Source organism: Jatropha curcas, chromosome 7 (assembly GCF_041381405.1).
Source record: "Jatropha curcas cultivar XTBG-Jc1 chromosome 7, XTBG_Jcur_1.0, whole genome shotgun sequence".
NCBI classification, from domain to species: domain Eukaryota; kingdom Viridiplantae; phylum Streptophyta; class Magnoliopsida; order Malpighiales; family Euphorbiaceae; genus Jatropha; species Jatropha curcas.
In genome coordinates this window covers 26,880,491-26,931,139 of record NC_143157.1, presented here as the reverse complement: position 1 = coordinate 26,931,139, position 50,649 = coordinate 26,880,491, and the positions used below count along the sequence as shown (strand labels likewise).

At 34.1% G+C, this 50,649-nt stretch overlaps 7 protein-coding genes, 1 long non-coding RNA gene and 1 other non-coding gene across 11 annotated transcripts; 4 read left to right on the top strand and 5 right to left on the bottom strand.

Annotated features, from left to right (window-relative positions):
- Nucleotides 1–379: 379 nt before the first annotated feature.
- EDA6 (embryo sac development arrest 6) lies at nucleotides 380–1,656 on the bottom strand. The gene has a single exon (XM_089723667.1). The coding sequence runs from the start codon at nucleotides 1,106–1,108 to the stop codon at nucleotides 689–691; it is 420 nt and encodes a 139-aa protein (XP_089579793.1). The 5' UTR covers nucleotides 1,109–1,656; the 3' UTR covers nucleotides 380–688.
- Nucleotides 1,657–8,249: 6,593 nt separating this feature from the next.
- LOC105632169 (uncharacterized) lies at nucleotides 8,250–9,597 on the top strand. Its single transcript, XM_012214489.4, has one exon. It carries the CDS (start codon nucleotides 8,289–8,291, stop codon nucleotides 9,459–9,461), a length of 1,173 nt encoding a protein of 390 aa, XP_012069879.3. The 5' UTR covers nucleotides 8,250–8,288; the 3' UTR covers nucleotides 9,462–9,597.
- Nucleotides 9,598–11,969: 2,372 nt separating this feature from the next.
- LOC105632170 (protein NPGR2) lies at nucleotides 11,970–17,735 on the top strand. 2 transcript variants are annotated; one of them, XM_012214490.4, is made up of 6 exons: nucleotides 11,970–12,277; nucleotides 12,873–13,156; nucleotides 13,549–13,801; nucleotides 15,197–16,413; nucleotides 16,756–16,909; nucleotides 17,117–17,735. In XM_012214490.4, exons 2-6 carry the CDS (start codon nucleotides 12,902–12,904, stop codon nucleotides 17,431–17,433), a joined length of 2,196 nt encoding a protein of 731 aa, XP_012069880.1. In that variant the 5' UTR covers nucleotides 11,970–12,277; nucleotides 12,873–12,901; the 3' UTR covers nucleotides 17,434–17,735. The 2 variants fall into 2 exon arrangements, with proteins under 2 accessions (XP_012069880.1, XP_020534144.1); XM_020678485.3 differs by lacking the exon at nucleotides 11,970–12,277 and adding an exon at nucleotides 12,314–12,679.
- Nucleotides 17,736–18,248: 513 nt separating this feature from the next.
- On the bottom strand, nucleotides 18,249–19,136 carry PRPL28 (Ribosomal L28 family). The gene is made up of 2 exons (XM_012214494.4): nucleotides 18,843–19,136; nucleotides 18,249–18,608 (listed from the first exon to the last, which is right to left on the bottom strand). Exons 1-2 carry the CDS (start codon nucleotides 19,057–19,059, stop codon nucleotides 18,376–18,378), a joined length of 450 nt encoding a protein of 149 aa, XP_012069884.1. The 5' UTR covers nucleotides 19,060–19,136; the 3' UTR covers nucleotides 18,249–18,375.
- Nucleotides 19,137–19,284: 148 nt separating this feature from the next.
- Nucleotides 19,285–19,356, bottom strand: TRNAM-CAU (transfer RNA methionine (anticodon CAU)). The gene has a single exon. It is a non-coding gene; the product is annotated as a tRNA-Met (tRNA).
- Nucleotides 19,357–19,617: 261 nt separating this feature from the next.
- LOC105632172 (RNA-binding (RRM/RBD/RNP motifs) family protein) lies at nucleotides 19,618–28,152 on the bottom strand. Its single transcript, XM_089723960.1, has 10 exons — nucleotides 28,000–28,152; nucleotides 25,964–27,512; nucleotides 25,722–25,859; nucleotides 23,095–23,166; nucleotides 21,814–21,855; nucleotides 21,517–21,606; nucleotides 21,239–21,346; nucleotides 21,049–21,141; nucleotides 20,865–20,944; nucleotides 19,618–20,782 (listed from the first exon to the last, which is right to left on the bottom strand). The coding sequence occupies exons 2-10, from the start codon at nucleotides 27,368–27,370 to the stop codon at nucleotides 20,086–20,088; spliced, it is 2,727 nt and encodes a 908-aa protein (XP_089580086.1). The 5' UTR covers nucleotides 27,371–27,512; nucleotides 28,000–28,152; the 3' UTR covers nucleotides 19,618–20,085.
- An 856-nt stretch (nucleotides 28,153–29,008) lies between these two features.
- LOC149495088 (uncharacterized) lies at nucleotides 29,009–31,328 on the top strand. The gene is made up of 2 exons (XR_016321582.1): nucleotides 29,009–29,437; nucleotides 31,090–31,328. It is a non-coding gene; the product is annotated as an uncharacterized LOC149495088 (long non-coding RNA).
- A 4,675-nt stretch (nucleotides 31,329–36,003) lies between these two features.
- LOC149495087 (protein NRT1/ PTR FAMILY 5.2-like) lies at nucleotides 36,004–40,504 on the top strand. Its single transcript, XM_089724041.1, has 4 exons — nucleotides 36,004–36,287; nucleotides 37,886–38,103; nucleotides 38,744–39,309; nucleotides 39,398–40,504. The coding sequence occupies exons 1-4, from the start codon at nucleotides 36,170–36,172 to the stop codon at nucleotides 40,281–40,283; spliced, it is 1,788 nt and encodes a 595-aa protein (XP_089580167.1). The 5' UTR covers nucleotides 36,004–36,169; the 3' UTR covers nucleotides 40,284–40,504.
- A 56-nt stretch (nucleotides 40,505–40,560) lies between these two features.
- On the bottom strand, nucleotides 40,561–44,901 carry LOC105632175 (protein unc-13 homolog). Of its 2 annotated transcripts, none has more exons than XM_089724039.1 (5): nucleotides 44,096–44,901; nucleotides 42,981–43,859; nucleotides 42,326–42,781; nucleotides 42,029–42,215; nucleotides 40,561–41,938 (listed from the first exon to the last, which is right to left on the bottom strand). In XM_089724039.1, the coding sequence occupies exons 1-5, from the start codon at nucleotides 44,738–44,740 to the stop codon at nucleotides 40,953–40,955; spliced, it is 3,153 nt and encodes a 1,050-aa protein (XP_089580165.1). In that variant the 5' UTR covers nucleotides 44,741–44,901; the 3' UTR covers nucleotides 40,561–40,952. The 2 variants fall into 2 exon arrangements, with proteins under 2 accessions (XP_089580165.1, XP_089580166.1); XM_089724040.1 differs by having other exon boundaries at nucleotides 44,108–44,901.
- Between the last annotated feature and the right edge of the window lie 5,748 nt (nucleotides 44,902–50,649).

Below are 50,649 nucleotides of genomic sequence, written 5' to 3'. Positions count from 1 at the left end.
AATACTTTTACCAAATAGTAGAAATAAATTAGTAAAATGTCAAGAACTAAATAGTTAATTAACCTTGTCTTAGTTAACCATATGCATTCCTTATTCTTAATTAAGGTACTTATTTGCAAAAATCCAGATTAATTATACCTCAGCATATACAAAGAAAAACTCCAGAATACAATACTAGCATGCATGCATGCAATTATCATGATCCTAATGTCACCCAGAATGACCCGTCGACCAACTTCTAGAACTCACTTGATATCACATAATAAGCATTTCAGTTTCTAAAGCAAACTAATTAACAATGTCACCCAAAATATCCCGTCGACCAGATATTAGCTACGCGCAGACAAGTAAACTAATAAGCAAACATATCAAAAACTAATTAACAACATGAACAAACAGTTAACACTGTATTAATCAAGATTCAAGAAGTTGATGAACAACAGTATCAACCAAAGAGGTCAACCCAAGTCAACAATGCTTCCACATGTAAGGTTCTAAAAGAAAGAAAGCAAAGTTAGTTTTTTTCAGAAACAGAGAACAATGGCCTTCATCCTCATTTTTGGTTATGGAAACGGACTCACCACCTCGAATGCCAGGAATAATCATGCACTTGACCACCCACGAATTCCATCCTGGAACCGGAACCCAATTTTCCAATGAGGCACCGCCACGTACACTACAACACCTCTCACATCTGGATCCACTTAGCTAGTTGAGTAGGATTAACTATTCCCGGTATGTGGGCCCCATCCGTCTTCAATATGCTTGCCACCTCAGCGTAACTCTGGTGCTCTTTTCTCCACCCTGGCTGCACTTCCGGCGGCTTCATTCCTCTCTTCTTCCACTCCGCTGAGCCGCCGCCGGCTAAAGGTACAGCCTCGGCTCGAGCGGGGTCGAATTTTTGACCGAATAAGGTGCCTTTTGTCAAATATTCATATGCCATGTATCCGGCGAGCAACCGATTAGAAGAAACGGACTTTTCAGCTTTTAAAGCTGGCTTACCCCCGAGCTGAGCCGAATTGAACGGCTTAAATGGATAAAATGTCTCTCTCTCTTTGCGCTTCCTGGAAGCGCCAGGTGTCAAAATCCTACGAGGGTGATAGCTCATGCTTGCGGTTAAAACATGCCACGTTGAGGGCAAAATGAAAACCCTAAAGAGGTAAAACCGTTAAACCACAGTTACTTGTTGGACAAAAGCGTCAAATGAATAATTTGACTTTGGGCAAAAACGTCAAATCATTTTTCTCGAGAAGTGAGCTAAACGTCTTACAGGGCAAGAGAGAGAAAGAGAGAGAGAGAGAGACGCAGAAAGACAGAATAGCTTGTTATAGTAAATGGTAAAAACCGCCAAGTGAAAGGTTAAAAACGTAAAAGTGCACACAACATCTGCAAATTACAAAATCCAAAATAAAATAAGGAAAACTATAGACAGAAAGGGAAGAAAGGCGCTCCGGCAGAGATTTCAATCGGAAATAATCAGATAGGACTAGACGGTGGCCGGAATACTGTTACTGGCGGATCAATGATACAAACAGAAAATTTTTTAAGCCACCTCACCGACGATACCGGAGTTACAGGGGAAGAGGAAGCAAGAGAAGAATGAAAGAGAGAGGCAAACGATAAAATGGACGAGGAGGGAAGAGAGAAATGAGAAAAGGGGAAGCTATTCGGATTTATATGGTTTGTGATTCTAAAATACCCTTAAAGTTCTAAGAAACTACATAAAATACCTACCTATAATAATTGAATTGGCAAAAATATCCCTCGCAAATTCGCAATTGAGTCGACAATCTAACGTGGTTAGTATAATTTCACCTTGTGGTTGTGAGTTTTCTGAACTTTCACATTGGAATTTCACAGTTACGCTTTTGCCCTTGTACGCTAATCCTAGCTGTTGAATGACTTGGACTATGGAGGGTTTGCCATTTTAATTTGGAGGTCAGATTGCAGTTGCCCATCAAAGAGATTGAATTTATGGGTACATTTGTGATTTGCCTGCGTGTACCTTTTCTTTTTCCCTTTCTATGGATATTTATTAATTATATCTTGTAATATATATATATATATATATATATATATATATATATATATATATATTACAAAATTAGAATAAACATAAACTAAATTTATATAATCTTCCCATTTCACTTTAACAACAATAAAATAGTATTTTATTTTATTCCTTATTTAAGATACCGAGGATATATTAATGACAATTTTATCCAGGTGTAATTTATTTTTATGTTTATATTTTTTATCATTACTTTAATTGTAATTAAATTAAAATTTTAACTACATATATAACCAAATATTTTTCATTGTATAAGAAATGAAAAAATGAAATGAAAGTATTTTTTAATGGTACAGCTTTAATATGAGATAGAATCAGCATTAATTTTATAATAAAATTAAATAGAGTTTTTAATTTTAAGAACTACAATTTAAATATTTTAATATGTATTTTTAGAAAATCTATTTATTTAAAATTTTTTTAATTATCGTGAAAAGATAAAGTGGAACAATAGAATAACAATTAGGACAAGCACAAAGCTTATATTAAAAATTTTCATAATTGAGTGTAGATGAACGACAATCCAGTCCAATGCAGTTTATATGAACCATTAACATGATTTTTTGTGCATAAGATATTAATGAGATATCAAAATAATTACTGTTTTCAATTGTTTAACATTTCAAATTCATATTTTGCCTAGAAATAACACAAGATATATTTGTGTTGTGTGCCAAAAACTTTCATCATCATTGGATCAAGTCATTATCATCATTATTGGAGGAATGCCCCATTAGAAGTTTTATGGTTTTGTCGTGTGTAAAAATGAGGAGTTAACGGTCATTTTAGTCTACGGTAATGGAGATTTGAGAGGAAAGAGGAATCCTGGGATGAGACCGTAACGACATTCAAATGACGAGGCGCGTGTTCTTCCCGTGGTTTGTTTTTACTTAAAAAAAACATGACAGGTGTCAAAATCATGTTCCTCCATCTATTTCCTCTCTAATCTTTTGTCAATTAGTTGCAGTGTAAAGTTTTAATTGACTGCCTCTTTTAGGCATTTCAAATAGACCAGTAACAGAATGCCACGTGCACCAAATGCGATATATTTCAATTAGCTTTTAAAAATAATTTTATTTTGCTAAATAATTAGGATTAGGAAGAGGTGGATAATGTGATATTCTGTATTTTTGTTCCTCATAGTAGTTTTTTTTTAAATAAATTATTCAATCATAAATTTTAATGATTAATATTTTTAGATAAAAAGTTAATTTTGAAAATAGGATAATTTTTGAAATTTTTCTTTATTTGTAAAAAAAAATTCAAGCATTGCATATACGTAGGGCTAACTAATACATTGGAAATATTCGATCTCCCACCATCACTATTATATATTCTGATATGGAAAAATAATATATCAAATTCCAATTTCATTTTGTATTATTGATTTATTTTTATGAGATAATTTTTATTTATTGGTGATATTTAATATGAAAAACTAATTTTAGATTATTGTATGTTAAATGCATAAAGCAGAAATGGTATTGTAGGAAATTTCATTTCTTTCTATTTTGAAAACAAAGGACAATGTGCCACTTATACCAAGTGGGTGAAATACCAATTTACAAGAAAACTCTATTTATAGGAAAATGTCTTATCAAATAAATTAAATTACAATTAATTTTTAATTATCAGTTTCTTAAAAGTACTTTGCTTTGTACCGATATATATTATTTTAATCCTAGTGGTGAAGCAGGCGAAGGCGGAAAGCCACAAACTCGTTGGCCCAACTCTTCAAAAGTTAGGAGTTTTTAGCCCAACTAATGGTCTGATCCAACAGACTCGGACTTATCGAGAGAGGAAAAAAATGTAAATAACGATTTAGTCCATAAGTTTAATCATAATTACTAATTTCATCCCCTTATTTGGTAAATATGAGTTTTAGCCCTGTTAAACAATTTAAACATCTATGAGGAAAGATGAGATGGTTGAGTTAGGAAAGGCTATGTGTGGCGAGGGAAGAAGGAGGTTTGGGTTTCAGACATTTGAGAAGTTTCATTCTAGTCATGTTAGGAAAGCACTGTTGGAGACTTTTACATAATACAATTCTCTCTTTTATAGTTCTTTCAAATCTAAATATTTTCCAAGTGGGAATTTTCTTGGTGCAAGCGTTGGCCGTAATCCAAGTTTTGTATGAAGAGGGATTTGTGCAGCTAAGGATGCTATTTGTTCAGGTTTTCGATGGAGAGTTGGAGATGGCCAGTTAGTAAATGTCTGGACCGAACCGTGGCTATTGAGAGATAACCAGTTTCGAGTTAACTTGCTTATTCTTCCTGGTTTTGAGCACATAAGGGTTTCAGACCTTATTTTGGCACAAGGGGAACGTGCTTGGAATTTGCCTCTGATACATGGTCTTTTCAATCCTTCAATTGCTGAAATTATCACTTCTATTCCTTTAGCCACAAATATTCAGGAAGACACCCTTATATGGCATTGGACAAACTCAGGGATATATTCTGTGAAATCTGGATACAAAATAGTAGCATCAGAATATGTGAATATTGAAGATGATTGGCGGTCAGGTTTCTAGAAAGCTCTTTGGTCTCTGAAAATTCCGCCGAAAGTAAGGCATTTCCTCTAAAGGTGTTGCCGAGACATTCTGCCAGCTAAAACAACTTTGGAAAGAAGGGGAATGGAGCTTGATACTGGATGCGATTACTGTGGTGCTGCTGAAACGTTAGCCCATGCTCTTGTGAGTGTCCAAGAGCAAAATTTTGTTGGCAGTTTTTTGGTGTTCAACTAAATATTGGCAATTTTCCAAATTTCTTACAGATGTTCGAACATTTACACAAGGTGTGGGAGAGCGAATTTTTTGAGAGTTTTATTATGGGACTATGGAGTGTTTGGTTGAGCCGTAATGAACTAATATGGAACCAAGTGGAAGAAGGACCTTATTATGTGGTTACTTGAACTAGAAGCATGCTCGCATCTTGGAAGAAAGCCCAACTGAAGTTGTCAGGTTCAGATACAGGCGTAAGAGTTCCTGCAGGTAGTCAATGGTTTCTGCCACCTACTAGCACTTTTAAAATAAATTTTGATGCAGCTCTTCTCCCCTCTGTCGGCTATGGAACTCTTGGTGCTGTAATCTTAAATTGTCATGGCAGGTTTGTATCAGCAGCAACGTCTTCATTGCAAGGCTGTTCTTCTCCAGCAGTAGCAAAAGCTCAAGCGCTAAGAAAGGTATTATCCTGAGTGCTGTCGAGCCACCCTAATCTGAAGATTCAAGTTGAGACCGATTGCCTGCAAGTTTATCGTGCTATGAGGAGTTCTGTCCACGATTGGTCTGAATTTGGAGTTGTCATCTCTGAATGTAAGCTACTCTTAATCCAATTGTCTAATGTCATATTGGTTTGGATTAGAAGACAAGCAAATGATATAGCTCATCTCTTGGCTAAATCAGTTCCTAGTAGAGCTTGTTTTCAATCTTGGGATAGTGCTCCAGCTTGTATTGTTCGTTTCTTCTCTTAATAATATGAATCATAATTCAAAGTAAAAATATATATATATATATAGCAAGTGTCATTTTTACTATTAAGTGTATGAATAAATAGTAAAACTAAATTAAATGTGAAACAATAAATAAATAGTCAAATAATTACATGTATTTAACTCTTAAAATAACAGTTTTTTTATGGAAAAATTAGATAATTTAAAGGGATTATAACCAATCTATATATTTAGCAAATAAGAGAAAATGAAATTAAAATTATTACAAAATTTAAGGGACTAATTTGTTAATTATATTAAAAAAAATCAAATCCTTGATTTGAAGTTTGATCATATGTTTGGCATTTTCACATTTGTTATAAAAATGTGTGGTGTTAATGGTCCGAAAATAATGCAACCGACCTTATCAGTAATTAATATTTATTATTTCATCCATCCAATTAATTAGACATCACCTACATATATCTAACAAATAAATGGCAATTGTTCAAAAGTTGACTAAAACAGCTCCAACCCTTTCATGGCTCCCAATTCATCTGGCCTACAAATTTTTGGCAATGGAATTTTTTTTCAAATCTTTGATAGTGAAGTTTTTTTATTTTTGATTTTTAATAAAAAATAAGAAATAAATGTGATAAACAGAAAAAATTAAATATTAAATTTAAATATTTAATCCGTTCTCCGCATATGGAAGTTTGATGTGACGAGTGATGAGTGTAAAAGAAGTACGTGAACGTCGGGCAGCCATCCATCTCGCTTCTTGTCAATTTTCATGTTCTACAGTTCTAGTAATTCTAATGGCTTCCCAAATGTATGTATAAGATAATTTGATTATAATTCCATACGATTAATTAATTGTTGATCAAATTTAAAGATAAGTGTTAAAAATGAAATAATCTAAAATTTTAAATTATAAAATTATTTACAAATTAAACAACTTGTTTTATTTTAAATTAAAAGTTCTAATTTATAATTTTATATCATTTTATGTTAATTAAAATTTTCAATTGATATTAAAATAAATATTATGAAATAATTTTAAACTGCAAAAATTAAAAATTTCAAGTTTAAGTCTTTGTCTCATATTATTAAACATCATCTATTATTTCAATAGTTTAAATTAGACTTGTTTAAACCGGATTTATGACTCCATCTATGAACTAAATTCATAAAAATATAAATTTTTTAAAAATTATTCATGTTTTATCTTTTTTTTTTCCATTAATTTGATCCGTAAATCAGCCATAGATCGGATATAGAAAAGTCAATTTCCAATAATTTATCTAAAATAATACTGTAAATCCACGTATTTGAGTTATTGATCAGACATTACACTGTCATTAATTGGGAGGACACGTAATAAGAATTTTAAGTAAGGACTTAGATGTGTACGTGTATCCAAATATTTGAATTTACAAGTATTGAAATGGATGTCACTCAGCCTCTGAAAGTGAGAGAATTTTTGAGATCTAGCAATTAAATATTTCATCTACCGAGCACATGCAATGGGTTGCTTCGTCGACCTGCAAGGCTTCTTTTTCTTTGGCTGGGTCACAGAAATTTGACCCATATATATATATATATATATATATATATATATGTATAAGTAAAAAAGAGAATTGGGATTTTTAGGCCAAGTAAATAAGTTTATCCAAATATTTCTTTTTTTAAAAAAGAAAAATTGTGCGAGACCTTAGATTAGATTTTATGAGAATTTATTATATTTTTAAAATTATGAATTCTGATAATATTATAAGTGCAATAAAACGTAAAATATTCCTCATGCTAGGTAAGGCCTTACGTGTATACCCATATATATATATACACGTAAGGCCATAATTTTTTATGAATGCTGCTTGCTGTCTCTCGTTTGTTTTATAATTTGTTGATGTTATAGTGAGAATGGCAATGGATTGCAAGAAAATTAATTTTTCCACACAGCTTTGATTTGCTGTTGTCACTGATCTTTCGCGAAGTGGGTTATTAGGATTAAAATCTAGATTTTTTGCACGAAAATTTCAATTTTTTATTATTAATATGATTTCTTTAAAAGGAAAATTGAATTGTTGATAGGGAAAATACCTGCAAGAAATTATCTACAAAGTAAATAATTTCAAATCTAAAATCATCACTCACTGTTCCAATTTCAAACGTAAAATTCTCATCATCGAAAAAATTTTATCTAAGTATTTTACCGTTGGAGAAAAATTATCTATCATTAGGCTATGGCTATGGCAATGATTACATAACCATTATACTAACTTACACTGTACCAAAATTAGAAATCATAGAGTTGGAGTGCAAAACCAGTATTAGTTTGAAGATGAAAAATATTTTCTTGATTTCCTAAGCTGAACTATGTGTACTATACAAGTATTTATATCTTCGTAAAATTGTGAAATATTAAAAAAGCCTCCTATGAAACATGAAACAACGTGGTCCATAGACGAAAATGTGGTGAAAATTAAAAGTAAGATAAGAAGCAGACATGCTACTGCTACATGCACATGCAATACACAATTCATCACACATGTGCATTTGCTAAGGTTAGGATATCTGTAATAGCCATTCTTTAGAGTCCCCTTTTCTTGAAAAGAAGCAAGTAGGGATATTACAGCTATACCAAACGCGTGAAAATACAAACAAAGAGTTTTTCTTCCATGTATTAAATGCAGCTAACGGTTAGCAGTTGAGATAATTTAATGCGAGTTCAAAGATGGCTATAAGGACCCTTTTCGTGTTCAAGTTTGTCATCAATAATCTCAGTTCCATGAAAGCACTTAACACAATGGTATCTTGCAAAGAGTTATCTGTTGCTTTATTATCTTTGCTTTGTGTTCATCTTTTTTTAGTCAGTGTGCGTGCTAGAGATGTGGAGACTATAAATAAGGATATTAATGAAGATGAGAAGACCTTCTCAGGCATTGGAAAGGGTGGTGGATTTGGTGGAGGAGGAGGTGGTGGCTTTGGTGGCGGAGCTGGTGGAGGTGGTGGCTTTGGTGGTGGCAGTGGTGGAGGGATAGGAGGAGGTGCTGGTGGTGGAGCAGGAGGAGGCGGAGGAGTTGGTGGTGGGATTGGTAAAGGTGGAGGTATTGGAGGTGGTATAGGCAAGGGTGGTGGCTTAGGTGGTGGAATTGGAAAAGGAGGCGGAATTGGCGGTGGGATAGGCAAGGGTGGGGGAGTTGGTGGTGGCATAGGCAAAGGTGGAGGAATTGGAAAGGGGGGTGGGATTGGCGGTGGAATTGGAAAGGGTGGTGGTATAGGCAAAGGTGGTGGCATTGGTGGTGGAATTGGAAAAGGTGGTGGTGTTGGTGGTGGGATTGGAAAAGGTGGTGGCATTGGTGGTGGGATTGGGAAAGGCGGAGGAGTAGGTGGTGGAATTGGTAAGGGTGGTGGTGTTGGTGGAGGTATTGGAAAAGGTGGTGGATTAGGAGGTGGTAGTGGAGGAGGAGTTGGTGGCGGTGGTGGAGCTGGTGGAGGCATTGGAAAAGGTGGTGGATTAGGAGGTGGTAGTGGAGGAGGAATTGGTGGTGGTGGTGGAGCTGGTGGTGGAACCGGTGGAGGCATTGGAAAAGGTGGTGGATTTGGAGGTGGTAGTGGAGGAGGAGTTGGTGGTGGAGCCGGTGGAGGCATTGGGAAAGGTGGTGGATTAGGAGGAGGAATTGGTGGCGGTGGTGGGGCTGGTGGAGGCATTGGAAAAGGTGGCGGATTAGGAGGTGGTAGTGGAGGAGGAATTGGTGGCGGTGGTGGAACCGGTGGAGGCATTGGAAAAGGTGGTGGGTTTGGAGGTGGTTTTGGTGGTGGATTTGGCAAAGGTGGGGGAGTTGGAGGAGGTGTAGGAGGCGGCTCTGGGGGTGGGATTGGAGGAGGAGGAGGAGGAGGAGGAGGAGGAGGTGGTGGTGGTGGTGGTTTTGGAGGTGGTGGAATTGGACATCACGAATGAGTAAATTTCAACGTTGCATGCATGCAATAGCAGACTTACAGTATTTATAGACCACGAGAACATTAGTATCATATAGTATGCAGCTCTTTGTACTTGTACGTGAATTATCCTCTCAGTAATAATCTTTTATTAGCTACTTGAATCCCTAATTACAGTTTTCTTTTATGGGCAATAACTACTGCAATGTAATTTTTTTTTTATTCGAGAAATTGAACTTTTACTCATAGTAATAGGTAAGAAAATAAAATTAATTATTAGAATAAAATTAATATTTGTTTTATCTAGTATTTCTTTAAGTTTTACTTCACATTTATACCAAAAAAATTATACATGACCTATTTTAATTAGGCACTCACAGTTTATATTGATCAACTCCGCCATGTTTAGCATGCAATTATTTTTATAGTAAATAATTGAAATGATAATTTAGTAAAAATAAAATATTTATTAAATGTCAGATATATAAATTAATTTTTTCAATTCATAATTTATATAAAATACATTTTATAATATTTTATTTTTATACTAACTAGGTGTGATGTGGTGAGTGTTCTTATTTATACGGGGAATGAATTTTTAATTTTGAAACCTCTAAAACACAGAGTTGTTATCAATTTAATCAAAATAATATATATATATATATATATATATATATATATTTTTATTATTTTTTACCTCTAACCTTGGTCCTTGGATACCGGCTCTGCCAAACGTACAAGTTCACGTCATTTATTATAGGGGTTGAGATCCCAACACCTACCCTTAAACTTATAATAAATGCATATTCAATTTGAATAATAAAAAATTTAATTTCGAACCATCAATATATTGTTTGTATCCAAAAATTTAAAGTTGAAACCATTTCAATTCATCAAATTAAATATTTATTTTGTAATATATAAAATCAAAGTATCTATTATCTATTTAAAAGTTTTTAATGTGAAAAAGAATCTCATTCCATAATTGGGTTTGTACCATTTATTTTTAAAACCCTAGTCAGCTTGAAGTTTGAGTCTTTAATCAGCTAATTTCGCATTGTTTCTTTTCTTATTTTCAAGATCAAATCACTACAAAAAACAATCAAATTAACAAAAAAAATTTTATAATAATAAAATGATCAAGTTTGCTGATTGACATGCAAACATCATTATAAAACGTTGCTGCAAGAAGACTAATAGTCGGGAGAGGAGATGCTTCATTGATGAAATTTTGGAACATGTATATATTTATATTTTTTAATATATTAAAATTTTAATTTATATATTTATACTATTGATAATTATTTGGCAATAATTCAATTTTTCCGCAAAATACCCATTTTTGTATAATAATTTATGTATTTTTATTATATTGATAATTATATTATTTTTCTTGTACCTTTAGAACTTAATTATTTTACGTGGTAAACTTATGGTGACAACATTTTTATATTTGGCAGCAAAAGTTTTTGGTTTCAAATATAGTATTTCTTGTAGTGAATGGAGATTGAGAAGTTATGAATAAGGGCTTAGTTCAAGCTAACTCACTAATCATGCTATTGGATTAAATTCAATGATTTGATAATTGTTTAAAAGTTTATTTGGGTTTGACTTATGTTTTTAATCTTTTTAGTTTGGTTTATACGAAATTTATTTTTAAATATTTTTTATATTTAAATAATTATAATTTATATGAAAATAATATAAAAAATATTCTTAATTTAACTATGTAGAGTCTTTTTTTTTTTAATTTTTATTCGCAAGAGAGCCAAATAGATCCAAATATTATATTTTATTATATAATTAATTGGTACAAAATCCAGCAAAAATTTATCTTGTTGTGGTGGGAATAATATGCAACATAATTATTAATTAGGGCATATCATATTATTATTGTCTTAAATTTCAATTAAATTTCAATTTGGAATTCGTAGAGTTTAAGTTGAAACACAGTGTCTTTCTCTTTATCATACGATCATCAAAAGAGAGATTAAAATAAAATGCTTTTAATAGCGATAATTTAAATTTTTTATTTAGTAAAATTAACTATTTTTTTTTTTGAAGAGATAGTAAAATTAACTATACTCTTATAGTTATTAGCCATTTTAACATTTCATCGAATGTTATGCTTCGTAATTCGGTTTTCAAGTTTAAAATATGAGTATAGATATAATTTTATAGAATAAATAAATAATAATAAAAAAAAATTTACCCAACGGAATCTAAATATGTAATTTTATAAAAAAGTTGATAAAAAATTTCGGGATCTAACATAACAGTAGCAGGGACTAAAAAGTAAAAAGGCAGAAGCAGCGTAGTTATGTTATGGGGCCGGAATTTGACCCAAATGGCAATGGTAGATCACTAGATTTCAAAATGGGTCCCATTTTATGCATCCCATCTTCCACCATGTGTGCTTCTTCTGATTATATGATTTATTTATTTATTTATTTATTTTAAATTAATTAAGCATGCATTTAATAATATTATATTGATCTGCTATTCTCTTCATAAGTCTTCCTTCTGTTCCACACTTTTGGCACGGAGAATACAACACTGTAGATTTCATAATTTATTGCACAGAGACTGGGTCATCTTTTCACTTCTCTCGTACTGATTCAAATTCAACAACTACTTATCTAAAATAATTTTTTTTTTTTAAATAAACAATAAAAGTCTACAGGGAGAGTTGAAAAGACAGAAGCAATTAAGAGAGAAAGAAGAAGGGAAAAAGATACTATTTTTTTTGAAGCTTTGGATTCTTGGTTAAGTTGTGGAGATGCACTGTGGCGGTTTTGATGTGTTGTGGGCTCAGTCAATGCTTTTTTGCCATGAAAGGTACTTTCTTTTGGAGGTCTTTTTTTTATCCCAGCTGTTACTTTTGTCTGTGCTGTAATGGGTCTGTTTCACTTTCAACTGTACTCACCAACCATGATCTTTTGTTCATATGTGGCTTATGGTTTCGATTTCATCTGGTTTTAGCTGGATTTTTTCTGGGTTTTGAAGTTTCCCTTTTCTTTTACGTTTCCCATTACCTTTTGTTGAGCTAGTAGTGTGATGATGTTCGGATTGGTTGATTATGGTGGATTATTTAATGTAATTGAAAGATTTCTGTTGGATTTTCCTGATGATAGAATTCTTAGTTTATGATGTTCCGAGTTTGCTAAGTACTCTGGCAGAATTTCAAAAATGGAGTTTTTGAGCTGATTCTTCAAATTTTATTCTTAGTTGATTGTGAAGGTTGATTTTATTTCTTTGGTAGATAAACCTATTGAACTTTACTCTTACAACTTAAAAGTTAACTGATTGAAGTTCTTACGTCTTGTTCTCGATCTTCTAAGAACTATGGAATTAATATATTCATAGACGTCATGTTATTTACGTTTCTCAATCACTTCTAATTTTGTATGTACTGTTATTGATCCTGTCTTAGAAGAAGATCATCAACTGTGATGAAACATTATGAGACTTAAAAATTGGATGAAAAAGTGGGGATTTGACATAAGAGGGAGACTGTGGAAGATGATGAAGTGTATTCGTTCAGGAGAGCAGTTAAGAGTAGATGACATGGTTGCTTCATCTGAGTCCTTGGCTACTAGGGACTATTCTGCTAGTGGCTATTCCTCTCGAGCCGGTGATATGGATACAAAGCTTGATAACAGCAATATTGAGGAAGCGGAGTCATCTCTTCGTGAGAGTGGCTACCTCAACTATGAGGTCAGTACTTTTTGCTTCTTTGGACAATTTGAATTGCCTTGATGAATCATGTGTCGCAAAATGGGCCATTAGCGTCTAACCATTCCAACTATAATTTGCTTAAAATTTAGTACTGCAGAGATACTGAATAGTGCATGCTAATTTTGGCAAAACCATGACCAGCGGAATATCAAATTGACTGGAAACTTTGCTTAAAAGAAAATGACAGAAAGCTTCATTTACTGAGGAAAGTTCTTCCTCAATTTGATTCAAATTGTTAAAGTTGAAGTATGGAATAAAGATTGGTTTCTTTCTTTCATACCTCATTCTATATATTGTTTGTTCTGCTGTTTTAATGTTGCAAAATGCTTTCCAAAAACGTCATGGAGCTAAAGTGCCGTCTCATTTTATAGGAAGCAAGGGCATTATTGGGAAGGCTTGAGTATCAGAAAGGAAATATAGAAGCTGCACTTCATGTGTTTGAAGGGATCGACATTGCTGCTGTGACTTCCAAGATGAAAATCTCCCTTTCTAGAAGGTGTGAACAAAATCGACGCCGTTCTCAAAGTGATGCTGCCCCTCCAATGTCTTTGCATGCTGTTAGTTTACTACTTGAAGCTATTTTACTCAAAGCAAAATCACTGCAGGGTCTTGGAAGGTTTGCTGGTATCTTCATCATCTTATTTTCACTTCCCATTATTGCATTACTTTATCATCTTTAGTTAGTTGAAAAGGTTTAGGCTCAGTTTCAGTTGTATTGGCAAAATTTCCAAGGCTTTTCCTCTGATGGCCTGATGTGCCTCTGTTGGAAATACATGAGGAATGCTATTTTTCTTGCCTTCTTGGTGTATGCTAACTCAGAAAGAAGCTAGCTCTAACTTTGGAACAGAATCTACTTCCAAAAGTTTCCAATCTTGGTTAAACTAAAAATATTCGATGGGAGGAGAAAATGGCTTAAAATACCATAGAGCTGCAATTAATTGTAGATGTGTCACAGTAGCAAACAATGATGCACTGGACTTTGGTGGACATATGGTCAGACTACAGGCTTTTAAATGATAACAGGAGATAAAATGCTCAAATCTGCCTGCATCTTGATAATGTTACGAAACACATTGGTTGATTATTTACAGTTACAGAGTGGATTCCAATTAATAGGATAGGTAAGAGCAAGATGTTTGTGTGTTGGGATAGATGTTTCTTCTTAAGGCTCCGTTAGATGAAGAGTCTTCTGTTGGTTCCAGTGTCCCAGAAGATATTTGTGATTGGTCAGATATTCTCCTTTCTATCTGTGAGTGCTTAAGGGGAGATAATGTCAAAATGAAAGAAAAGTGATACAACAGGGGAAATTGAGTGATGAGAGTTAATTGACTGACATTTTTATATTATTGGATTTCTAAAGTTTGGCAATCTTATATCATAATTTTAGTCATAATAATTATCTATAATAATAAACAATGTATTAATACATATAGTTAAAGTAAAAATATAATAACATAAATTTCTATTCTAACATATCTAAAATATTGGGGTTTTCCTTGGGTCATTTCATCTATATCTTATGAGTTTGTTAATAGAGCTTGTGATTGGAGTAAAAAATGATTAGTTTTGAAATAGCAGAGATTAAAATAGCAAACCTTGGACCGCCAGGGGCATGGGCATCAGAAATTTACCCACCCACTTACCCATTAAAAAAAAAGTCATAAGCTTGATTGTATACTTGTGCTTAGAATCATGGACATTTGTTAACAAGCATGAATCTCATCATTACTTTTGCTTACTGATTTAGAAGCTGGCCCTTTTGTGTGCCATATGTTGGCTGGTCTTGATTATTATTTATGTACTGTTTATGTATGGCTCTATGGTTTATTGCTTTATTATACTTTGTCCAGGGTAATTCCCTCTTTCTCTACTTGTGTGTCTGTACACATGTGCATTTGTGTTGTTATCCTGAGTGCCTGCACAACAGTTGCAAAAGGAAACAAATAAAGGCTTTCTGTGGTAGCACTGTTGGTGTTACCATTATCGTGGCTAACATTACTTCCTGACCTCTTTGTGCAGAAGCTGCTCAATCATGCAAAGTGATTTTGGATACAGTTGAGTCTTCATTACCAGAAGGCATGCCTGAAAATTTTTCTGCAGATTCTAAACTACAAGAAATTCTAAACAAAGCTGTTGAATTGCTTCCGGAGCTATGGAAACTTGCTGGGGTTCCCCTGGAAGCTATCTTATCATACCGAAGAGCACTTCTCTATCATTGGAACCTGGAACCAGAGATCACAACCAAGATAGAAAAAGAATTTGCTGTTTTTCTTTTGTACAGTGGCACTGATGCAAGCCCTCCAAATCTACGTTCACAGATGGAAGGATCCTTTGTGCCAAGAAACAATATAGAAGAGGCTGTTCTTCTGTTATTGATTCTATTAAGAAAATTTGCTTGCAAAAGGATTGGGTGGGACCCATCAATTCTTGATCACCTTTCCTTTGCCCTGTCTGTTTCAGGGGAACCATGGGCACTGGCGCATCAGATAGAAGAGTTGCTTCCAGGAATCCTGGAAAGAAGAGAAAGATATTGCAGTTTAGCTCTCTGTTACCTTGGAGAGGGTGAGGATACAGTGGCTTTAAACCTCTTGAGAAATTTGTTCAATAATAGAGAAAATCCAGACTGCATACTAGAATTATTACTGGCTTCAAAGGTTTGTGCTGAGAATATGATATATGTTGATGAAGGGTTGGCTTACACTTCCAAAGCGCTTTGCGAACTGAATGGGACATGTGGTCAGATGGTGAGTGTCGCAAACTGCCTACTGGGTCTTTTACTTTCAGCTAAGGCCAGATTAGTTCTTTCTGATTCTGAGAGGACATCGAAGCAGTCTGAAGCACTTAAGGCACTTGAAACTTCTGAGAAAGTAATGAGAGAAAGAGATCCACATATTATTTTCCATCTTAGCCTAGAAAATGCTGAGCAGAGGAAGTTGGATATTGCACTTTATTATGCAAAGCAGCTTTTGAAAGTGGAGGCTGGATCTAATGTTAGAAGTTATATTCTTTCGGCCCGAATATTGTCAGCTAAAAAACGGTTTGTTGATGCCGAGGCGGTAATTAATGCTGCTTTAGATCAGACTGGAAAATGGGACCAAGGGGAACTTTTACGAACCAAAGCTAAACTCCAGATTGCACAGGGCCAGTTTAAAAATGCCGTACAGACCTATACTAATCTTCTTGCTGTTTTCCAAGTTCGAACTAAAACCTTTGGTGGTGGGAAGAAGCTACTGAAGGTATGCTGAATTGCAGATAGGTTGACATGCATGTTAGGCTTGTTCTGGAATTGAACTTCACAATGAAAAGGAAAAATAAAAGGACAACTGTAGATTTAACAAACTGCATACCTAATTAAGTCTCGGGAGAAATAGTATACATCTGTCAGGGGCAGCCGGCGGACGCAGGCCAGGGCCAAGGGGGCCGCTCCCCCCCCCCCCAAAAAAAAAAAAAAAAATCAATTTTTAATATAAATTTTTTTTTTTTAAAAAAAAATATTCTAGTTTTATCATCCATAATTAAGTAAAATTATTTTTTGGACCCCCCTAACTTCTTTTTCTCTTTTTCGTCCTATTTTGCAGAGTAGGGGGAACCATGATAGAAGGTTGGAAATAGAAACATGGCATGATCTAGCCAAAGTATACACAAGTTTGTCTCAATGGCGGGATGCTGAAATCTGTCTTGCGAAATCCAAGGCTATCAATCCTTATTCTGCTTCAAGATGGCACACTGCAGGTAAATAGATAGCTCTCAGATATTTATTTCATGCCTTGGTTTCTGTTTGTGCCTATGCAAGGAGTCACAAACACTGCTGCATGTGGGTTTTCGGTTACCAATAATCACTTTGTCCGATCAGTTTGAAATTTTAAGTTTAATTATTGGCCCTTGAACTTGTTTGAAGACATATCTTGCAGCATTTTCATTTTTTAGTAATTTTGTTAGGTTTACTGTATGAAGCAAAGGGTTTGCACCAAGAAGCTTTAAAAGCATTTAGGGCAGCATTGGATGTTGACCCCACTCATATTCCAAGCTTGGTATCTAGTGCTAATGTCCTCCGACGGCTTTATAGCCAATCGACGCCAATTATTCGAAGCTTTCTTACCGATGCTCTTCGACTTGACAAAATGAACCATTCTGCATGGTACAATCTTGGGCTCCTCTACAAGGCTGATGCCAATGCATCGGCACATGAGGCAGCTGAGTGCTTCGAGGCTGCAGCTTTTCTGGAAGAATCTGAACCGGTTGAACCCTTCAGATAACTCTGGACTGTTATTTAGTCTGTTTTAAGTACAAATGTATATTGTAAATTGTTTCCTTGGAAAGGTTATTCAATACAACTTAGGAACCCTCTACTGGAAGTTCTGTTGGATGATACGGAAAAAGAGGGGAAGAATGGAGGGGAAGTGTCTTATGGTGATTTGCTTACTGAAAGTCAGATCCCATTGTTGTAATCTCTAACCCAATTCAGCTTGTACTAGTGAAGGGATACTATTTATATGTTTTGATTTTGTTTCTTTCGAGCTTACATGTATTAATAAATTTCAGGAGCTTACATGGAAAATGAGATTATTACAGGACTGATGATGATATTTTTAGAAATTTAATATGTATATACTTACAATTTTTCATTTTTGATTTATTGAGGAATTATATACAATTCTTTTTCATCCTATAAAATCTCGTCCCATCAACATAATACCAAATAGAGGGTTCCTAATTGAATTGCCAAATTAGTGGATATTTAAAATTTATATTTCCTCTAGATTGACTTTTCCACTTTTTTTTGTTACTTAACGAGAATCAATTCGGATAGCAAGGTTCATGCTTAATTTTTGAATCACCAGCTGAAAGTAGTTTGCACAGAAAGCGAAAGTTTTGGTCTCTTAGAATATGAAGACCTCTTTTTTACATCAAAAAAATTTATTTTTGATAAGCTGGGAACTATATATTTTGTTGTACCTGTATCTTGTTCATTTTGATTCCATACCCGAAAAGAAAAAGAAAATGCACAATACTAATGCAAATTTTAACCAAAAGCGAAAACAAAGTTCAAAAGCCACAAAAGAAGAGAGAGTTCAGAAAATTTGCAGGATGCGTAACCAACGATATATTGCACAATTTAATAGAATAACACAACGTACCAAGAGAAAAGGACAATTCAGAGCAACAAAAAGCTAAAAATTGCGGACATTTTTTATTTATTACTTCTTGCTAAGATCGATGCCAGCCTTCTTAGCAACAGCATCTAGTCCATTCTTCTCTATGGTCTTCAATGCCTTGGTTGATAATCTTAGTTTCACATATCGATTACCAGCTTCCCACCAAACTTTCTTGTACTGCAAATTCACAAACTGCAACTTCTTTGTCTTGTGGTTTGAAAATGAAACTTTGTTTGCCCTGTTTGCTTTCTTCCCAGTAAATGGACACACTCTACCTGTGAAAAAACAAGAACACAGTCACATTTCTACTAAATAGTTGGATTAATAACTGCATATTGGTGCAGGTAACACCACCGAGAAGGGTATTTTTAGTATTTGCATCCAAAGCTATTAAAACCAAAACAAATCAAAATATAACAAAATGAAGAAAGTTGAGAACTTCCCAAAAACCCAAATCAACCGAAGAAATTAAAATAGCCTGTACTAGCCAACAAGGAAGAGAAGATTACGGGCGACGACAGGTTGAATTGCCGGAGAGGAAAAGGGGTTTGCCCTCTGTGGTAGGTCATTGGAAATTCTAATGCCGCTCAATTGAGAAGTAACAAACCCTAATTCAGAAACCGCATCACTGGTCTTTGAAGTGGATAACTTTGAGAACTGAGTCTTACGGAAGTATATATTGGAGCAAGTGTTTCCTAACAACAATAATCCTGATGATGTTGCCATTACCACTGAAAGTGTTTAGAAGAAGCAGAGGAGAGAATGGTTGTGATAATAGAGTCTGTGTACATTTTGATTTCAGGCCTCTTATTTTTGTTCCTTATGGCACCAGCAACGAAGATGAATTCTTGGTGGGTTGGGCTAGAAGCCCGTAATTGAAAACTAGCCCATGATGGAAAGCAACTGCAAGGGATATGAAAAAGAAAATTAAAAATATAGGAAGCCTTCTCTTATCAGAGCCAGGTTTCGATCCTGGGACCTGTGGGTTATGGGCCCACCACGCTTCCGCTGCGCCACTCTGATTGTTAATTTGATTGCAACCAAAAATATATTAACCTAAATATTGGGCCCCTTACCAAAAATGTATCCTATTAGCTGAATATATAAGCCGAACGAGACAAATATATCTAGCTGTTGCGGCCAGAAGTTGTTTAACTCCAGACAAAAATTAGAACTAATTTTATTTTTATTACACGAGTTTTATAGTTTTAAGTTTCATTGTGATCATCCTAATGAATTTTCAATCGTCTATTCTCAATTGCGTCAAATCCAAAATATATGGTATTTAAAAATAAAAAAAAATTAATGTAATGATAAATATTTTTTATAGGTATTTTAGCGAGGCGTTAAGGTGAGACTAATTAGAGCTTCAAAGCTAGGGGGACATAGTTCGGACGAACAAAAAACACATAAAAACAAAACAAATTGTTTGATTCTCTCTTCTATTAGACCGTAGATATAGAAAATGTATGTCCCAAGTCATTTCTTCCAGCATTATCTTATATATGTATCAGAAGCAAGACTCAACTGACTGGGTCAAGATCATCCAGGTCCTTCACGGATTCCATGCGCCAGCCACTCAATTTCTTTCAGCAGTGGAACTGATTGTTTCCTATATGTCATATTGGTAAATGCTGATAAGAGCAGTGTTGAAGGCTTTCAAAAATCAAAATGTCAGAATGAGTCATTTCCAACCACTGATAGAACAATAGTCATCTTCCAGCTTCTCTCTCAGTTTCATCATCAATATGCTTATTTTGGAAACCTGGCGCGGTAGACATCGAGAGGAACGTACTCCACTGTCACAGTATGGCTATCGAATAGGCGTCCATGCAAACAATGTGCAGCCATACATGAGGCTTCTGTTCTTCTAAACTCTACAAAAACACAGCCTGACTCAAAAATATGGTCAGGATCACAATTCTGTTGCTCACAGTCTCCCTTCTCAATTGCATCTGATCCTATCATATAATCATGATCATCTACAAGCAGTTCCTTTGATTTTCCACTGACTTCCTCCAAATCCGATTCTTCTCTGATGGGCAATTGGTCTTCCAGGTTCCTATCCTTTATTTGAATATTATCAATGACCTTGTCACCAAAGCATTCTGATTCATCTTTTGATGTCTTCTGAAAGTGTTCTTGAGAATCAGGTATACTATTGGCAGACTGATTATCAACAACCACATTACTATCAGATTGGCCTGGATGACATGTCTCATCCTCCATAACACTGCCTCCAGGTTTATCATCCTCAATACCATTGCTTTCCACAATTTTTGGCTCAGCAGTTTGTTTGATCGTAACTGTTTCAGCATATGCTTCATTACACACCAATTTTTGCAGAGATCCAGGCAAATCCACATCCTCAATAACTCCACATGCAACTGAGGACGAAATGGGAGCTGCACTGTACTTGACAACATTAACAGATTTAACAGTGCCAAACCTGCAGTATAGAGAGATTAGCATGTATCCAAACCATGTTTTACAAAGGAGGTAAAACCCATATAAAGAATGGCGTCTCAGACCTTGTACACTCTAGGCGCACATCTTCCAGTACTTCCTCAATTTCCACGTGAGACAATGATGGGAAGGCATCTGGATCAAACTAGTTTATATTCCAAAAAGAACAAGGATAAAAAGGGTAAATCAGGTTCAGGAAAACAGTAATAAAATTTGATAAAAAATTTAAGACCAAGTAATACATCATACCACATTTTTAAGCCTTAGAACTTCTGTAGGCTTCTTAAGAAGCGCCTTTGCTTGCTCAGGGATCCCATAGGACGGTGGGTTCCCACTATTTGCCTAGCATGTGTTGTTTCTTAGGTCAGTGCAAATCCACATGTGGTACATGGAATATTTAACTAAAAATTATATAAAATAGTCTGTAACCATGAAGTACCAAGGCTGGTGCATTTGGAACAGCTTGAACTGCAGTTACTACTTGCCCTCCTAACTTCATACCATTGAGACCCGCACAAGCTTTGAGTGTGATTGATTGGTCTGCATACTGATACACATTTTCATGCAAGTTCTTAGAAACTCCAGAATGGAAGAAAAAGAATGGGTGTCAGAATTGAATATAAAGATAGAAACTACAGCACAGAGGGATGCCCTGGAAACAGTATGAATCATCTCTCCAAGTAAATACCAAGCAGTGACACAATTGGCCTCCATTACCTCTAGAAAAGCACATGGCTCACTGAGATCATCACTGTTTTCAAAATGGTATGCCTTCAAAGGTCCAAAAGCGCTTGCAATCTCCATGATCTGGAAACACCATAGAAAAGGAAAAAAAAAAAATCACATTATGACAGGATCCAAACAGAATTGAAAATAAAGACAAATGGAACAAAGGGGGTATACAAGGAGTTCATAGGAGAGAGAGAGAGAGAGAGAGATAAGGGTTAAGAAACTAAAGGCCCCTCTAGAAGCAATAGTATATACTAAAGATGACAAGTTTTTATGTTGTGTTACCATTTTAGAAGAAAAAGCCTTCGAAAATCCACCAATGAATATCTGCACAAACAATTAAAGAGAAGTGAAAAAAAAAAAAGAGGATAAGTGCCACAATGGCAACAACAATCGAAGCAAGACACATAACAGCCTATGCAAGCAGTTGCAACTCACGTAAAGGGCATTTAAACGGTACGGAGATGAGCAAGTAGGCAAAGTGAATCTACAGCAGGAAACTCACTGTGAACGCTATGATGAAATTTATCCTTTTCCTTTTTAGTTAGGAAGGAGAAAGGTGTTGATAGCAATAAATATGTTAGAAGTAATGATATTTGACCAAAGGTACCATGCACAGCTAGCTCAACAAGATAATTCCTGATTGTGATTCTAGAAATTACTTTCAAAAGAAAGGATGGAGAAAAAGTAGTTTAGGTTCAATCATAACTGCAATATGAATTCATATGATAGAAAGACAAGGGAAAATTTCTGTAAAGACTCAAACAGAAGGATGCAGTTCAAGCTCAGGTTGAAACATAATCAAGATTAACATAAAAATCCACAGCATGCAGATTTATCTAATGAACTAGTAAAACATGGGTAACTTATACAAAAGTGAAAAAGAAACAAGGAAAGTTTCTTTCAAGACTAATGATGGTCAATGGAAGGAAATAATCACATTATAATCTGGATTTCAACCTTTCTTTCTTGCACACCAGTGCTTGAGAGAAAGTTCTGCTGCCACTTCATTGCTCTTCTGAAAAGGATGTGTTATGGACACTAGGATTATCAGAAGCATATGGGGATCAAGCCAGCATATAGAATTTTAGAACCAACTCCATAGCAAAAATTTCAGTTCTGATGGTATCAAGTAAATACTTTTTGGCAGGTCTCTAACCTTTACCACAACCAACCTATTATAATCATTTGATTCCTTTTCTTTTTTCTTGCGTAAGAAACATTGCATCATTTCGGCCACAACTTTTTTTTCTTTAATTCTCCAACAAAAGCAATTAATGAACTTTTGGTTCTCCATTGCAACAAGTTTCCCTCCAAACCCTCAAAATGTGTTTATTAATTCAACCATGTAACCATCTGACACTTAGAAGAAAGGAAGTTTCCTCATGTACATAATAGTGTCAAATGATGATGTCAACAAGAAATTGTATTCCTTAAACTTGCATTGATAAAATGAATCCTTAGCTAAAATTGCCAATAGATCTTCAGAAAGTCATACTAAATAATAATAACAATACAATTAAAGAAGAACAACAAAAAAGCATCTTAAAAAATGATGTTGCATACCTTGTGAGGTGTGTCGTTTACGATACAGCTAATTGCATCAACTGCAGCCACTGATTTTTCCAGTTCACCAGTCTGCATGAAAATAGAACTGTCTGAAAACCTGCTACATGAATAATAACGACAATACACCTCAGAAAATGCAAAGCAGTATAGAAGAGTAGAGAAGAAAGCACTAGTTGAATAAAAGAAATAGCTTCCATTTACAACACAAACTTCAGCAAAACATTCTCCAAAAAAGTTCTAAAAGATTAAGCAAAACACCCTAATCTATGGAAACATCAAATATGAGAGATGAAAGGGCATGAGTCCCCATCAGTTTAGAATGTATAGACAAAGAAGACACTTGATCATTATAATCACAAGAACAAGTTCATGAGATGATGAATCTTCCCACATACCAGTAGTCATATAGCAAAATAAAAACCTGACATCTCATCAGCCTCGTACTTAGAAGGGAAAAGATAATATATTAGAGAACTAATTATGTGGAAAACATTGACGAACACCAACATATCCAAATAAGCCAAATAACAAGTAAAATAAACGCACGAATAGCTAACAGGATTAGAAAAAAGAATTGCAGCTATTAGAACCAGAAAAAAAAAAAAAAAAAAAAAAAGCAAGAGTAACTTTGAAGCAACATCATGAAATGAAGTGTATAGTGTTGTCGCATTTCCACAAACATGCGCTCTGAGGAGAACTACAGGAAATTATCTTCTCTATGAGGAAAGAACAAAATATCCACAAAGCATATGCACTTACTATGGTTCTACAGCTTCACTATGGTTGGAAAAGGATTATGTATCATAACAACTTTTGGATGGTATCCATCCATGCATCTCAGAGCCAAATTGTTCTAGAAAAAAATGCCAACATCATTCATCTAAAAACATTATTATGTTCACATGAAGGAAATGTCATCCTGGTGGAACTAAAAACCTTAAAATATGCCTTTTTGCAAATCTTATCAGCTTCTTCAATTATCCCTTTTAATTCCTTTTTTTTTTCTGTTGAGACAAGTATATAAAAATTGAAAAAAGCAAATACCTACATGCAAGAGTCAAGGCATCTATCCACACACCAAAGGGGGAAATTTTAAGTCAATAGGAAAACATGAAATGTTAAATAGTAGAAGAAAAAGAAGAAGAAGAAGAATGTGCAACAACATGTGAATATTAGAAGATTATTGCCAGAACATAGTGTAAAGAAAAATTGGAATATGAAGTCAAGCATAGCCTTGGGGCCTTAGGAAATTCAGACAGTAGATAATTCATAATGCCACCAGACTATCCTAAACCAATACATCTCAAGAACATTTTTGGAAGTTAAATATCAGGAAAAAAATATTGCACCATATTTCATCAGAAAAAGTTACTGTTTGAGTAGCCTAGATCAGTGGCCCAAAACCAATGCCAGAACAAGAAGCAAGCTCCATGCACATCAAACTTGCCACTAACACCTGGATATCTTCTTATTTAGGAGACAGCTTCACCACCATCCAGTACGTGAATTACGACAGACCCAATATAAACACCCTATTTAAGAGATTCCAACATGACAGTCAGAATAAATCTCATGAAACTAGACAAACAGAATATTCCATGTGAAGTAAAGTTTGTGAAGCTACAGCAACAGTTCCTAGTGTTAATTGTTAAAGTTGACAAATGATCTGAATTCATATATAAAAATTCAAGCATAACAATCTAGGGTTCATTTTACTAAAACAAACAGGTTCCAAAGAAAAAGACCTCCAACACTATGTACCTTGATCAATAGGCTACTAGCTAATCGGCAAGAATCTAGAGTTCTTGACTTGGCAGTTACCACAGGAAAGCTACATTTTCACCAGAATCTAAACTTAATATATTTTAGAAATACCAATTGTTGTCTCTGCCCTCGAGAATAGGTTCAGGAGACATGTAAGCCATGCCTTTCTGTACTGCAGGTGAAATTATTTCCAAACTAGCAGTCATCAATGAAGAGGTACTTTCCTCAAGTCAAAAACCTACAATTGCATATATATTAGAAGTACTAGACTTTTTGTACTCAATAGGTTCAGGAGAGATATGGAGACCATACATTTCTGGATTAGATAAGTCTTTGTTTTCACAGTGGCTTTTTACTGCAGGAACTGTTAAATTCAGCCATGGGTAACTCATTTTGTTCATCATTAAGTAGATTTAGAAATTGGTATGTTCTTTCTCAAAAGTGAAATAAATAATATGTAAATACATGAATAAATTGACTTCCATTTAGCTTTCATGATCACCAAACAAGTTTTGCTAGCTAGCCACATAATTTATATAAGTCTACAATCAGATGAACAGAAAAGTAATGCAGTTGAAGATATCATGCAGCAGTTATAGTCCAGGATCAAAAACAAAGTGAACCGATAACAAATATATGTAACAGTAATACATCATTGATGTGAACAAAAATGCATTATTTACGACCTGAAATTCAATCCTAAATGTCCCAGCATTCTCCAAAGTTTCTTTAAAATGGAAAGTATCAGAAACAAATCCCTCAAAGTAACACTTCATGAATTAGTTAGACAAAGAAAATTTTCAAAAATCAGTTATAAGGCATTAAATAAAAAGCATAAGTGGTAGCATAGTTATTCTTACTGCCGCTTCAACAAAGTCTTTGGGGCGTCTGATTTTTATTATGGAACCACAGAAGGACCTGCCGTCAAAAGAAAGAGCTGCTGAAGCGTCCTCAGGTGTAAGAAATTCTACAAGAGCTTGACCCTTTTCTTTGTGTATCTGCAGTTACAACAAAGAAACTGGTAAAACATGCCAAACCCAAATTTCAACCATACACTTAACAAGGATACGAAGAAAATTAGGTATCAAAATTATAAGCTTACAATGCAGCTAATACACGGTTGGGTTCCTTGGATATGGTTAACACCCGAAGAAATCAAAAAATTATTCAAAAATTCCATCACGGCTTTCTCAGAGGCTGAAGCTGGTATATTTTCCACATACAGCCTCCTCATAGGACGGGTAGCTTGTGTTAGTTGAACGGAGTCAATAGAATCATTCTTATTGGTTGACAAAATACCGAACGGAACCGAAAGAGGCTTCAATATGGTTGAAGCAAAAGAAACTGCACTGATTGCTTCATGCATATTTGAGGGTGTTAATTGATTTGACAGTTGAAAATTAGAAGGAATTGACACAGAAAAGGTGTTGTCAGCAACTGCTGGTGCCAGGTCCCATTTAGCACTTTTCTTCTCTGGTGATCGCTTAGGTGGAGAAGGAGTCTTGGCAGCATTATCAGTTCTTCTCTTCCTTGGTGAATAACCGCCAAGCCCACTTGTGGAACCACCATGTCTCTTATAGTGGCCACTTGAACCATTATTCAGAACTCTGCTCTTGTCAGTATCAGAATGTGGCCGTTCAGATCTCCCTTTAAGGGATGACGTTGGCTCTTCATGCTCCCTACTATAATAAGACACATGTTTTTGTGACCTTGGGAAGGGTGAAATAGACCGTTTCTTTCCGTCCACATGCTCTCTACTCCTCGATCGCCTTCTTTTCAAGTTTAATTCTTCATAACGGGATTTTGATAATTCCTTCCTATTCTTTCTGTCTGAAGTTTCTGAATCATGCACTTTCCCCAAATCATGTTTCCTTGTAGTATACCTATCTCTATTTTTCTCATCAGCTCCACTTCGGTATTTTCTCTTGTTTTCTCGTTCAGATTTTCCAACAGTTCCATTCATGTGCCTATCCTTTTCTGGGAAATCTCTTGAATGTTTCTTTAAAGCTTCATTTTCAACATTATTGCTACGTCCCTCATCTCTTTTTCTGCTGCCATAGTTTTTTTCATCAGACTTGCCTTTAGCTTTCAGATCTTTATCCACTTTGGCCTTCAATTTGATTTCTGAATCCCCAAGTTCTCTATCATTTCTTTTAGAATAGTCATCCTTCATGAAAGTGTTTTTCTCTTTCTTTTTCAAACTTGCCTTTGCATCTCCCTCTGGAAAATGCTTCTTGACACCATGAGAAGAATCTTTACTTCGCGAATTACCCCTTCTAGACTGATCATTTAATTTTTCAGTATTCCCATCTCTTGATATATCTTCTACAACTCCAACTTTCTCATTTTCAAACAATTTCTTTTTGTTTTTCCTTTTCGACATTATCTCATCAAAGCTTAAAGGCCTTGTCCGCGCAGCAGTTCCTTCATGGTAGTGATCTTTCGGTATCTCACTACTTTTTTCATATTTTTCCTTATGCCGAGTAGATCTGCTCATTTTTCCCAACATAAAAAGTGTAATAACAAATTTTCGTGCCTAGTAAAATATGGAAAACAATTGGCAACTAATCTAGGCTGATAGCATAACGTACAAGAAAATCAATAAAATGCCGGCTGCCAGTGAAGCTGTCTCTTTGAACATATAACTGCACCTAGAAAATGAAAAATGAACCAATATCAAGTAAATGTTAGAAACTGCTCCATGTGTCTTAACAAGCAGAAGCCCTCGTCACCACAAGAAGCAGGCAGAACAACACAATCATGTACCAGGCCCAGCAAATTTAGAAATGGTGCACACAGATTGCGGCATCAGTATAATCATAACAATACTAACTAGGATACTAACAAGGTGAATGCCTTTAACTAACTAACACTCCATGAAACCCAACAAACAAAAAAGGAGAAGCCCAAAAAAATCCTAATTGCTTAGGGTTTTAGTGAGGAGAAACATTATCACTTTGCACTAAACTTCATTATAAATTATAAAAAAGATGCTAATTGACGCTCCATTTCCACTAATTAAACAATTCCAGTCATTCACAAAAAATTTCAAGCAAATAGTAAAATTTAATCTATAGAATTTAATTCTAACTCCAGCTCTTCAAAATGTAAAGAGAGATAGGAATAAAAAAGCTTTACCTCGTAAAAGTAGGAGTGAAATTTGGGAAGTTGCGGATTTGAGCGGCGAGAGGCGGCAATTTTATTATACTCTCACACTTGTGGTGGCCGTCCGTACAACGGCAGCATAAAATGAAACCTAAGCGGAGTGAGACAAATCGCCTACGGATAAAAGTTGTATGAGCTGTAGGAAGGCCTCACCCGCTTGTGACTTTTAATATATGAATCGCATTATCCATTACTTGACACGTGGTTTTTTTTTTGTGGAAATAAAATAGCATTTTATTAAGAGGCAATCTTAGAGACAACAACACTTGAGAATCTCATGGCATATTCCATATTAACTAAATATCAAATTCACATAAAATATATAATAATGTTGATAAACTGGTTAATTAATTAGTTATGAAATAATGGGAAAAAACTAAGAAATAAAAAAAATAAAAAGAAAATATTTAAAAATTTAGATTCTTTCATCTTTGTTATTTTTCTACCTTTTGTCTAAAATGAAAATGACAGGAAAATATTTATACAAGTCTAATATATTGTTTTACCTTGAATTTTGCATTCTATTGCAATTTTACTTTAACTTTATATTTATATCAATTTTATCCCAAATTTTGACATTCAATTATAATAGCACTTTAAATTATAATTAGGGTTAAATTGTAAACAAAAAATATATTAATATAAGGTTTATTCTTGATTTTGAACTTGTATTAATTTAATACATGTATATGGATGAGAGAGCTCGAGTAATAATAAGATAATCTTTATTATTATTTTTAATATTTTTATATTATTTTTTTAATTGATAAATGAAACAATCCGAATTTTTATTTTCAAAGATTTTCTAATTAAATTTAATAAACAGACAGCCTGAAAATTTATTTCAATATTTTAATGCGAACACTGTAAGAAACCGAACCGAAAACCGATTGAAAAAGCCGAAAACCAATCGAAAATCAAAGATTTGGGTCGAATCGAACCGGTTCGACCCAAACCATCTAGAAAATTCCCTTTCTTTTTTTTTTTTTTTTTCTAGCGCTGCATCTCTCTACTCCTCACCATCACAGCAGCGCCTCCTCCTTTCCTTCTTCTTCTTCTTCTTCTTCTTTCTTTCTTTCTTTCTTTCTTTCCCTTTCCTTCTTCCTCTCTTCTTCTTTCTTGCTGTGACTGCGCCTGCGTCGACCTTAGCCAGCAACAGCAGAGGCGCGATCCACAGCCAGTCGCACCGTCTCCATCGCGCGCAGCACCGCCTCGCCGCTCCTCTGCGCGCCACAGCCAGCGGCTCCGCCTGCAGCAGCGCTTCATCCTCGGCCAGATCGCGCGGTCTCAGGTGGTCTAGCTACTCCAGCACGACTCCAGCCACCTGCTTGCAGTCCCAGTGCGCGCAGTTTAGATCCAGCACGTGTGCAAGTCCGATCTACAATTTGCGACAGAAATTAATAAACTTGGGGTAAAAATTAATTTAGTTCATTTAAATTTAGTTATTTTGCGTAGTTAATTAATATTATGTGGTGAAATTTATTTAAATAGTATTAATTTATTGATTAATAAAATATTTAGTTAGTAATTTTAGTTATTTAGTTAGTTAAAATGAATTCAAAATAGTTATTGATTAATTAATGTGAAGTAACTATTGATTAATAAAAACAATAGTTAGTTAAACTTAAATTCAGTATTAAATAATTTATTGAGGAATTTTGATAATAATATTATGAGTGGAATGAAATGAGAAATTAAGAGTTGAAAGTAATGTTGATATTGTTATTCGGATGGAGGATGGGAAAAAATTGAATTGAATGATTGCCCGATGGATGGGCTGTGTGGTTTGAAATTATTGGTATATTGTTGATATTTTAACAGGTAGATAGTTCAATTTTTAGGGGAGATGCTGCCGAAATTTCGGCAGAAAATAAAATAATTTCGGTAGAAAACAAAATAACTTTCGGTAGAAAAATAAAATAAATTTCGATAGAAATTAAAATAGATTTCAGTAGGAAATAAAATAGATTTCAAAAGAAAATAAATGAAATAAAGTTAGAGAAATAAAAAAATTTATTACAAAAAAGAAATTAAATATCGAGATTAAATTACGTAGAAAAATTTAGAATATAAAATAAAAATATTAGAAGGGTAAAGAAATATTTTGTCTGATAGAGTTATTTCTTTTTGTGTCATTCTTACTTTGCTTAGATTGCCCGGGTCCATCTAGTGCTCCTCTAGGACAGCATCAAAACTAGAATTTCACTCTCCATCACAGTGAGTAATAATAAATAATGCATATCAACACTGCATTTGCATATCATTTATTTATAAACATTATATTTTTATTTACATATTACAATACATTATAAGTATTTTATCATATATATATATATATTATGTTACGATCACTATAATTATACTTATATATAATTGTGCATTTGGATGAAATTGGTGTATTATGATGAATGAAATGTTTGATTATTTGTGTTGTGACTATACTGTGATTTGTTTGTGTGGAATTGGGATGAAGTGGGTCACCATGGGTTTGTGAGACTGTTTCTGTTATATGGATCCTGATTCTGTTTCTGTTAGCCGGGTAAATGGGAGATCGGCGCCCCCATGTGCACATACCGTTACCGTTACTGTTAACCACAGGTTGGCTTCTTTATTGGGCGCACCGGATAATCTAGATTTGATCGCAGCCCGCAGGGTGGCCTCCTGTTGTGAGCGCCTGATGATCTAGATTTGATGGAGACGACCGGGTTGCCTCCTGTTGGTATGGAAAAGAAAAGAGTGAATGGAAAAACAATGAGAGGGCTGGTCAAGTGAGGATTAGACCGGTCGGCCAGTATGGGGGATCGGCTCCCTGGTGCACATGTGAGAGGATGAGCCATGTGGGAGGACGGCTCATCGGGGGTTCGGTGACTCCACTGACTAATTTCCACGTGATGTGATTATTTGAAGGTGATATTGTTTGTGGGTGCTGATGTGATGCCATATGATTGACTGTTGTGTGTTCATTCAGTATACTAGGGTGCATTTTGCTTGATTGTATGTGGTGTGTATTATTTATTATTATTCACTGAGTTGCAAAACTCACCCCCCCAATAAACCTCCCAGGTACTAGGAAGCAGCTGATTCAACTGAAGCTTTGCAATCTTCTCCGCAGAGTTACAAATGTAAACTTTATATTCTTGATATTTAATTTTGAATGTATAAATTATTCTGTTATCAGATTTTTTTGGACTCCGCAGTTATAGGGTTGTGTATTTAAATTGGGCCTTATTGTTAGCACTACGCTATAAATTAATTATTGTGTAATTAACTGTAGGTAAACTAATAAACCCTTATTGTGATTATGAGTTATTGTGAATAGGCCCTGGTTAAATTTTATGTATTATTTGATATTGGGCCAGATGTTTGAAAATTTTATAAAACTTATATCTTAAGTCATATGGGCTTACTGTTTTGTTGAAATTAGGAGAATCATGTAGACAGATTGAATAATTTAGGCTTACTACGGGCCTCGGGAGCCTTAAGCTTACCTAGGCCCTAGTGCCGGTCCGGCCCACGGAAACGGGTCGTGACAATAAATAAAAATGCATTATTTGATACACATATGCTTTTAAAAAAACAGAGTACTTTGTAAACATAAACTAATGGTTATTGTTGTTTGACTTTGATGTAAAATTGGAAACAATTATAAATCTAAGAAACAAAACTTGAAAAAAATTCAACTACAATGAAATTGTTTGACTCATAAACTATTAAAAATTGTTAATAATTTTTCCAAAAAAAAAAATATAAAAAATATAATTATAATCAATTAAATATATAATTATAGAATATATATATATATATATATATATATTTGCACAAGAGAACAATTAAACTTAATAAATTTGCATAAATGAAGAGTTCTAATGATTAATCTAAGGTTAATAATGAACCCCATATTAATGTTTTTTTTTTTGTTGTTTGCAATTTAAGTTTTATAGACATAAAGGTAAAGATAGAGTAAAATTGCTAAGACATATAACATTAAAAAAATTACTTGTCTAGACCAGGTCCAGAGCCACCCTTATGGACCGAACTAGTGATAGTAAAGATTAAAAATTGTTTCGATTTTATCATTTTTTTCTAAATGCATGGTAAAAAATACTCTCATTTTAATTAAAAAAAAATCATATTCTCATTGATTTATTCCATGAGTAGAGTCATGGATCCGGTCTAAATAAAATTTTTTCCTATAAAATTGAGGGTGAGACAATGCATAACCCATGCGCGTATGTATGAACACTATGTTTGTTGGACATTGGGCTATGGGCTTCCAACTCCTGGGCTTTATATATATCACAGTTGTTGTTTTCTTGGTTGGCTGCCTCTCCATATTATAAGCATAGGGTCCCTACATGGAGCCCTCTCATAAGAATGGCCAGGGTTAGGGGCGGAGCCAAATCATGCGTCGTGGGGTCAGTTGACTCACTTAACTTTTAAAAATTTATAAAACAGAGTTAAATTGATAAAAAAAATTAAAACAATTATAGTATTAAGTAAAAAAATTTTAAAATTTTTAATCAAATTGACCCATTAAAATTCAAATTAAATAAATAACTCTACTGAAAAATATTTATAGTTCCGCCGTTAATCAGGTCATAGTGAGTGGTTGACCTAAGAAAATGGAGAGCAACAAATGCATAATGATCCCAAATAGCTATCCGAGAATGAGTTGGAAGAATAGACAACGAAGCGAAAGTTTGAGATTGAATCAACACCTACATTGAGGGGTGTATATATCTTTGTTTTTTTTCTATAGATAAGAAAACTTTAAATAAGAAAACACTATTAAAGATTATTATTTTGATCGTAACTTATACATAGCTGTATATTACAGCAGATTCGATACTTTAAAATATTCGTCCCGGTCCCACCTTTTTTCTCTTTTCTCTTATAAAAGTTAGAATGCATCTAGAAGCTTTGGATTTTTTTTTTTTTTTTTCTTCCGAAGTAGCTCTGACAATAGTGTGATGCAATAATTAATATTTAATACAAGCAAGTCAAATACCATGGATGACAGGATGAGAATTATATGCACCACATACATAGAAAAGAAAGTAAACAAAGACTCCCTTTCACTAGTCACACTTTTTTTTTATAGCTTTTACAATTTCGGCTTCAAATTATTTTTATAGTTATTTTGATTAATAAAGTTTAATAATATTTTTTGAATAGAAACTATATGTTTAAGAAAAAATAAGCTTTTGTCATTCCATCCTACGCATTGATAATATTTTAATAATATAAATAAATACAAATTACTTGACAGATTAAATTTAAAATTTATTATAAATAAATACATATGAAAATTGTTAAAAGAATTGAAAAGGAACTACCGTTCATCAAAAGAAGATGATCAGCTAGTTTTAGAGAATAAAATTTGAAAAAAAAAAAAAAAAAAAAAAGAATATGAATGTGCACCAATAATTAACAGAAGCAAGTCAACTTACTCGTGGATGAGAATTTTATGCACAACAAAGAAAAGAAGATGCAGTTCAGATTCCTTTTTGATAAGTCATACATTTAGTTCGACAAAGACATGGAGTATTTCATTTGACAATAATTAAGGAATAATTTCTAATTTTAAATTAAAAATGCAAATTGTTTGATAAAAACCATTTTCCTAACATAAATTTTGAACTTGAAAAATCAATATCTCATTTTGTAAAAACATTTTATTATTATTTTTTTTATATTTATCTTATCAATACGTGTTGATTTATTTATTGAAAAAAAAAAAGGCAAAGTATGACGAATGGATGATGACCAAATGAATAATCTGATGAATTTAGGTTCCATTTGTTGCAGATATTTGTTTTTAACTTTTTATTTATTAAAATTATAAAGTTATTTTCAGTTTTTGTTACTTATTTCTTAGAATTGCTTTTTTTCCCTAAAATTCTTTTTTCTTTTCTTTTAGTTCATTATGTGAAAAATTTTTTCAATTATCAAATCTCTTCCTTATTAAGCTGTTAAAGATTTTAGTTAATAATAAAAAATCTAAAAATATAAAATCTAGGACAAAAAAATTAAAATATTTCACACTTTTAATTTTTAAATTCAAAGTTAAATTAACTATTAATTATTATCTATATAGTCAGTTAAATAAAAATATAATATCCAAGTATTATAATAAATAAATAATACTAAATGACATTAGATTTATATTGATAGAGAAAATAATAATAAATATAAAAATAATACTAAATAGATAAGAGATGAAAAAAAAACATAAAATTTTAATAGAGATAATAAACTAACGCTTATATATTTTGGATAAATAAATGACATTTAGATAGAGAAAATAACAATAATAATAATAATAATAATAATAATAATAATAATAATACAACGTTATGGGAACAAATCTTATAAAAAATAATAAAAAAGGAAGAATGTATAATAAAAATAGAAAGCACAATTACAGAAACTATTATTTTGTAATTTTACAATTTTTTTTATTTTAAAAAACAGTTTTCTAAAAGTTAAAGAAAAAAAGTAAACAAATTTTTTGTTTATTTTTTAAGGAAAAAACGAAAAATAAAAAATTTAATCTAAAACAAACAAATATGTTTTTCCTTTAAAAAAAAGTTGGCATTCCTTTAAAATAATATATAATTTTTGGAGGTCTAAAAAGTAAGAGTATTTTAATTTTATATGTTATTGCAATTACAATTTAATCTTTTGAATGATTGCACTCTCATTTAACAATGTGAAAAGTTGGATTTTGAAGAGAGGTAACAAAAAACAAGTCAAAGTAAGACCAATTGAAGTTGACGATTGAGAGATTTTTTTTTTTTTTTTTTTTTGTTGCATATGTTTGGCATTTCTTTAAAATAATCTTAAACTTCTAGAGTTGATTAGATTTGAATAATAATTAATTTAACTAAATTCAAATCGAAATAGATTAATTGCATTTCACATTTCTTTTCAGAAATAGTACTACTAGTCAAATTATACTGCGTGTCTGAAAAAAAAAAATCCAATCATTGAGATAACATAAGGATATGGTAATAATATTTAGTTAGGTGAAGCTGGACTGTTATTTTATTCCATATTATTTATCATGATTCTTAGTATTATTCAAAATATAATTACTATTTAATTCTTAAAATTAGATTTTGTTCTATATTTTGATTGATATACTATTTAATAATAAATTTTAATAGAACAAAAGCGCAACAGATACGCGTGCAATGTGTCTCATAAATTTGGATTAATAGTATTAGCTAATATTTATTGCAGAAACTATATGGTTAGGCATTCGTGCGTCTAGAGATTTTGTTCTAAATTGGGATTGATAGTATTAGCTAATATTTAATCATTAGCAAAATGACTATCCACTGCCTAATTAGTTACTTAATATTTATTTATTTTCTATTTTTGCTTCCCAGACAATCAACATCCTTAATATTTGAAAAATGGTGCCTTTGAAATGAAAATGGGAGACCAATTTGCAGTGGCAAAGTAAACGCTAGAATTTTCAAGGGGATATTAAATTGGAGAGTGAGATTTCTCATTTGCTTACATAAAATTTTATAAACTCGCATTTTATTTCAAAAATTTTGCTAATAATTTTATTTAGGTATAAAAAAACATAGGGTCATGTTCCCCCGTTTCAACTCACGAAAATCAATATATATATATATATATATAAAAGATTCTCATCAGTTTAATTAGAAAAATATTTATGACTCCACTTATGATCCAACCAGTGAAATCAATTATTTTTTAAACATTATTCATACTTTATCATTTTTTTTCAATTGTATGAATAGAAATATTTTGTTTTAATAAAAAGTTTTATTTCATTACTTCAGTCAAAGGCAACTAACCCATCTGCACGTAAAATTTTTCCATTTAATTATCTTTATAAATTATAATTTAAGCAATGGCATGATGGTAAAATACAATTGCCAAGTTGGCTATGAAGATAGACATATTGAGGTCTATATAATGGGTTGCATTAGATAGATAAATACTACAAGGAAAAAACAAAGAAAAAAAAGAAAAGACACATGCTTCACATACAACACAGTAGAGCAAGCTAGAGAAAACAAAACAAGAAGGTCGCATAAGCACTTCTAAGTTTTAACTTCATACAAGTAAAGGGTAACTAAAAGAGTAGTGCAGTAATCTTTGTATGGCATTAATGGAAGAAGGGTTTGATGATTATACTCAAGATGGAACAGTGGATCTTAAAGGAAAGCCTGTTCGTAGATCCAAGAGAGGTGGATGGAGGGCTTGCTCTTTTGTTGTTGGTATTTATAAACAATCCCCTCTCTCTCTCTCTGTTTGTTTCTTGATTTCTTTATTCTTATCTGTTATTTTCGTCTTCAGCTTGATCTTCAAGAACCCATATTGATAAATTTTCATGTCATAGCTTTTAGTTCCTCGAAATTTGGAAGTCCAAAGGTTGCAATGGATCCACCCTGTTATAACACTTGGCATTTGGCAAAGTTGTCTATGATTCTTCTGCTATATATATTCTGCAACTTCTCTCTCTCTCTCTCTCTCTCTCTCTCTCTCTCTCTCTCTCTCTCTATCTATGAAATTAAAAACCAAATTAGTGCAGAAATTAAGGAACCAATCATATTTCCATTCCTCAGCTTCACTTCTTTCACTGTTCTTTGGGATAGAACTAAGAGGGTATTTTGTCCATAAATTAGAGTCTTGTATTATGGTGTTTTTTTGTTTTTTAGTTTTTGGTTTTAGATTCTCATTTATCATACAATTATATTAATAAAATATATTTATTTTTATTTTTTTAATATTTAAAAAATAAATTCTTAAATTACAACAAACAAAAATCATAAAAAAGATTTCCTTTTCGTTTTTTAACAATTTTATCAACCCCATGACATTGGATTAGAAAGGTTGTCTTGAACCTACCCTTTGTACTGTCTGATGGGTATCAGAATAAGAAATTAATTCATGAAGCTCTGATTTCTGAAGCATCGCACCTACCTTCTCTACTTTTTGTCATATTATTAATTTCTGGTCAGTCAATCAATATATATATATATATATATATATATATATATATATATATATATATATATATATATATATATAATTATATGCATATGGACCTGCCACAGCCTACGGTTCTACATTGATTTGTTTATTAACTCTTAATAGCAACTTCTGCAGCATATGTATAGAATTATATATATATATATAGGATAGATATTCAGTTCAATCTACTCTATCTATAATGTTACGATATTAATATTTTTACAAGGAAGAACATCATTGTCAAGTTTGAGTGCAAATGATTTCATCTGTTCAACCAATTAATTGTAATTAACTTCATCCTTATAATAGAAAAAAAAAAAAAAACTACATTTGCTCTTACGTTATGGCCAGACGTGAAGAGTTTTCTATTTTTAGTTTTTGATTTAGATATCAAAATTTTACTCTTTTGATTTTAAATGTTAGCTTTTTATATTTTTTTTCCCATAACACCATGCATTTGATTTTTTTTTTCTCAAATAAACATTTGAAATCACAATCAAACCGGCTTGGTTTGAGAATAAATGCTCAGATTTCTTAAACGAGAGATTAAGTGTTCGATTTATGCAGATGAATCCTTTCTCCTCAAAACATGAGGCGAGCAAGCATGATCAGGCTCTAGCCACACATTTAGTCTGGCATCAAAAAGAAAAAAAAAATCAAGAATCAAAACCACAAAATTACAAAAGCACGAAGACAGAAAGGCAGAAAGCCAATACAAAAATATTACAGAGCATTTGAGTCATCGAAACATACTGTGGGAATCATGGTTGCTTAGGTCTTGAAATGGCTTTATATATATAATTTTTGGTAAGAAAAAATAATGGTGAAACTGTGGATGCAGTGTACGAAGTATTTGAAAGGATGGCGTATTATGGGATATCAAGCAATCTTGTTCTATACTTGACAAAAAAGCTCCATGAAGGCACTGTTAAATCAGCCAACAATGTCACCAATTGGCTTGGTACCATCTGGGTCACTCCTATTTTGGGTGCATATGTCGCCGATGCTCATCTTGGTCGCTACTGGACTTTCGTCATCGCTTGCCTCATTTATTTATCGGTATGCATATTCCTCATCTTTTTTTTTTTTTTTTTTTTTTTTAAATTCTCAAATTATAATTTTATTTTCTATTTTAATATTAATATACAAATATACTTAACTTAAGCAAAAACTATACTAATAATTTTTTAAAATTTATTTTTATTATTAAATAAATGTTGACAAAATAGTCCGTATTATTTGAAACTTGTGCATTTCCACATAATTTGAATGATTGACTTTTAGGGGTTGGTGTCCCATAGGTCACTGAGCAGGAACAAGTTGAGTGTTGTGTTGTTTTGTGAGTAGAAAAGGTTGTCGTATAGGGCAGATTTTCTGATTTTGAAGAAACGTGACGTGTTTGTTTACCACTATTGCAACTTTGACTGTCGTTTTTGGTCTGTAACTCTTAGCTGTAAGTCAACTTTGCAATTTGCATGTTACCTCAGGATAGAGATTCAAGACGAATCTCTTCCTTGAAAAAAAAAACAAAAAGAATATTCAACACCAATTTGCAATATGTAATTATACATTTGCATGTACCTTGTTTATATGAACTAATTAACAATATTTTTGTTTTTTGAACAAAAACAAACAAAAGCAAATAAAAAGAATAAAACTTTTGTACTTATTGATAAAAAAAATTTTAACCTGATCGCAGGGAATGTGCTTGCTAACACTATCAGTATCACTTCCAGCACTAAGACCGCCTCCTTGCAAGGACACTAACATTGAGAATTGCCAAAAGGCTTCCGCATTACAATTAGCGGTATTTTTTGGTGCTCTCTACACACTAGCGATAGGAACAGGAGGAACCAAGCCAAACATCTCAACCATAGGCGCTGATCAATTTGACGATTTCGATTCCAAAGAGAAAGGTCAAAAGCTTTCTTTCTTCAACTGGTGGATGTTCAGCATTTTCTTTGGAACACTCTTTGCGAACACTTTTCTTGTTTACATACAAGATAATGTTGGTTGGTCACTGGGCTATGCGCTTCCGACCCTGGGGCTCTTTGTATCTGTTGCTGTTTTCTTGGCTGGCACTCAATATTATAGGCATAAGGTCCCTACAGGGAGCCCTTTTACAAGAATGGCTAGAGTCATCGTGGCTGCCCTGAGAAAATGGAAAGTGGCAATTCCTAATGATCCTAAAGAGCTATATGAGCTTGACTTGGAAGAATATGCAAGGAAAGGAAAGTTCAGGATTGACTCCACCCCCACCTTGAGGTGTGTATATTTAGTTTCTTTTTATCATCAGAAATTTTTTAGATATAAAAACACTATCAAAGATTAACCTGTGGAACTGTATATGCAGGTTTCTGAATAAAGCTGCTGTGAGAACAGGATCGAGTGATCCATGGATGCTTTGCTCAGTAACTCAAGTAGAGGAAACGAAACAAATGTTACGAATGATACCGATCATGATTGCCACTTTTGTTCCAAGCACAATGATTGCTCAGATAAATACCCTCTTTGTGAAGCAAGGCACTACTCTTGATAGGCATATTGGCAGTTTCAGAATCCCTCCAGCAAGTTTATCTGCGTTTGTTACAATATCGATGCTTATTTCTGTTGTTCTCTATGACAGATTCTTTGTCGGAATTATGAGAAAGTGGACAAAGAATCCAAGAGGAATCACTCTTCTTCAAAGAATGGGAATAGGCCTTGTTTTCCATATCGTAATCATGATCACTGCTTCACTAATTGAAAGATACAGACTTAGTATGGCAAAAAAACATGGTCTTGTTGAAAATGGAGGACAAATCCCTTCAACAATATTTATTTTACTTCCTCAGTTTGTGCTAATGGGTACGGCTGATGCATTTTTGGAGGTGGCAAAACTTGAGTTCTTCTATGATCAAGCACCTGAAAGCATGAAAAGTCTTGGTACTTCCTATTCAACTACTAGTCTTGGAGTTGGAAACTTTCTTAGTAGTTTTCTTCTCTCCACTGTTTCACGAGTCACCAAGGAGCATGGAAACCATCATGGATGGATCTTGAATAACTTAAATGCCTCTCATTTGGACTATTATTATGCTTTTTTCGCAATATTGAACTTCGTTAACTTCATTTTCTTCTTGGTTGTGATAAAGTTCTATGTGTATAAGGCTGAAGTTTCAGATTCAATGGAAGTACTAGCTCAGGAGTTGAAAGGAATGAGATTGAAAGCACCAAGTCAAGAAGTTTCTGATACCTCATAGGTTTTGATTGAATATGCTGTATATGCACAAGAATAGCTAGCCTTGCCTATATTTAGAAGTCAGAGATGAAATTGGGGATTCATTATAAACAAGTTGGTGAACATTTTGGTTTCAAATTGCAATTTGCTGGGAGGCTGTGCTTGAATTACTAGTGAGAAACACTGTAACAGCAAGCCAGGACTCTACTTAATCGACATCTCTGAATGTATTTTCTTTCTTTCCCCTTGTTCTCCATTTCATGACCCATGACCAAAAGATAAATTATTAATTAATTAAATTGACAAGTGAAAAATTCATAATAAAAAGGAAAAATAAAATAAAACATATAACATCTGCACATAACTCCCTTTTCACATGTATGCTAATAATTAGTTCCTAGCTCTACATAGAACTTAAGGCCAAAAATGAAGTACAATACTCTCTCAACCCCCCAGCAAGATCATGATTTACCATTTAATCTTTAAATCAGTCCTGTTACAACAAGCACTCTCAATCTCACACTCCCATTTCTTTGGGGGGAAAAGAAAAATCTATTTCATTTTCATGGCTGGAAATGAAAATTAAAAATGCACCAGACCAGAAAATTATAATCACTTTTTTTTTCTAGCTGTAATATACAAGAGGACAAAACTATAATTTTCTTCTTCATCATCTTCTTCTTTTCTTGATTCATTTCCTCTTTGCCAATTGGAATGTTTTCTTCAAGAATTGGTTTGCTGCTTTATCATTTCTGTGGCATAACACTCTTAATATTGTGTTTGGATCCGCTCTATTCCATCTTCCTGTTGTTGGAGGCATTGGTAATTTTTGCCCATTACCCACTAGTCCTATACCACTTGTTTCACATGTTACAATACTAAAATCTTCCATTAATTGTTCTGTACATTCTCCCATCAGTGTTATTACTCCTTCAACTATTTCTGCTTCCCTCTCCACCACATCTTCGCTCATGAGTCCTTCAGCGCATGTGCAAAACACACGCTTCAGGCTCTCAAAGTCCTCTTGGAGCATGGAATGATCAGTACGATAAAACACTCTTGTGCATCCTCCAGCTAGCAGAACCATTAAGTAAGATTCAAAAGTAGCTTTCATTACTTCTCTCATTGCCAAACCCTGAGCTCGGTCTGTGAGAATGGCTGTCAAAAGAGTAAGATTCTGCTTTAAAGTTCTCACTGCTGGCCTAATTCTTGAATTTGCTACATCACCTACATAAAGTGTTTCATATAAGACAGAATTCGAGTCGAGGAATATCAAACGATATGCAGCAACTTCTGATACATATTGACAGGCAGCTTGAATGGAAGATTGGGCTAATTCAAAGTAGGAAGAAGAGGCAGTGGACTTGTGCCTGCGATGGCTAGTGGCATGGCGAGTACGGGCTGTGATGGATCTTGGAGCAATTGCAAGAGTCTTGTCTAGAGAATGAAGGTGAGAAAGAAGATAATGGAGAGTGTTGAGTCGGATATAAAGGCGTTGAGTTCCTCGACTAGTTGATGGTCTTGGATGATGAGCTTCTGCTACTGTTCCTGCTTGTTGATGCTGCTCTTCTGAGCTAATACTGCAAGGAGTAGCTTTCTTCCATAATTTGAAGAACTTGGAGTCGCGGTTGCATCTAGTTAAGGGAGGTAATGTAGGGACATAATTTTGTTTTGATCCTGGAAAAGCCAAATCAAGAAAATGAAAAGAGATAATTAAATTATATTTCAAGCAAATCTTGAATTTTCTTACGAGGTAATATTTCTTACCACAAGCTTCTACAAACTTTATGTATTCTTGAAAGAGATGCTCTAAACCTTGGGCGAGATCAGTAACAAGTTCATCAGTAATTCCAACAGGAATTTCAAAGAATTCCTCCACAGTTTCCTTAGCTATTTTCATCAACTCCACAGCTGATTGTGCATAAGGTTCGTTTTTGGATTTCGGATTCCATGTCTGCAACATAGATTTCACCATTCATTTCTACTACTTTTGACATAACAACTATGCACATAAATCTTATATTATGGATTTTTTTTTTTTTGAAAAAAAAACGGTGGACTTACTTCAGTATCTCTTGCTCGGAGAAAACATTCTCTGGCTCTTTTTATTCTCTCATCAATCCATTGTCTCATGACCCCATTTATAACAGAATCAACTTCATATGGAACCATCTCACGCACAATTGTTTTGCCTCCATCTTCGCAATCTGCAGAGTCTTCAACTACCATTTGTACCAAAAACTTTTCCAGCTTTCCTGCTCTCTGCAATACTTCAACTGACTCGCTATTGAGCGCAGACATCCCAGCTAGATATTGTTTCAAGACTGCTCCATAGCACTGGTGCAGTGTTACAACTGCAACACTAGCTGCAATTGGTTGCCATTTCCTTAATAAAGGACTAAAACTTTCCCTCTCTCTTAAGGCCAAATCCTCAGTTTCTTTAGCTAATTGGAGCAGAGCCTCGCTTGCCTCATCTTTCACTTCCACGCTTGTGCTCTTATAGCTTCCTGTTTCAATTATCTGTAATATTCGCAATTTACTAGAAGTGTTCAGTCCAATGATCAAAGCAATCAGTTTGGCATTGTTGTTTGAGAAAACACTATTAATTTTTTCTAGCAACATATAAAGTATTGATTTTTGGAAAAGCAGTTTCAATGCTGATGCCAAATAGACTGTATATATATATATATATATATATATATATATATAAAGAACCAACCTTTGCAAATGCATTCTTTATGGAAGCTCGAATATAGTGATCGACGCGATCCCCAGATGAATCAACTATCTTCATCATGTCTTCTTTCCCTTCAATAATAGTAACATCCTCACCTAAAATCTTAGATGCTGATAAAGCCAAAGGCAGTAGATTTTCGATCAAGAAAACATTTCCTCTTTGAAAATAGTCATGATAATGAAGCAATCTCCTCTCTGCCCAACCTTGCATTGAAGCCAACATAGAAGACAAAAGCTTGGAATAAATAGCCTCTCTATCTGGCCTCTTTGCATCATTAGCAACCTCTGTTGATAACATAGCATGCGCGGCGTAGAGAAGATCAGGCTCAGTCTGTGAAGTAACTACATATTGTTGGAAAAGAACCCAAGTGAAGCACAAATTATGTATAGATCTATTAATTCCTAGTGTAGTCCATGTTTTCTTCATTAACTCAACAAGCTCATCGACTTCATCAAGGACTAATGTCTCATCTCTGAAATCAAATATTGCTTGAAGAAGGCAAGTGTAGATGTGAAGATTGAGAGGAAAGCCATCAGCCCAATGACAAACATCAGTAGGTGCACCATTAGGGCTACGCCAAGACAAGGAAACAACGCTATTGCACAAGGCTCTCATTGTTTCTGAATTTTTGCTTGTGTCAACGGGTTTTGAGTCACTAGAACGGATGATTTCACGGAGATGCATAGCAAAGGAGTTCGATTTTTCTAGTGGGATTGCTGGGTGGAGGAGAAGCCCAGTCTCTAGAATTTTGAGCTGACGCTTTTGCCAGAGATGATATTCGTGCATATCATTGAATTCTGATGGTTTTAGGTGGCGTAGCAGCTCCAGTGGAAGGATTATTGTCTCTGCTCTTCTTCCCATCTGAGTGAATTAAAGGAAGATTGCACTTGGTCATGAAGAATACAGCAAAGGCGCAAACTTTGTCTAAACACATAGTTACGTTGCAATCTTAAAATTCATTAATGATCAAATTGGCACTCATGTAATTAAGATTATATTTTTTTGGTTAATCATGTAATTATTGAATGCGATTATTGGTAGAGGAAAATGTAAAATCTTGCATGCAAAAATGTTTTTTGATTTATTTTAATACATACACCAGTACGTACTTGGCCAACCAAACTCCTCATTAACGTTTTTCTCAATCTATTATCACTTTGCTCAGTGACCCCCATCTGTAGCCTCATAATCTCCGCCGACGTAAGAGGCCGCCTTGGCCTTGATGCCGGAAGAGTATTGAACGACAGGCCAGGGCTAATTCCGCCAGCATGATGCATTGGCGCGTTGGGAGACCCAGGCGCCGACCCTCCACTGACCCCTCCTCCGCCCCCACCGGTAGCCACGCTAGACATCCTCCTGGACGGCGACCGCCTGAGCATCTTTAACCCTAAAGCCCGTTTTATCTTACTCGTCGGAGTCATCACAACTACCGGACCACTACCCCGTCCGCCTCCGATGGTCGCAAAACCAGAGCCCGACGACGACGCAGATCCTCCATTGTCATCATGAAGATGGTGGTGATTAGAGTAAAACGTAAGAGCATTCTTGCCACCGCCAAAACCCGGAGAAGATCGGCAAGCGGTAAAGAAAACCTCATATGCGGTTTCTCGAATGTCTTCGCGGTCGAGGCCGGGTATGTCTCCGAAGGGCCATGTAAGGTCGGTGTCGGCGGGGTCCCTGGCAACGATAAGAGGGCCAGTATTGATAGGACCAGAGAAGGAATGGTGGGATTGGTGAGCCATTAATGTCGTAGCAGTAATAACACACGCAGTCACACGGGCAAATGCAAAAATCTCTGGTCAGATGTCCGGCGGGAGAGGGCAGGGACAGAAGGTGAGCATAATTTTGAAAAAGAGAGAGAAAAGGGAGGGACAGAGATAAACGGAGAGGGAAAGACAAGAAATATATTAATATATATATGCATGGAGGGAGTTGTGGTGGTTTTGTTAGTTATTACAGCGATTGATGACCAAGAGACAATGCTGTTTTGCGAGGAAAACGAACAACATATGGTGGTTATATTACCAAATATTTCTTCCTTCATTTTTATTACCAAATATTTACCGCTCCGCCTATTTCTCTTTCGTTTTAGAGGTTGGCATTTCTTAATTAATTACTGCCTGTTAACTTTAACCACTATCTTCATATTCCTCTAAATTTCTGTTATAATTAATTACTTATCTTTAAGGGCAAATTAGTCTCCCAAAATTATTCATTAAACCAATATAATTTACAGGCAATTATATCCATTAAGCCGATTTCATTTGGATCCTTGATCCAATATACAGAGTCAGAATTCAATTTATGCAAATCAAAAGAATGTTCTAGAATGTGGTCAAACAGATGACGTGGACTTGTAAACTTGACCACATATTTTCAGTCAGTGGATCCATTCCAAATACTTTCAATAACTATTAGGCTCATTTCAATAGTAACTAGAAATTGTAATTTTTCTTCTAAAAAACTATTTCTATAGAATTTGATTTAATTATATTAAAATTCTCAGAATTAAATTCGTAAAATTTAAATTTACACTTTTTATATCAAACATAAAAATTTAAATTTATTAATAAATTTTATAAAATTTTATGAAATTCATTTATTTCAAAAGTTTGATAATTTTTATAATTCTACCGAGAGAAATTTGGTTGCTAGAATCTTGTAAGAAAGCGATTTTAGAAAAGTAATTGCTTAGCAAATTGGAAAAAATTACATCACTCATGAATGAGCTCACTTTAAAAAAAAAAAAAGAAAATAAAAGAAAAGAAGTATTGGTCAATATGTTGGGATTCTAACAGATTCGGAGTGGGGCCCGTGGAAAAATACCGGTAATAAAAGTAAAATAAAATTACTATTACCACATATACCTCCAATAATTTCGTATTGGATATTGACGATCAAATCCACCAGAAATAATAACCACGATAAAAATTAAATAATTACCGTAAATGTCAGATGAAAAATAAGAACACCGAGATTTATGTGGTTCACCCTTCAACTGTTATGGTCTACGTCCACGAGTCAAAAATTCTGAATAATTCTTCTACTAAAAATATTAGGTACAAAAGAGATTACAAAAATAGTGGTACTCTAAGTTTTTAACAAAAAAACACCCCAAAATTTCAATCCTCACTATTTTCTCTCTTTCCCAATTTTAGAAACCCTTTCCTAAAATTTTATACACTCTATGTATTTCTATGCTTTTGTTTTTGTACATTGTGAAGTGAAAATCTTTCTCCTATTTATAGAAGAAGGGGACGCGTAATTAACGCGTCCACCGAATGGATGCATTAATCACGCGTCCAAACTTTCAACAAATTTTTTTTTTCTTTCTTTGTTAGGCAGTCTCTCTTTGACTGCCAAAACAAAAATGTGTTGTTATTATTATTTTTTTCTTTTCAAATGTCTGTGGGTCCCACATGTTGGAGGGACTCTACAACAATTCTCCCCCTCCCGACTATATGGTGGGACTCTCCATCCCTGCCGCTTTGACACACAGTTCGAACTTATCCTTCGAAACGACATTTGTCAATATATCCGCAGCATTTCTGTCTGTGTGGATTTTCCACAGCTGGAACTGCTTCTCTTCAATGGCAAGTCTAAGCCAATGATATCTTACATCAATGTGCTTCGTCCATGCATGATACATAGTGCTTTTGCTTAAGTCTAACGCACTTTGACTATCACAATAAACTATATATTCTTCCTGCTGCACACTCAATTCTTAAAAGAATCGCTTTAACCAAAGCATTTCCTTTCCTGCTTTCGTTGCTGCAACGTACTCTGCTTCAGTCGTTGATAATGAAACACATTTTTATAATCTCGACTGCCATGAAATAGCTCCCTCTGAGAATGTAAATAAGTATCCTGATGTAGATTTTCTTTCATCAAGATCACCGGCCATATATGCATCTGTGTAACCAACAAGTTCAGCCTTTTCACCTCCAAAGTTAAACATAACTTTGAAGTTCCTCTCAGGTATCTGAAGATCCACTTCACTGCTTCCCAATGTGTCTTTTGGGGATTTGACAGAAATCGACTCACAACGCCAACTGCATGAACGATATCTGGTCTTGTACACACCATTGCGTACATTAAACTTCCGACCGCTGAAGAACATGGAACATTTGACATATCTCCTTTTTCTTTCTCTGTTGATGGGTAGGATTTTTTTACTCAACTTGAAGTGAGCGGCTAGCGGAGTGCTAACTGGTTTAGCATTCTTGATATTGAACCTCTCTAGAACCCGTTCAATATATTTTTCCTGTGATAACCATAACCTGCAGGACTTTCTGTCTCGAATTGTGACATCCTACTGAATTGAGTAGTTGCATAGAGTCGAGTCGAGTCGAGTCGAACTAAAACCCGGTTCTAGCCATTTAAATCCAGAGTGGGGTAGAATGGGATGTGAACTAAAAGAAGTAAAAGAAGTGGACTTACTTGAATGAAACACAAAGATTAAAGTATAAGGAGTAGGACTTACTTGCACTAAAATATAAAGTTTAGGTATTAAAATGTAACATATGGAAAATGTAGGTACTATTTGGTAATTTTAACATACAATCAAAGATATATTTGGATTACACGAGACTTCCATTTCAGTTTGCTTTCTTCATTTTCTTCATCTTCATCTTCAACGTCTTCTTCATCTCCTTCATCTTTCTCTTCATCTCCTTCCTTTATCCATTAGTTTTCATATGATTCAAACACTAAATTCAACTCAGAACTCTATCCAAGTAAGTAGCATTTCTTGAATTTCATACTTTTGTGATATTTTAGGTGATTTATAAGAGTTATTATGTATAGGAGAGGGGAGCTCAAAGTTGGAAGAAAAGGAAGCTAAGAAGAGGATTTAAAGCTCTTTTGGTTTAAGGTTTGATATCTCTTTTAGTTTAACATATTTTCTTGCATGAGAACTTGTGTAGTGTGATGATGGTGAGCAGATCTGTTGCTGAATGTTGAGTAAACGGTCTGGAAATGATGAGAAAGCATGGGATGAAATGAATAAATGAAGTAGATATTGATTTCATGCTGAACTAGGTTTGTTGGACCACTGACCAGTAACTTCACCCTGATTTTTGAATCACCTAAATTGGACTTATAAATTGAGAGATATGACCAAACTAGTACAGACTGTGCAGGCTGGAAACCAACAGTCTGGGCGGACTGGAAGTTGCTAATTTAGGTAAATATTTGACTACCTTACCAACGTAATTAAGAGATGTGGCAGAAGACAAATTTGTACCCTAATGTGTTAGCTAACTAGAGAATGGAGAATCACCTAAATTGGAATTATAAATTGAGAGCTGTGACCAAAATAGTATAACCTGTGCAGGCTAGAAACCAACAGCTGGGCAGACTGGCAGTTGCTACTTGAGCTCAATATTTGACTACCTTACCAATGTAAGTAAGAGATATGGTAGAAGATACATTTTTAGCATAATGTATTAACTAACCGTAGAATGTAGAATCACCTAAATTGGAGTTATAAATTGAGAGATATGACCAAAATAGTACAAACTATGCAGGCCAGAAACCAACAGCTGGGCAGATTGGCAGTTGCTACTTGAGCTCAATCTTTGACTACTTTAACAACGTAATTAAGAGATGTGATAGAAGACAAATTTGTCTGGATCCTAAGAAGATTGAAGCTATTGTTGATTGGAGACCACCCAGGAATGTCACAGAAGTCCAAAGTTTTCTGGATTTAGCCGGCTATTACGGAAAGTTCGTAAAGGGATTCTCCATCATTGCATCACCTTTAACAAGATTATCGAAGAAAGAGGTTGTATTCCAATGGACTGATAGGTGTCAGCAGAATTTTGAAACTTCGAAGAAAAAGTTGACTGAAGCACCAATGTTGATCCAGCCAGTGTCAGGTAAAGAATTTGAGATTTACAGTGATGCCTCTCATACTGGGTTAGGATGTGTACTCATGTAAGACATGAAAGTGGTAGCTTATGTATCCAGACAATTGAAGCCACATGAATTGAATTATCCAACCCATGATTTAGAATTGGCAGCCATTATTCTAGCGTTCAAAGTATGGAGGCATATCTTGTAACACCCGCCGCCCAGCCCCAAGAGACCCGACGGCGGATGCCACATTCGGTGCCGGAGACACCGTCCTAACATAACATATAAATCATAAAATCAGATTATGAATTAGAAGTGATTAAGTATTGACAAGTTTAACGAGTAATTTTTTTCAATTTGTTTTTGAAATATAACTTATGAAAACAATTTAGGAAAAATCCTACAGCAAAACTGCAAGAGTTTCCCTTTAAAAACCGAGCTCGCCAAACATGTGAATACAAAACACTCCCAATTTTAAACTCTAAACCCCCAGTAAACTCCAGTAATCACCATAGCAACACAACAACACTTCTATACCTTCATAACTATAGAAACCCTCGATAGCATTTTAATGATCATCAATTAAATGCATTCATTATATATATATATATATATATATATATATATAACTTATGAATGGATACCATAAGTTATATATATATATAACTTATGGTATCCTTTCGTACTGATTGTAAGGTGCATAGTTTAAACATCCAAGAAAACGTTGAAGTTGGGTTTTATTGGTTAATTCATCAGGGAATTTAGTTCCAAAAACCATAGCTCGTTCTATGGGCTGGATAATACCCTGTTCTATGTAATGACCCAAAAATCTAACTTTAGTTTTAAATAAGTCCATTTTAGTTTTACTCAATGCTAATCCATTCATTTCAATTACCATGCAAAATGTTTTTAAGTGTTTAAAATGTTCTTCTAATGTTCTACTAAAAACTAGAACATCATCAATGTATACTATACAAAATTCACTATGGGGATTAAATATATCATTCATGATCCTCTGAAACTCAGAAGGAGCATTTTTTAATCCAAAAGGCATTACATTCCATTCATATTGACCGAAGGGAACTGTAAATGCTGTTTTATATCTATCATTAGGATGAATCTGGATCTGCCAATAACCAGATTTCATATCAAATTTACTAAAAATATTTGCCTTATATAATTGTCTTAATAGATCTTTTTTATTAGGTAGTGGATATCTTATCCATTTTAAGGCTGTGTTTAGTGGTTTATAATTAATCACTAATCTAGGTACTCCTCTTTCTATTTCAGCATTTTTATTGACATAAAAAGCTGCACAAGACCAAGGACTTCTAGATTTGCTAATTAAGTTTTTATTTTCTAAATCCTGGATTTCTTTTTTACAATGAACTATGAGTTCAGGGCTCATCTGAATAGGCCGGGCTTTAGTTGTAATGGACTTTTCATCAAAGTCCTTTTCATAGGGTAAATCTACTATGTGTTGTTTACGATTCCAAAATGCATTTGGGTGATCTGCACATAATTTATTTTCCATAAATGCTTTTAATTTACCAATTCTAGTTTGAATATCCTTATCTTCTAGTTGCTTCTTAATCCTTTGAAGATATGCATAATTTCTCAAATGATTTAAGTCTTCTTCTTTAGATTTTATTAAAGAATTAATTTCCAAAGTTTTAATAGAATGAGCTCTTAATAAATTTAAATTTTTTCTCCTAGGTTTTTCAGTAAATTCTAACCTAGCTCTACTTCCTTTTACCTTGAATTTAATGCAATCTTCTTTTACAGAATATGGTGT

What these genes read in the sequence shown, in the direction of transcription:
- PRPL28 (XM_012214494.4), bottom strand. Translation starts at nt 19,059, where the DNA reads ATGGCAACATCATCAGGATTATTGTTGTTAGGAAACACTTGCTCCAAT. An exon ending in AATTCAACCTGTCGTCGCCC is followed by an intron (nt 18,609 to 18,842) that starts GTAATCTTCTCT and finishes GTTTTTTCACAG; the next exon opens with GTAGAGTGTGTCCATTTACT.
- LOC149495087 (XM_089724041.1), top strand. Translation starts at nt 36,170, where the DNA reads ATGGCATTAATGGAAGAAGGGTTTGATGATTATACTCAAGATGGAACA. An exon ending in GGCTTGCTCTTTTGTTGTTG is followed by an intron (nt 36,288 to 37,885) that starts GTATTTATAAAC and finishes CTGTGGATGCAG; the next exon opens with TGTACGAAGTATTTGAAAGG. An exon ending in CTTGCCTCATTTATTTATCG is followed by an intron (nt 38,104 to 38,743) that starts GTATGCATATTC and finishes ACCTGATCGCAG; the next exon opens with GGAATGTGCTTGCTAACACT.
- EDA6 (XM_089723667.1), bottom strand. Translation starts at nt 1,108, where the DNA reads ATGAGCTATCACCCTCGTAGGATTTTGACACCTGGCGCTTCCAGGAAG.
- LOC105632175 (XM_089724039.1), bottom strand. Translation starts at nt 44,740, where the DNA reads ATGGCTCACCAATCCCACCATTCCTTCTCTGGTCCTATCAATACTGGC. An exon ending in TTGGCCAAGTACGTACTGGT is followed by an intron (nt 43,860 to 44,095) that starts GTATGTATTAAA and finishes TAATTCACTCAG; the next exon opens with ATGGGAAGAAGAGCAGAGAC. An exon ending in TCCGAGCAAGAGATACTGAA is followed by an intron (nt 42,216 to 42,325) that starts GTAAGTCCACCG and finishes TCTATGTTGCAG; the next exon opens with ACATGGAATCCGAAATCCAA.
- LOC105632172 (XM_089723960.1), bottom strand. Translation starts at nt 27,370, where the DNA reads ATGTTGGGAAAAATGAGCAGATCTACTCGGCATAAGGAAAAATATGAA. An exon ending in AAGACTTTGTTGAAGCGGCA is followed by an intron (nt 23,167 to 25,721) that starts GTAAGAATAACT and finishes ATTTTCATGCAG; the next exon opens with ACTGGTGAACTGGAAAAATC. An exon ending in GTGCGCCTAGAGTGTACAAG is followed by an intron (nt 20,783 to 20,864) that starts GTCTGAGACGCC and finishes TCTATACTGCAG; the next exon opens with GTTTGGCACTGTTAAATCTG.
- LOC105632170 (XM_012214490.4), top strand. Translation starts at nt 12,902, where the DNA reads ATGAGACTTAAAAATTGGATGAAAAAGTGGGGATTTGACATAAGAGGG. An exon ending in GTGGCTACCTCAACTATGAG is followed by an intron (nt 13,157 to 13,548) that starts GTCAGTACTTTT and finishes CTCATTTTATAG; the next exon opens with GAAGCAAGGGCATTATTGGG. An exon ending in TTCAAGATGGCACACTGCAG is followed by an intron (nt 16,910 to 17,116) that starts GTAAATAGATAG and finishes TAATTTTGTTAG; the next exon opens with GTTTACTGTATGAAGCAAAG.
- LOC105632169 (XM_012214489.4), top strand. Translation starts at nt 8,289, where the DNA reads ATGAAAGCACTTAACACAATGGTATCTTGCAAAGAGTTATCTGTTGCT.